Source organism: Megascapheus bottae, chromosome 2, assembly GCF_031878675.1.
Source record: "Megascapheus bottae isolate mThoBot1 chromosome 2, mThoBot2.hap1, whole genome shotgun sequence".
Taxonomy (NCBI): Eukaryota; Metazoa; Chordata; class Mammalia; order Rodentia; family Geomyidae; genus Megascapheus; species Megascapheus bottae.
This window is the reverse complement of record NC_143510.1, coordinates 12,998,936-13,067,558: the sequence shown is the minus strand read 5'-3', so window position 1 is coordinate 13,067,558 and position 68,623 is coordinate 12,998,936. Positions and strand designations below refer to the sequence as shown.

The following is a 68,623-nucleotide window of genomic DNA, read 5'->3' as shown; positions in this document are numbered from 1 at the left end:
CTCTCACCTAGTAAGTGAGCCCCTAGCTTCACATATACTAGGTCGGTACCTTAGATCTATCATTCTAGCTGCTTGGTAAGCCTTATCTGGGAAGGACTACAATACAAGCCCAGGCCAAAAGTTCTTGAGAACAAACGGATGTGGTGGGGTGTACCTGTTACCCTAGATGCATTAGGAACCCCAGCTAGATCATAGAACAGGCACATACCCTGACAGGAAGTGAAACATTTTAAAAAATAGCCAGAGCAGTGAAGGACTGGAGGGTTGGCTTAATGATATAGTGTATGTTTAGTAAGTTTAAACCCAGTATCATGTGCTGGGAGTTTGGTCTAATGGTAAGAGTGCTTGCCTACCCAGGTTCGATTCCTTGGTACTACATACATAGAAAAAGCTGGAAGTCGTACCATGGCTCAAGTGGTAGAGCTCTAGCCTTGAGAAAGTCCAAGGACAGTGCTCAGGCCCTGAGCTCAAGCCCAGGACTAAACAAAAACAAAACGCAGTACCACCAATTGAAAGAAAAAGATGAAGAAAGAGGAAGGAAGGAGGGAGGGTGGGGGGGAAGGAAGGAAGGAAGGAAGGAAGGAAGGAAGGAAGGAAGGAAGGAAGGAAGGAAGGAAGGGAGGATGTAAGTGTCATGGAAAGTCTAAAGGCCTTGAAGGAGACTGTTAGCAACATTTTGCTGTATCTAAGAAGGCTGCTAGTGTGGACTGGAATGGGGGTCAGGGTCAGGCGTAGTGGTGCTTCCCTGTAATTCCAGCATTCTGGAGGCTGAGGCAGGAGGACTGTAAGTTTGAGGCCACCATGGACTACACAGTGAGACTCTGTCTATAAAAAATAAAGAGTAGACCTGGTGGCTCCTGCCTGTAATCCTAGCTCCTCAAGGGGCTGAGATGTGAAGATCACATTTCCAAGCCAGCCCAGGTTTGGTGAGAATCTTATCTCCAAATGGTAGAGTGCTGGCTTTGAGGTGAAGACCTCAGGGACAGTGCCCAATCCAGAGGTCAAGTCCCATAAAAAATAAAAGAGGAAAGAATGATAAGAGAAATATGGAAGTGGTGATGTTGATGTGTTGAATTGAAACCCCTTCATATAAACTTATTTTTTTTGCCATTCCTGGGACTTGAACTCAGGGCCTGAGCACTGTCCCTGAGCTTCTTTTGCTCAAGGCTCTACAACTTGAGCCACAGCACCACTTTATTTTTTTTTCTGTGTATGTGGTACTGAGGAAACCCAGGGCTTGATGCATGCTAAGCAAGCACTCTACCACTAAGCCACGTTCCCAGCCCAAGATTACTTTAAAAAGGAAAGAAACAAGACAGAGAAAAATGTGTTCATAGTGCTAACTGAATACCTGAAAAACTGAATCTGCCTTAAACAGCGGCACAAAAGCTTTGCAAAACTAGTGACTGCTGTAGTACTGAAAGAAGTAGAAAGAATACCTAATGAAATGGCTGGTCTATCAGTGAACATTGTCAAGAAAGAAAATTTTTTCCTGACTAGAAGTCTTTTCTACTTCTGTTCTGTTTCTTGGATTAAAACATACATGAAGACAGATCAACTATAGGAAAAACTGGTTATGAAGAAAAAGCAGTCATTCCTTCATCAGAAAATTTCTAGCAAATAAACCTAACAGTATCCCATGTCAAGGGGGATTTTATGCAACAGCAGCTGAATGTACAATTATTTTTAGTATATATCATGGTATGCCAAAAAATTAAGTCTTCACCAATTTAAGGAGAGGCAGGCACTGGTGACTTATGCCTATAATCCTAGCTACTCAGGAAGCTGAGATCTGAGAATCCAGATTCAAAGCTAGCCAGGCAGGAAAGCCCATGCGACTCATATCGGATTAACCATCAAAAAGCCAGAAGGGGAGTTGTGATTCAAGTGGTAGAGTGCCAGCCTGAGTGAAAGGCTAATGGCCAACACAAAAAATAGATTTAAGAAGACTGAAATTGCACATATCTTTTTTGAGCACAGTGGTATAAAAGTAGAAAAAAGCTGGGTGCTAGTGGCTCATTCACGTAATTCTAGGTACTCAGGGTGGCTGAGATCTGAGGATCAAGATTTGAAGGAAAGCAGCCAGGCAGGAAAGACCATGAGACTTTATCTTGAATTAACTACAAAAAGCTAGAAGTGGAGCTGTGGCTCAAGTGGTAGAATGGGAGCCTTGAGCTTAGGGGCAGCATCTAGGCCCTGAGTTCAAGCCTCAAGATTAACACACACACACACACACACACACAATAGAAATCAATGGATGGGATTGGGATTTTATGAAATTCATAAATATTTATAAATTAAATATATCAGAGGACACATTAAAAGGGAAAATAATATAAATACACAAATATAATAACAATAATAATAACATAATAATATATTTGTTACCAGTCTTGAGGCAAAGCTAGAATTCTACCACTTGAGCTACCGCAACACTTCTGGCTTTTATTTATGTGGTACCGAAGAATCAAACCCAGGGCTTCATGCATGTGAGGCAAGCACTCTACTACTGAGCCACATTCCTAGCCCTTAAAAATATTTTGAGATGAATGAAAATGAGTGTAGAATATACCAAACTTACATGATACAGCAAGACTCAGTCCTAGAATGAACCAATACATTATTTACAAGCAAAATGAAGGAAGTTGTTGAACAGCCTAGTGTTACATGTTAAGAAACTAGAAAAAAAGATTATACTAAACCCTAAGTTCATAGAACAAAGGGAATAATGAAATTGAGAGTACAAAATAAAGTAGAGACTAGAAAAACAATAGAAAATACCTTGATTCTGCCTCCTGAGTAGTTGGGATTGTGCCTATAAACTAGCACGTTTGGCTGAGCTGATTTTTCCCCAAAACAACAATATCTTTTTTTTTTTTTGCGAACTAAAGTGTGTGTGTGTGTAACCTCAAATAAATAAAATCAGAAATGAGCAAGCAGACATTAAAACCAATAAAAATGCAAAAGATTATAACCAACTCTGATGAACAATTTTAGAAACTGGATAACCCAGAGGAAGTGGATCCATTAATACAAATATATAACCTACCAAGATTAAACTGTGAACAACTAAACATCATTAAGCTAATAACGAGTAAGGAAGTTTGAGTTAGCAGGATCGGCCCCATGGAATAGTACATAGTGTGGTTGAGGTACGGGTTTATCCCCAGCCTGGAAAAGAAAAATAAAACAGAATTAGGAGACTAAATCAGTACTAAAAAGTCTCCTAATCGGTATCAGTGCCTCATACCTGTAGTCCTAGCTACTTAGGAGGCTGAGATCTAATGATTACAGTCTGAAGCCAGCCCAGGCAGACAAGACCAACGAAGAAGCTAAATTCCAGATTGCAGGTATGTGTCAAGTGGTAAAGTGCTTCCTGAAAAAGCCAAACAAAGTGACAAGGTTCTGGCTGGGCACAGAGGCTCACACCTGTAATCCTAGCTACTCAGGAAGCTGAGAGCTGAGGATCTGGGTTCAAAGCCAGTGCAACACTAAAATCTGTGAGACTCTTATCTCCAATTAAGCACTAGAAAATCGGAAGTGGCCCTGTGGCTGAAGGGGTAGGGCAGTAGCCTTGAGCTGAAGAGCTCAGGGACAGAGCCAAGACTGAGTTCAAGCCCCATGACAAGGTTCTAAATTCAAACTCTGGAACACACACACACACACACACACACACACACACACACACACACACACACACACACACCTACTATTGAAAAGCCCAGAACCTTATAACTTTGTTGCTGAATTCAAACATTTGAAAAAGAGTACATACCAGTCCCCAGATTTCTGTGGTGACATTGACAGGAAGGGAAAATTTCCAAATGCATGTCGTGAGACCAGTATCACCCCCTTTTGAAAGCCAACAAAGACATCACAAGAAAGAGAATTCCAGCCGGGAGTTTGGCCTAGTGGTAGAGTGCTTGCCTAGCATGCACTGGGTTCGATTCCTCTGTACCACATGCATAGAGAAAAGCCTGAAGTGGTGCTGAGGCTCAAGTGGTAGAGCTCTAGCCTTGAGAAAGTCCAAGGACAGTGCTCAGGCCCTGAGCTCAAGCCCAGGACTGGCAAAAAAAAAAAAAAAAAAAAAAAAAGCAAGAGAATTTCAGGTCACTTTTTCTGATGAACACAAATACAAAGTTCCTCCGAAAAAATCTTTCCATATGGCTGGGAATGTGGCTTAGTGGTAGAGTGCTTGCTTAGCATGCATGAAGCCTGGGTTCTATTCCTCGGTACCATATACATAGAAAAAGAAGTGGTGCTGTGGATCATGTAGTATAGTGCTAGAAAGCCCAGAAAAGTGCCCAGGCCCAGGGGCCAGGAATTTGGCCTAGTGGTAGCGTGCTTGCCTAGCATGCACGAAGACCCAGGTTCGATTCCTCGGTACCACATACATAGAAAAAAAGCCGGAAGCGGTGCTGAGGCTCAAGTGGTAGAGCACTAGCCTTGAGAAAGTCCAAGGACAGTGCTCAGGCCCCTGAGCTCAAGCCCAGGACTGGCACGAAAAAGTGATAAAAATAAATTAAAAAAAAAAAAAAGTGCCCAGGCCCTAAGTTCAAGCCCCAGGATTGAAAAAATAAAGGACTCTTATTTTCTCTTATTTCCAGTTAACAACCAAAAGCCAGCTGAGGCTCAAGTACTAGATTGCCAGCCTTAAGTAAAAAAGCTAAGGGACAGCGCCCAGGCCCTGAGTTAAAACCTCAGTGTTTGTTTGTTTGTTTGTTTTTGCCAGTCCTGGGCTTCAGCTCAGGGCCTGAGAACTATCCTTGGACTTTATCAAGGTTAGAGCTCTACCACTTGAGCCTCAGCACCACTTCTGGCTTTTTGCTATGTATGTGGTACCGAGGAATCGAACCCGGGTCTTTGTGCATGCTAGGCAAGCACTTTAACCACTAGGCCAAACTCTCGGCCCCCAAACCTCAGTTTTGATATAAAAACAAACAAATAAAAGAAGAAAAAATAAGGAGAAAAACAAAAACATACAGGATTTAGGCTGAAATCTTAGCCACTTAGGAGACTAAAATCTGAAGATCAGAGTTTGAAGCCAGAGGGGTAGAAAAGTCTGTGAGACTCTTATCTCCAATAAACTAGTCAGAAAAAGCCAGGAGTGGTATGGCATTGTGGCCTCTTGGACACAAGAGGCTCAGGGACAGTGCTTAGGCCCTGAGTTCAAGCCCAAGACTGGAAAGAAAAATAAACAGAAAAAAAACAAAAAACCCATGCAGGATTTATCATTGGGATTCAGGAAACACACAGCATGTACAAATCAGTAAATGTGTCATGCCGACATTAGCATAAGGAAGGACAATAACCTCAATGTATTTGTCTCAATAGAGGCAAGAAAAGGAATTTGACATAATCTTTAATCCTTTCAGGATAAAAAGTCTAATCAAATTTGGCATCCAAAGAATGTATCTCCACACAATGAGGGCATTATATTGCAACCCCAGCTGACATACTTAAGAGCAAAATGTTGAGAATTTTATGACCAAGACAAGGATGCTCTGTCTGTCATTTCTTCTACTTAACATAATACTTGGAAGGCCTAGTCAGGGCAATAGGCCAAAGAAAGACAGAAAAGCCATCCAGATGGAAAGGAACAAGCCAACTTGTTTCTATTCAGACACTGTGATTTTGTTGGTGGTGATCATGGGGCTTGAACTCTTGGCCTGGGCGCTGTCCTTGAGTTCTTCAGCTCAAGGCTAGCACTCTACCACTTTGAGCCACAATTCCACTTGTGCTTTTCTGGTGTTTAATTGGAGGTAAGAGTCTCACAGACTTTGGTGCTTGGGCTGGCTTTGAACTGTGATCCTCTGATCTCAGCCTCCTGAGTAGCTAGGATTATAGTTGTGAGCCACTGCGCCCAGCTAAAGGTTGGTTTTTTTTTTGTTTTTTCTTGCTTTTTTTTTATTTTTTGCCAGTTTTGGGGTATGAACTCAACCTTATATCTGGTGCAGAGAGCCAAGAGGAGACAGAGTCAGGATTTGCTAGATCTCCTCCTCCCTCTTCCCTTTTAGAGGGTTAATCCACCTCCTACACCAAACTGCTGGAAGCCAGAGGACCCCTAATTTTAGATTTCTTGCCTTTATCATTGCTGGCTGTGCATTCTTCACACTGTTTCCTTTCTATATTTGGTGAGTGATTTACCTGAATAAACACATCTCAAAAGAACATATACAACCTCTGTACATCACCCCAACAGTAAAATAAAAATTAAAAAAAAGAACACATACAAATAACCAACAGATATATAAAGTAATAATCATTACCAATAGTTAGGGAAATGTGACTTAAAATCACAATAAGGTATTACCTAAGAGCCCAGTAGAAAAATTGGTGAGACACTTATCTCCAATTAAAAAGTTTACTATGGGGCCGGGAGTTTGGCCTAATGGTAGAGTGCTTGCCTAGTATGCACGAAGACCCAAGTTTGATTCCTCTGTACCGCATACATAGAAAAAAGCTGGAAGTGATATTGTGGCTCAAGTGGTAGAGCTCTGGCCTTGAGAAAGTCCAAGGACAGTGCTCAGGCCCTGAGCTCAAGCCCAGGACTGGCAAATTTTTTTTTACTAGACCTTCACCTCATTTAATAGTAAAAAGCCGGGTGTCTGGGTATGATGGTGCATATATGTCATTTCAGCGATGTGAGAAGAATTGTAGGATTTCCATCCAGACTGGTCCAGGCAACAACCTGAGATCTTATTTAAAAACAAAAAACAAAAGTAAAAGGACCAAGGGAAGTGGATGTGTGGTTCAAAGTGGTAAAGCACTGGTCTTGAGCAAAAACAAGAGAGAGAGAGAGAGAGAGAGAGAGAGAGAGAGAGAGAGAGAGAGAGAGAGAGAGAGAGAGAGAGAGAGAGAGAGAGGGAGGAAGCAGGGTAATCCTAGCTATTCAGGAGTCTGAGCTCTGAGGATCAAGGTTCAACGCCAGCCCGGGCACAAAAGTCTATGAGACTCTTATCTCCAGTTAACCACCAGAAAAGTGGAAGTGGTGCTATTCTGACTCAAGGGGTAGGATGGTAGCCTTGAGCTGAAGAGCTCAGGTACAATGCCTAGCCCCAGAGATTAAGCCCCACAACCAACAAAAAAGAAAAAGAAAAAGGACTGGGGAAGATGGTTCAAGTGGTAGAACACCTGCCTAGAAAGCAAGAGGCACTGAATTCAATTCTAGTAGTTCCAAATAATCCAGAAGGGCAGGAAGATTCCCCAGCTCTAATCTAAGGCACAGATGTAGGTGGGATAACTGTCACAGGAGGAAAAAAAAAGCAGCTAGGTGTTGTTGGCGCATGCCTGTAATCCTAGCTAATCAAGAGGCTGAGATCTGAGGATCATGATTGGACAGGAAACTCCATGATTCTCTTAACTCCCATCAAAACAAAAGCTGGAAATGGTGCTGTGGTTCAAATGGTAACGCATGAGCCTTGAGCAAAAGAATCTCAGGAACAGCACCCAGGCCCAGAGGCAAAAAGAAAACAAAAAACGAAAAAGAAAACAGAAGCTTGCTTTGGTTTTCCAATAGAGAATAAGTATGCACAATAATGACATCATAAAATTCAGGGTTAAGGAAACATAGTCCTTTGGGGCAAATGGTCATATTGTCAGGGGTCTGTTGTGGGGCTAATTCCCTCATTCCCAGCTTCTCCAACACCCCATTTCTCAGGGGCAGAGCCCCTCGGAGATGTTAACTTTGCAAACACTTTAATAGATCTATTGGGACCAATTATTTTCACTTCCTCATCTGCCTCCTAAAATCGCATTAGTGAACGCATCCTCCCTCCCCAGATGCCAGCTCCCTGGGGGAAAGATGGCTCTGGTGTTCCTCCTGCTGACACACGCTCAGCTGTGAGGAATCCTTGGGAGTGGGGTTGTCTCACTGCCCTCACCATGTGAGAAGTTAAAGTCAGTAGCTGGTTCTGGTCCTCAGACAATGGACTCAATCAGCCTTTGTCTTCATGTGTGTGGCCTACTGTGGCTTTACCATGGAATCCTGCACTCTGCTAGAATTAAAGGGTTTGCTTAAGAACAACATCTCATCTGACGTTTATCAACAGGTAGTACCCAGAAGGGTGACAATTATTCACACCAGTACATCTTCTGGAAGGAAGAAAATGTCCAGAAAAACTAGTCTGGGTACTCACAGGCTGATATCCCAGAACAGAGAATTCTAGCAAACTCTAGCAAATTCCTTTCCCTCCCTCCCTCCCTTCCTCCCTTGTTTCCTTCCTTCCTTCCTCCCCCCTTTCTTCCTTCCCTCTTTCTTTGTGTAGGTTCTGGGCTTGAACTCAGGCCTGCTCTCGCTTGGTGTTTTTACTCACAGATGGTGTTCTACTAATTGAGTGAGTGATGTCTCCATTTCCACTTCTGCCACTTTTGTTGTCGTTGTTGTTGTTAACTGGAGATGAAGCTCTCAGAGTTGTCTGGTAGGGCCTACTTTGAAACCATGATCCTCAGACCTTAGGCACCTGAGTAGCTAAGATTACAGGCTGGCAGCAAGGTAGGAAAGGATAATTCTATGTGGCTCAAGAAATAGTGCATGCTTCCATGAGAACTGTCCAAGTGAGTGTTTCTCAAAGTGTGGTTCAGAGATCACTTTTTTCTTTTCTTTTTTTTTTTTGCCAGTCATGGGGCTTGAACTCAAGGCCTGGGCACTGTCCCTGAGCTTCTTTTGCTCAAGGCTAGCACTCTACCACTTCAGCCACAGTGCCACTTCCCATTCTCTGGTGGTTAATTGGAGATCACAGTCTCATGAATTTTAATGCTGGGGCTGGCTTTGAACCATGATCCTCAGATCTCAGCCTCCTGAGTAGCTAGGATTACAGGTGTGAGTCACCAGCGCCCCATTTCATGAGACCCTCATCTCCACTTAACTACCAGAAAATAGGAAGTGGCGCTGTGGCTCAAAGTGGTAGAGTGCTAGCCTTGAACTGAAGAGCTAGCTCAGGGACAGCGCTCAGGCCCAGAGTTTAAGCCCCATGTCTGACAAAATAAAAATAAATAAATAAGAAAAAGAAAGAAACTGGCTGGCTGTTGGTATACTCAATGTGCTCCCTCCTTGTCCTTTCTCATGGAGGAAGTCAGAGATTATTGAAGTCCTAAGCCTGTTTCTTTAGCTACTGGTCCCAGGCATTTGTCTCCAATTCCTAACTTATTTCCCTATTTAAGGACTTTAGGAGCCAGTGTCTCATGCCTGTAATCCTGACTACTCAGGAGGCTGAGATCTGAGGACTGAGGTTCAAAACCACCCAGGGTAGACAAACCGTAAGACTCTTATCACGAACTAACCAGCAGAAAGCCAGAAGTGAAGATGTGTCTCAAGTGGAAAAGCACCAGCCTTGAGTAAAAAAAAAGCCAAGTGAGAGTGCAAGGGCTCTGAGTTCAAGTCCCAGCACCCATAAATGAAGTAAGTCTGTAATCCGAAGGCTCTGGTCAGTCCCACTATCCAGTTTGCTACTCTTCCTCAGGTTAGGCTCCATGCCTATGTATGTAGTGGAAGCACTGGGCACAGTCTCACTTCTTTGTCTAGTTTTATTCAGATACTTTCACCACTGTTACCTAAACTGAATCAATCTGTTGAGGAAAGACGTGAGCCTTTCTCTCAACAAGTTCTACTCTATTCTTAAATGACCATCTGTTGACTTTCTTGAAGTTCCTGGAAGTTAAGACCACCTGGGGAGTTTTACAGTCCTTTCTCTGAAGTTCTGTAATTTGCCTTGCAGTTGAGTTGGACTTTGAGATCCATGGAGACAATAACATTTGCAATTTGGAAGTTCATTATAAAATGGCAGCTGGTGGGTTAAGGAGCGTGGGATGTTACATCCTGAAGACATGAAATAAATGAAGACTTATACTCCATGGGCTCCAAAAGCTCTGAGTTCTACTTTGCACGTGGTTCAAAGTCAGCCTGGGCAGAAAAGTCCCCATGAGACTCATATCTCCAATAACTACTAGAAAACAGGAAGTGGAGCTATGGCTCCAACTGGTAGAGCTCTAGCCTTGAACTAATTTCAGAGACAGTGCCCAGGCCCTGAATTCAAAACTGACAATTGCTTTCCCCTATCAAAAAGTAGAAGGAGGGGCCAGGAGTTTGGCCTAGTGGTAGAGTGCTTGCCTAGCATGCACGAAGACCCGGGTTCCATTCCTCGGTACCACATACATAGAAAAAAGCCGGAAGTGGTGCTGAGGTAGAGCTCTAGCCTTGAGAAAATCCAAGGACAGTGCTCAGGCCCTGAGCTCAAGCCCAGGACTAGCAAAAAAAAAAAAAAAAAAAAAAAAAGTAGGAGGAGGAGGAGGAGAAGGAGGAGGAAGAGGTAGCTCTCTGGTATTTTTCTTGTCACCATTCACAAGGTTCCCTCAACAGACATAAGTCACTACCTGACAGCTAAATTTATTTATCTGTATGTCCAGAATCTTCTCCTGTCCTTTGATGATTCTGGAAATTTGGCCAGTGGGATTCATCAGAGTCTATCTGGATCTACAGAATACAGTTCTTGGCACTCCCAATATCTTTCATGGTGGTGTTACGTTCTCAGGACACGAGGAGGTGGCTGACATTTGTTGTTTGTGGTCTCACTCAGTCACACCTGCTGGGGCCAGTCTTCTCAACAGAGTCCTCATCAAACAGCAGCGGATGCTTCAGGACCGCAAGGTAATTCAGGAAACAGGTGGTGGGTGGTGGCAGAAGAGGTGATGGTGCAGGAGGGTGTGGGGTTGAAGAGAAGCATCCCAGGCTTGTCCACTCTCACTAGAAAACGTGTCCTCAGGCAGTTTGGCCTAGTGGTAGAGTGCTTGCCTAGCATGCACGAAGACCAGGGTTCAATTCCTTGGTGCCACATACATAGAAAAAAATGCCAGACTGGTGCTGTGGCTCAAGTGGTAGAGTTCTAGCCTTGAGAAAACCCAAGGACAGAGCTCAGGCCCTGAGCCCAAGCTCAGGACTAGCCAAAAAAAAAAAAAAAAAAAAAGTGCCCTCATAAACCTTCAGTGCTGGAGAGAAGTTAGTTCCTTGTTGGCACCAACATCTGATCCAGGCTAAGTCTTTCTTTTCTTTTCTGTATTTCTCCATGTATATATTTCTTTCACATTTTCCCATAGCTTCTCAAATAATGCTTTCTTCCGACAGTTTCAGTGACACAGCCAAAGATCCTCAATAAGAATAATAAAACTAATCCCCAGAAGAAACCCCTAAGAACTTTCGGGGTCCAGTATCTCTTCCAGTAGCATCCTCTGTCATTCCCATACTGCTCAATAATATGCAAGACAACAACCTAAGCTCTTGGGTGGATTTTGAGCTCCTGGGGCTCACCAGTGACCCCCAGCTCCAGAAGCTGCTCTTTGTAGTTTTTTTGGGCATGTATGCCCTCACAGTTTCGGGGAACCTGCTCATGTTCCTGCTAATTCACACCAGTGCACCCCTGCACACTCCTATGTACACTCTCCTGAAGAGCCTCTCCTTCTTGGATTTCTGCTACTCTTCCACCGTGGTTCCCCAGACGCTGGTGAACTTCTTGGTTAAAAGAAAGATGATCTCTTACCTTGGCTGCATGGTCCAGATGTTCTTTTATGCGGGTTTTGCCACCAGTGAGTGCTATCTCATCGCTGCCATGGCCTATGACCGGTATGTGGCCATTCGCAGCCCTCTGCTCTACGCAAGCGTCTTGTCTCCTGAGGTGTGTGTGGCTCCCATTGTGGGTTTCTACACTGCAGGCTTTCTCAATTCTCTCATCCACACAAGCTGTATCTTCAGTCTGAGGTTCTGTGGGGCTCACGTGATCACTCATTTCTTCTGTGATGGACCACCCATCCTGTCTCTGTCCTGCGTGGACACTTTCCTGTGTGAGATCCTGCTCTTCATCTTTGCCGGTTTCAACCTCTTGAGCTGTACCCTCACTATCCTCATCTCCTACTTCTTCATCCTCATCACGATCTTGCAGATGAACTCGGCCCAGGGGAGGGTCAAGGCATTTTCCACCTGTGCTTCCCACCTCACTGCTGTCTGTCTCTTCTTTGGCACAACCATTTTCATGTACCTGCGTCCCAGCTCCAGCTACTCCCTGACCCAGGACCGCACACTAGCTGTGATCTACACGGTGGTCATTCCCATGCTGAACCCCTTAATCTACTCCTTGAGGAACAAAGATGTGAAGCAAGCACTAAGAAAAGTTTGGGACAGGAAAGCCATGGAATAATCTCCACACATCCTGAGAAAGAGGGAGGTCCTGAGATTTGTGCATGCGCATAGGAGTGGGGTGAGGGTGGGGTGGGCGTGGCCTCTGGTGGATAGGTGCTTCCGTCTTCACCCACTCAAGAAGGGCTAATGGCCACTGGAGACAAAGGGGCAAGAAGGGTCAGTCTGCTGCTTACATAACTGGCCCACTTGTCACATTTTAGTTGGGTCTTTTATTTCAATGTTTCATTTAGATTTCAAAATTCGATGGATATTTAATTTTATTATTAGAACAATAACAGAATTTCTTTCATTGCCAGTTGGTTTGTATATAAATTACAATGTCATTGTTGGGGCTTGAACTCAAAGCCTTGGTGCTCTTTCTTAGCTTTTTCATTCAAGGCTGGCACTCTGCCACTTGAGCCACACCTCTGTTTCTCGGGGTTTTTGATGGTTAATCAGTGATGAGTCTCACGGACTCTCCTGCCTAGGCTGGCTTTGAACTTTGACTCTTAGATCTCAGCTTCTTGAGTAGCTAGGATTATAGACGTGAGCATTCTGGACCCAGATTTATATTCTTCATAATGCTATTCCTAGATAAATGTGAGGGCACACCTGTAATCCTGGTACACAGGAGGCTGAGATAGGAGGGTTGAAAGTTCAAAGACAGCCTGGACCACATAGTGATACCTGTGTCTGGAAAAAAGAAAAAAGAAGAAAAGCAAAGTTATCTATTCTACATGGGTAGTTGCAGAGCAAGTAAGAAAGCCATCTACATTCACCACTGAGATCTGGGAGGGAAAAGACAGGCTGGAATACTCAGGTAACAATGAATAACTGGCTCCCATATCCAAAAGAAAGGATACAAGTAGCGTGCCTGCAACCTGGAGACATACCCTGGCTCCTCCATTGTGAGGCTTGTGGGATCCAGCGGCCCTGGGCAGCATCGCACTTCCGTTGCCAAGCTGAGTATCTCGGATAAATTGGGTTCCTCCCCATGTGTGGGGGGTGTGGGAGGGACTGGCCCACCTTGTAGAGACAAGGAGGGATAGTCGATTCCCCAGTGTCCTGGCTGTCCACACTTTGGCAGGGTCCAGAGGGTGGTCGAAGAGTAGGGCAAGCTCTTGCCCAGTGGCCTTCCTTGCCACACTTAAGGCATGGTCTGGGTGGTGTGCGTTGGGCGCCTCTTCTTTGAGGAGCCCCGAGGGCAGCAGCCAGGAGCTGGCAACTTTTCCTATTATGGGCAGCCTTGTCAGCTTTTTTCTGTTCCTCCTGGTTGTTAAAAACTTTAAAGGCCATGCTCACCAGATCTCCTTGGGGGGTTTGAGGGCCATTCTCTGCCTTTTTTTTAATATCGGGAACTGATTGGGAAATAAAATATGTATTAAGGACCATTATACCTTCTTTTGACTCCGGGTCCAGCTTAGTATAACACTGGAATGCCACTGCAAGGTGATTAAGAAATTCGGCAGGGTTTTCAGTGGGTCTCTGGGTAACCTCCTCTAGTTTATCATAGTTGACTGCATGGTGGGCTGCCTTCTGGAGGCCAGCTACCAGGCAGGTTACCTTCCTATTTCTGCTACCCTTCCAGGCGCATTATTTTCATAATCCCATTTGGGCTCTTCCCTGGTCACAGCCGTTGCCCCTACTGGGAAAGTATTGTCTAGGGAGTGGGTTTCATCAGCATGTGCCTGGACTGCAACCCAAACCCTTTCCTTTTCTTCAGAGGTAAAGGTAGTGGACAGGACTGTATATAAGTCATGCCAGGTGAGGTCATAGGTCTGAACAAGGTATTTAAACTCTTTGATATAATTATTAGGGTCTTGGGAGTAAGATCCCAGTCGCTTCTCGATCTGGGAAAGATGGGTCCTTGAACAGAGGACCTGCACACAACAAACTCCGTCCGCCCCTGCCACCTCTCCCAGAGGAAATAAGGGGGCTGCTGAGCCACCTGTGCAGGATTGGGTGTGAACTTCAGGAGGGGAGGAAAAAGGAGGTGAAGGCAGGAAAGGTTCAGCTTGGGGAGGAGGAGCAGAGTCTTCAATGTTGAGCAGGGGATCAGGCACTTTAGGGTTAGGAAGAGGCTCCAGGCTCTTTGGTGATTTGGCAGGGGCAGGCTGCCCCTGTGCCAGGAAGCTAGGGAAAGTTGAGTAGGACTGGTAGAGAGAAGGGCAAGCATGGAGAGCAAAGAAAGCCTGACCATATAGAACCTCTGGCCATTTGCCATTGTGTTGGCAGAAACTGTCTCAATTCCTGAGAATATTATAATCCAAAGTCCCATTCTGGGGCCATTGAGACCAGTTGTCTAGCCTAGACTTTGGCCAGACACAATCGCAATAAAAGATGAGCGGTTTGGCTTTATGGAGTCCCTGAGTAAAAGAATAAAGAGCACAAAAGATATCCCAAGTGGGTGTCCTGGCATGGGGAGACTGATGAGACCCCATTGTAATAAGAAACCCTAAGAGGAAGTGAAGTCAGTGAGGAGGTAGGGGAAGAGTTAGTGAGGTCACCAGGGAGGGGTGGAGTCAGTGAGGATGTCATTGGGTAGAGTCAATAAGGATGTTGAGTGGAAAAGGAGAGTGTGTGGGGGGAGGGGGAATCCAATCTCACCACAACAGATTGGGGGGTGCCGGGTCTTAAACGAGACACAGGGAGAGAACCCTGGGCAGGGGTGGGTTAAGAGAGACAGAAAAGAGGCCTGCAGGCAGGAGTCACTCACCAGGTGCAGACAGGAAACTGTAGCGAATGCACAGCCAGCAATGGGAAAGGTGGAGGTCTGGGAGTGAGGGGGCAGAAGGCGGATTGACCCTCAAGAAACTGAGGGGATCCAGCCACTCCTGACCCTCTCCCCCATCTGAGTCAGGCACCAAATGTAAGGTCTGCCGAAAGGAAACTCCACGCAGTGCAGGAGAAGAGGGTTTATTGGGTGAGGAAAGAGCAGGCTCCTGCCGCCCAAGATGGAGTCCAGTGAGCAAGAGAGCTTAGGGCGGGAAGTAAGAGATTATAGAGAGAGGGGTGTGACCACATCGGAAGTGGATGTGACCTCAGAGGATGGGGAAATGCCTCAGTGGGGACCTCCCACTGCCCCCAGGCATGCCAGTTGCCAGGGTAACAGGCTCTGGGTGGGGATTTCCAGGGTGCAGAGGAAGAGAACCAAGGGAAGAAGTCATTTCTTCCAGGCGGACCCAACAACTGGTGGCTCACTTCTGTAATCCTAGGAGGCTGAGAGCGGAGGATCCAGGGTCCAAGCCAGCTCTGGTGGGAAAGTTCATGAGACTCTTATCTCCAGTTAACCACCAGAAAAACCAGAAGTGATGCTGTGACTCAAAGTAGTAGAAAGCCAGCCTTTAGCAAAAGAGCTCAGAACAGCACCCAGGTCATGAGTTCATGTCCTTGACTGACAAAAAAAGTAATTTCCTTAGCTAACTTGAAGATATTAGCTCCTCGAGGAAATTTTTCCTTTTTGTTTTTTTACCTATCATGGGACTTGAACTCTGGGCCTGGGCGCTCTCTCTGAGCTCTTCAGCTCAAGGCTACCCTTGAGCCACAGACCCACTTCTGTTTTTTTTTTTTTTTCTAGAGATTAATTGGAGATAAGAGTCTCTCTTCTTTGGGCTGGCTTTGAACTGCAATCCTCAGATCTCAGCCTCCTGAGTAGCTAGGATTACAGGTGTAAGTTACCACACCCCGCCAAATTCTTCCCTCTTTACAATCTCCACCTTGTAAAACTGGCTTCTTCACTTTAAAAAACACTTGAAATTTTGGGCTAGGATGTAGCCTCGTGGTAGGGTACTCAGCTAGCATGCACAAAGCCCTGGGTTTGATTCCTTCGTACCACATACTCAGAAAAGGACAGAAGTAGCACTGTGGCTCAAATGGCAGAGCACTAGCCTTGAGCATAAAGTGTCAAAGGAGAGTGCATGTCTGGCATGCATAAAGGCCTGGATTCAATTCTTTGGTATCACATACAAAATGGGGGAAAAAAGCCAGAAGTGGTGCTGTGGTTCAAGTGGTAGACACTAGCCTTGAGGAAAGCCCAAGGACAGTGCTCAGGCCCTGAGTTCAATCCCACGATTGGTTAAAAAAAATCTTTTGAAAATTGTTTAGATTTATTATATAATCATACTTTTAGCAGTTTATATGATGCTTAATTTCCTTTGTTAACTGTTTTCCTGGCCAGTAACTTGGCGCCCGCTCTCTCTCTCTCTCTCTCTCTCTCTCTCTCTCTCTCTCTCTCTCTCTCTCTCTCTCTCTCTCTCGGCTTTCTCTCTCTCTCGGCTTTCTTTCTCTTGGCTTTCACTCTCTCTCTTTCTCTCTCTCTCCCTCTCTCCCCTTCTCCTCTCTCTCTCTCTCTCTCTCTCTCTCTCTCTCTCTCTCTCTCTCTCTCTCTCTCTCTCTCTCTCTCTCTTCCTCCTCCTCCTCCTCCTCCTTCTTTTTTTTCTTGTGGGTCTTTGGGATTGAATTCAGCCTGGGTGCTGTCCCTTAGCTCTTCAACTCAAGGCTACCGCCCTACCCTTGAGCCAAGCCCCAATTCCCATTTTCTAGAGGTTAATTGGAAATAAGAGTCTCAGGTTCTTTTGTTCCCCAGCTGCCTTTGAACCTTGATCCTCAGACCTCAGCCTCCTGAGTAGCTAGGATTACAGGTGTGAGCCACCACACCCAGCACTTGTTGACAGTCCTCGGGCTTGAATTCAGGGCCTGGGCACTGTCCCTGAGCTTTTTGTGGGGGTTGGTAGGGGTCATGTAGGTTGAGCTCTGGGTCTGGGCGCTGTCCCTGAGCTCTTCAACTCAAGGCTACCGCCCTTCCCTTGAGCCACAGCCCCAGTTCCCATTTTCTAATGATTAATTGGAGATAAGAGTCTCATGGTTTTCCAGTGCCCAGGCTCACTTTGAACCTTGATCCTCAAAACTCAGCCTCCTGAGCAGCCAGGATTAAAGGTGTGAGCCAGCACTCCCGGCTTGTCCCTGAGCTTCTTTTTCTAAGCTACAGCACCATTTCTGACTTTTTCTGTTTATAAGGTACTGATGTCTTGAACCCAGAGCTTCATGCATGCTAGACAAGCACTCCACCACTAAGCCACATCCCCAGTCCTATCCCTTAGTTTTTGATTTGTTTTCCTGAAGTTAGTGCTCTATCTTTTGAGCCACACCTCCACATCTGGCTTTTTGGAAGTTAACTGGAGTTAAGAGTCTCATGAACTTTCCTGCCAGGGCTTTGACCCTTGATCCTCAGATCTCAACTTCCTGAGTACCTAGGGTTATAGGCATGAGCCATGCATGCCCAACTCATTTCGCTACTTCAAAAGTGGATGAATTTGACCATGTTATGTCGGGCCAACACCAACCTTACTGCTTCCTTTGCAGATAGTTGATTGTGTTTTAGGACAAGTTTGAAAATCCTCTTATAACAAAGGAACTGCATGAAGTGGTTTGTGAGAGTTTTCTGGTCTTTATTGTTCACTGAGATGAATATTTGAAGATGCTACTAAAGTGCTAGACTGTCTAGATTCCTGTCACAGCTTTATATCATTAAACAATTCTTCTACTTCTCTATGCTATAATTTCTTCACTTGGGAAATGGAAATAACAATCACATTTACCTACTGTACAGAACTTGGAAGATTTAATAACAAATCAGCCATGTGTGGTGGCATATCTGTAATCCCAGAGCTTAGAAGGTAGACACAAGTGGAGTTTGAGGACAACACTGGCTAACACAAGTTCAAAGACAGCCTGGGCTACACAGTGAGACTGTGTCATAAAATCAAAGATTAGGAATAGGGCTCTGTGGTAGAGAGCTTGCCTTGCATTCACAAGGCTCTTTATTATTTTACATATACACACATTATATAGCCATGATTCTGTCACATAATTCTCATAGCTATTAACTCCCTGTATTTTTTGTGCGTATCTATGGCTGGCCTTACTCATTCTTTATATTTTTTCTTTCATTTAATAATGCTTGATTAAGTTATCTGTCAATCATTAAAACATTCTGCTTTGGAGTTTTTCCTCTTGTTTCTACAATATATCGATGGCTTATCAATTTTTAGTGTGTTCTCATTCTTTCTTTCCCTTTTCTTCCTGGTAGATTCTTCTTCCTCCTCCTTTTCCTTCTCCTACCCCTCCTTCTTCTTCTTCTCTTTTTTTTTTTGGTGCCAGTCCTAGAGTTTGAACTCAGAGCTGGGCACTGTCCCTGAGCTTCTTTTGCTTAAGGCTAGCACTCTATCACTTGAGCCACAGCAACATGTACAGCCTTTTTTTCTTATGTAGTACTGAGGAATCAAACCCAAGGCTTCATGCATGATAGTCAAGCACTCTCCATTAAGTCACACTTCCAGCCCTATGTTTAGTTTTTTGAGAAAGCTCTAGAATGCTGTCCAGAGTGGCTGTATTGGTTTACTTTCCCACCAGCAGTGCAGTGGGGTTCCCCTCTCCCTATCTCTCTACCAACATTTGTGTTGAGGAACAAATATTTTAACTAAGTATCTGCCTAAGCCTTAACTTAGTCAAACTGATGCATGAAATTAACCACCACAGGAATTTGTGTTTGCTCTTTCTGCAATATCTTCATTTAAAAAAAGTCTTAACTTTCTTACCAGAAGATGTAGCAATCTCTTTGTTTGTAGTGTGCCTTTTCACTGTATCAAAATGTGTCTCAGGAATCCTTCTGATTTATATAAGGTCATAAAGATCATCTCTTATGTGTTCCTATAAACTTCTTCAATTTTTTTTCTGTGTACAATTTTGTGGCTAGGATGAGATTCAGTTTTGTTTTCTTTTTTGAACTCAGGGCCTGGGCACTGTCCCTGAGCCAGTTTGCGCAATACTAATGCTCTACCACTCTGAGCCACAGCTCCACTTCTAATTTTCTGGTGGTTAATTTGAGATAAAAATCTCATGTACTTTCCTGCCAGGACTGGCTTTGAACCTCATAGCTCAGCTCTGAGTAGCTAGGATTATAGTCATGAGCCACCAGAATCCAGCTCAATTTTCTTTTTTTCAAGAGGAATACACAGGGACCAGGAGCATGGCCTGATGGTAGAGTGCTTGCCTAGCATGCAGGACGCCCTGGATTTGATTTCTTAGTACCACATACACAGAAAAAGCCCAAGTTCAATCCCCAGGATTGGCACGGGGAAAAAAAAGGAATACATAATTTCCCAAACCATTCTTTGCAACCCCTCACTAAGTTGAAATGCCAGTTTCTGTTTTAGCTGGGCATTTGTATTTCTCCCATTATCTAGATACCAGTGTATTAAATATCCCTTATCTGAAATGCATGGCATTTGAGTGACTGAACTTTTTTTTTCTTCTAGATTTTAGTATATCTGGGCACCAGTGGCTCAGACCTCAAGTCCTAGCTACACAGGAGACTGAGAGCTGAGGATCATGGTATGAAGCCACCCTGTGCAGAAAGTCTTTGTGATTTATTTATTTATTTATTTTTGCCAGTCCTGGGCTTGAGCTCAGGGCCTGAGCCCTGTCCTTGGACTTTCTCAAGGCGAGAGCTCTACTACTTGAGCCTCAGCACCACTTCTGGATTTTTTCTATGTATGTGGTACCGAGGAATCAAACCTGGGTCTTCATGCTGCTAGGCGAGCACTCTACCACTAGGCCAAACTCCTGGCCATGCTCTATGTGATTCTTATCCACATTTACCATGCAAAAAGCTGGAAGTGGAGCCAGGGTGGTAGCAAAAAGTATCCAAGGACAGTTTCCAGGCCCGGAGTTCAAGCCCCAAGGACTGACACACACACACACACAAAAGCTGGAAGTTAAGTCATCATAATTTAAGTGATAGAGTGCTAGCCTTGAGTGAAGAAGCCCAAGGACAGCACCCAGGTACTGAGTTTAAGCCCCAGGGATCAACACACACACACACACACACAGCACAACACAGCATAGTACAGCACTAAAAAGAAAGAAAAGAAAAGAAAGAAGCCAGGTGCCGTGGCTCATGCTTGTAATCCTAGTTACTCAGGAGGCTGATATCTGAGGATCTTGGTTCAGAGCCATCCCGGGCACTAAAGACTGTGAGACTCTTATCTCCATTAATCACTAGAAAACAGGAAGTGGGGCTGTGGTGCAGGGGTAGTACTGTAGCCTTGAGCTGATGAGCTCAGGGACAATGCCCAGGCCCAGAGTTCAAGCCCCAATGACCCACAAAAAAAAAAAAAAAAAAGAAAAAGAAAAAAAAGAAAGAAAGAAAAGAAAAAAGAAAAAAAATTAAAGAAGCTGGGTGCCCATGGCACACGCCTGTAATCCTAACCACTTAAAATCTGAGGATCACAGTTCAAAGCCAGTCTGGGCAGGAATGTCTGTGAAATTCATCTACAATAAACTAGTCAAAAAATCCAGAACTGGTGCTGTGGCTCAAGTGGTAGAGCACTTGCCCTGGGCCAAGAAGCTCAGGGGACAGCACTGAGATCCAGAGGTCAAGCCCCAGGACCAGCAAACAAACAAAAACAACAAACAAACAAACAAAAAACAGGGGACAAACTATTAATACAAGATTAAAAAAAGAAAAGGTTGGGGGCCGGGAATGTAGACTGGTAGTAGAGTGCTTGCCTAGCATGCATGAAACCCTGGGTTCAATTCCTCAGTATCACATACTCAGAAAAAGCCAGAAGTGGTGCTATGGCTCAAGTGACAGAGTACTAGCCTTGAGCAAAACATATCCAAGGACAGTGCCCAGGCCCTGAGTTCAAGCCCCAGGATTAGCAAAAAAGAAAAATGAAAAGGTTGTGTTCAGAACAAGGAAAAGTAGCAGCATCACTGAAGCATCCAGTGTACCACAAAAGCAGCTATAAAGCCTATAGTCTCTGTTTTTGTGGCTGGGCTTTGACACAAAGAATGTGTACACCAGATTTTACTTTAGGGTGAAGATAACAGTGGAAGCAGTTTTGGCATCAGGAAGTGATAAGGAGGTATTCTGACAAAAAAGTCTTTGTAAAATATCAGATTCCTTCATTCATCTGCTGTGTTAGCCATGGTTATTGTCTCCAAAGTCTCTGACTTTATAAATTCATATTATTTCTGGGTACCAGTGGCATATGCCTGTAATCTTAGTTTCTCTGGAGGCTGAGACCTGAAGATACTGGTTTGCAACTGGACCAAACAAGAAAGTCCATGAGACTCTCATCCCCAGCTAACCAGCAAAAATTTAGAGTGGAGCTGTGACTAAAATGATAGAGCACTCTTTTTTAACAAAAAAAGGTAAGTGACAGCTCCCAGGCCCTGAGTTCACATTCCAGTGCCAGCATGCACATTTAAACACACACACACACACACACACACACACACACACACACACACACACACGTCACATAATTTTTTTTTCTTTTTGTCAGTCTTGGAGCTTGAACTCAGGGCCTGAGATTATTTCATCACCATATTGTAGAGCTAAATTGGGTATTTTACCACTGATCATTAAATGAACAACTGACACCTCAACATCCATGTCATAAGGCTATTTTAATAAATCCCTTGGGGAAAAGCATATGGCCTAATCATTTTTATGAGAGTTCCTGGAGAATGAATGAACAGTCATTAAGAAACCACAAAAATCTTGAAATGCTGTTTCCCTGTAGTAACCCTGAACTGCTGGTTGAAAATGTGAGGACAAAAGGGTATCAATGTATGTGAATTAATGCACCTTCTATCTGGCAAATATCATGTAACCCTTTTACTAATTACAATAAAAAAATAAAAAAAATAAAACAACAACAACAACAACATAAACAAAAACAAAAACAAAAAAAAAAGAAAATGTGAGAACAAGCCAGGTGCTGGTGGCTCACGCCTGTAATCCTAGCTACTCAGGAGGCTGAGATCTGAGGATGATGGTTCAGAGTCAGCCTGGGACAGAACATCTCTGAGATTCTTATCTCCAACCACTGAAAAAGTGTAAATAATGCTGGGGTTCATAGTAGTAGAGTACTAGCCTTGAGCAAAAGAACTCAGGGACAGGGTCTAGGTCTTGAGTTCAAGCCCCAGTGGCTGACCAAAAAAAGAAAAAAACAAAAACAAAAACGATGAGAACAATCAGAAAAGATGTTTCTTGTAATTTTTTTGTTAGCATAATAATGGATTAGTAATAAAGTTACTCTATGCATATGTATAATCCCAGGACATGGAAGGCTGAAGTGAGAGGAGCATAGCTCAAGGCCAGTCTCAGAAACATAGGGAGATTATCTTTCAAAAAGCTGAAACATTGGGCCAGGAGTTTGGCCTAGCAGTAAGAGTGCTTGCCTAGCAAACACAAAGACTGGGTTCAATTTGTCCATATCACATACATAGCAAAAGCCAGAAGTGGTGCTGTGGCTCAAGTGGTAGAGCTCTACCCTTGAGAAAGCCCAAGGACAGTGCTCAGGCCCTGAGTTCAAGCCCTACAACCCATCAAAAAAAAAATCTCTAGGCTAGCTCTTCCTTTCAGTAACAATGCAGCCTCTAAAAATTGCTGGGACTTGTGAAGAAACAGAACACACTGTGACTGCTAAGGTGGCAAATTAGCTTCAGATGCTGCTCCTTCTGAAGTCATTCATCACCACCTCTGTGAGAAATCACTAGGGAAACTGAAGTCTGTGTGGAAAAGGGTAGGAGGAGATGGAAATCGGAAGAAATAGAGGAGTTTCAGTCTGTGTGGAGAGTGACAGGGATAGGGTAAGTGGAGAAAAGCTTAAAAGTTCTTCTTTGGGATTTCACTTCCTGTTCCTTTACAGTAAAACTAATGACCATCAATTGATTGTGTTTTCATCTAATGCTTTTTCCACATCTGTTGAGATGATCTTGCAGCTTTGTCTTTCATCCTGTCAATACTGTATATCCTATTTATTGGTTTGCTTATGTCAGACCATCCTTTCATGGCAGAGACAAATTCTGCATGTTCTGGGTTTGAACTCAGGGCCTGGACACTATCCCTGAGCTTTCCCCCCGCCCCCCCCACAAGGCTAGTGCTCCACTTTTATCTTTTTGCTGGTTAATTGAAGAATCTTACACACTTTCCTGACTAGCCTGGCTTCAAACCATGATCCTCAGATCTCAGCCTCCTGTGTAGGTAGTATTACAGGCATAAGCCACTAATGCCCAGCTTCATAAAGAGAATTTAGAAGTGTCTGTGAGACTCTTATCTCCAATTAACTACCAGAATGTGTGGGGGGGGGTGGGAGAGGGCGGAAAGCACCAGAAGTGGAGCTATGGCTCAACTGGTAGAGCAGTAACCTTGAGCAGGGGCTGGGAGTTTGGCCTAGTGGTAGAGTGCTTGCCTAGCATGCACGAAGACCTGGGTTTGATTCCTTGGTACCATATACATAGAAAAATAACCTGGAAATGGTGCTGAGGCTCAAGTGGTAGAGCTCTAGCTTTGAGAAAGTCCAAGGACAATGCTCAGGCCCAGGACTCCCCCTCCACCCCCAACAAAAGAACAGTAGCAAAAAATTCTCAGGGACAGTGCTCAGGCCCTGAGTTCAAGCCCCAGGGCTGGCACAGAAAACAAAGGAACAGTCCTCATACTTTGCTGAGCCCATCTCTGAACCCCTGCTGTTATCATCATCACCCTCATTAAGTAGAAAGTAAGAAAAAGAGGCCAAAAAGGGAGTGAAGGTAAAGGATGGTGTGGAGAAGTTTGGCATACATACTAGTAATTTTTTTTTTGTTGTTGGTCCTGAGGCTTGAACTCTAGGCCTGGGCATTGTCCCTAAGCTCGTCAGCTCAAGGCTACCACCCTACACCTTGAGTTACAGCCCCACTGCTGGTTTCCTTTTGTTCCCCTGGCTGGCTTTGAACCTTGATCCTCATATCTCAGATTCCTAAGTAGCTAGGATTACAGGTGTGAACCACCGTGCCTGGCTTCAATACTACTCTAATAGCTGTGTAAAGTTCCATTGTGTACAGGTACCACATTTACTTGACCTACTCACCTATTGTAGGGCTGTTCCCATAGCTTGGTTATCGTGAATAACGCAGCTATGAACGTGGATGTGCAAGTGTCTTTATGGCATCCTGGTATCCCAGGAGTGCTATGACTGGGTCAGTTATAAACACCACCACCCAGAGAAACCAATGGGATATTGGAAGAGAAAGTTACATGCTCATAATCCTAGCACTCAGGAGGTAGAGGCTGGTGGATTGTGAGTTCTAGACCAGTGTAGGCCACTGAGTGAGGCCTCGTCTTAGGGAAACAAAATGAAACAAATAGCCAATCATCTAATTAACCATTCAGCTGAATATTTCCTTGAACAACTATTAGTGTATTAGGAGGTACCTCAGTGGGTAATAGGGATAGGGCACAGAAATGGAGGGACAAAGAGTGAATAAATGTAGCAGAGGTACTCACTGGATACAAAGCTGAAAATGAACTAGATGGGGATGGGAGGGAAAAATGGAAAGGTAGTAAAGGAAGAGGTGACACTGGCCAAAAAGAAATGTACTCATTATCTGACTTATAAAACTATAACCCATCTATCACCTTTATAATAACAACAAAAATACTAAAAAGAAAAAGAAAAAAGAAAGTTCATCACACAAAATACCTCTTAACATTTCCAGGGGTTAGGAGCCCAGATTTAAAGCAGCTCATCTTTAGACATCAAGTGGCCTCTCGGGCAAATACTCCTTGGGTATATAAAGACGTTTCTCTTTACCATAATCACCTTTGAGGTTAATAATGGTATAAGTTCTATTCCTCCTAGACTACAACTTTAGATTTACTTAAAGCTTAAGAGCAGACATGTAATTCTGTGTGTGAGGGGGTGCTTTACTGGAATTTGAATTTAGGGCCTCATGCTAGGTAGGCAGGTTACTGCGAGCCATGCTTCCAGCCTCCTCCTCTTTTTTGGGGTACTGAGGTTTCAACTTACAACCTCAAGGTCGTAAGTTATCACTTAGGGCATTCCTCTGACCCTGTTTCTTCTTATTTTTTAAATAATTAATTAAAATTATCTTTAGTAGTTATACGAAGGGATTTCAGTTCAACAAATTTTGCTGGTTATTTTGGAGCCCAAATAACAAGAATTATTAACATGAGCGTGATTGAGCCTCCTTCCTTATTTTTGAATATTTTTATTTTGGGGGGGTTAGTTGTGGGGCTTGTACTCTGGGCCTAGGCACTGTCCCTGAGCTCTTCAGCTTAAGGCTACCATGCTACCCCTTGAGCCACAGCACAACTCTGTTTTCTAGTGGTTAATTGGAGAAAAGAGTCTCAGGTTTTTAGTCCCCAGGCTGGCTTTGAATTGTGATTAAATCTCAGTCTCCTGAGCAGCTAGCATTACATGTGTGAGCCACGGCGCCCAGCTTTTTGCACTTTTTTTTTTTTAAAGGTAGGTCCTCATTTTTTGCCAGGCCTGCACTTGGACTATGATCCACCTTTTTTTTTTTTTTTTTGCTTCCTGGCAGAATTTGGATGGGGGAACAGCACCACACAGCCTCTGTTCAGATGCAGTCTCAAAGATTTGTCTACCTGCGCTGGCATCTACACACTTGTGATTTTCCTGGGGTAATAGGCTCTTGCCTCTGCATCTAGGCATTGGTTAAAAAGGGAGTACTGGAAACATTTTGCTCAGGCTGGCCTTGAACAATAATCCTCTGGGTCTTAGCTTCCTAAAGTCGCTAAGATTGCAAGCATGAACCACTGGGCCCCACTATTTTATTTTATACATAAAGGAAACATATGATTATGAAGAGAAAAACAAAGTCTATTTTGGGCCAAGAATCAACAAAGAAAATTCTTTAACTCTGGGCTGAACTCAGGAAGAGGAAAATGTAGGCAAAGAAAAGAAACATAAAAGAACAGATGACTCTGATTCAGCAAATGACATCTGAATTTTAAGAAGGCAGTGCACACAAGGTCAGCAGCAATTTACCTCCAAGTTTGACTATTCTTGGAGTGAGGCTAGTCAGAAATTACATAAACAGGTCTTTCCTTCTGAGTTATTATAAAGGAGATCGCAGACGAAAACAAACACCCAAGCCTTATTTCTGTCTCTCTCTTCCTCATCTCATTTTTTGTTTTGTTCTTGTGAGGCAGGGTCTTGCTGCGTGTCCAGGCTAGATTCAAGCTCACTGCCCGCTTCCAGATAGCTAGGATTACAGGCATATATTACTACTCCCCACTCTTTGTTTTGGTGAAAACTGGCTGCATATATTGTTTTAGGAGCTGGGTAGAATCAGGGAAGGGCCAACTTGAGGACAATTCTAAAGCACTGTGAGTCTGTATTAGCAGTTGGGATGCTTTAAAGCATACAGATGTTATATTTAAGCCTTATTATTTTGTATGTGTGTATGCCATTATTGAGGTTTGAACTCAGAGCTGGAGCACTATCCCTTAGCATTGTCACTCAGGGCTTCCACTTGAGTCATAGCTCCACTTCTGGCATTCTGGTGGTTAATTGCAGGTAAGAATCTCAGGGACTTTAATGCTCAGGCTGACATCAAACTAGGATACACAGATCTCAGCCTCCTGAGCGGTTAGGATTACAGGCGTGAGCCCCCAGCTCCTGGCTATCTGTAAGCATTATGATGAAAAAGAAATCTGCACCAATAAAAAAGAAAAGAAGAAAACGTTTTCCTGCTTTCTTTGCTGCAATGAGTCGATGCTCAACTGCCAACAGCTTAGCTCAGGGCAGTCTCCCAGATCTCCTGGTAAAGGTCCTCAGCCAACAGAGCATGAATCCTTTCATAATTATAGGGAACAGGAACTACACACCTTTGTCACTGTCAACGGTAAGATAAAGGGCAAGACACCGAGTCACAGTAACACACCGAGTCACAGTAACAGGGCCTACAAAGGAAGACAGAATCCAGAATCCAGATGGGGAAGCTTTACTTCTCACTGAGATGAAGAGAATTCCAGCTCCAGGTGGCAAGTGGCAAGAGGCATTCTTCAGGCCAAGCCAGTGAGGTCAGCTCTGATTACTGCTGGGCAGTTGAGATCATTGATTTCCTGGCTGATGGCCAGGATTGCATAACAGACACAGAAGCCCCGAGGGACACAGATGACCGGAAGGGGCTCTGGGCCTCATGTCTCTGGAGCCAGGCCCAGATTCTCCCCCAGGCTGCATGGACAACCAGCATTGGCAGACCCATGACTGAGGAAGGGTGTTAGAGGCCCCACAGGGCGAAGAGTCCGCCCAACTAAGCCGTTACCAAACGCCATTTTTTAAGGGAAGGCGCTGGATCTGGGCAAGCAAGAGGCCACAAGGTGGCAGCAGAGGACACAGCCTCCGACACAAAACCTGAGCCATCTTGCAAACACCAGGTCCAAACGGAAAGGGATTCACGAAGGAAGTCAGCTGTCTATATTTGGGTATTTAGAGCCAGAAAAAAAATGACTGCATTTCAAAGAAATGATGGTAAATTTCATCAGCATGGGGACTTTTCTAAATTACCACAGAACTCAGCTGCTTAGAAAGCCTACATAAACATGAACTGGATAGTTATCCCACGCTTTTGTAGTGTGTATATGTGCACATGCATGCCAAAAAAATTATCTGCTGGTATTGGGCTTTGAACTCAGGGCCTAAGTGCTGTCCCATAGCTTTTTCCACTCTGAGCTAGTGCTTTACCTCTTTAGCTGCAGCTCTACTTCTGGATATTTGCTAATTAATTAGAGATAAGTCTTATGGACTTTTGTGCCTGGGGTGGTTTTGAACCTCAATCCTCAGATCTCAGCTTCCTGAGTAGGTAGGATTACAGGCCTGAGCCATGGATGCCTGGCTTCTCCAATGCTTAAGAGCAAGAAACAGAAGTCATGGCTTTGAAAACTGGTGCCAGCAGAAGCCTTGCCACAATCCTTTCTTTTTGTGAAATAAAATGACCTCCATAGAGAATTTAACCCTGATGAAGAAGGGCACTGGTTACTGGGCAGTGCTGGACCAATGGTAGGTTATCAAGAGAGTCCAGAACTTTAGTTGCAATCCGTGTGTGGACAGGAAGAATGGAGAATGCCTGTAACTGACAGATATACCCAGGAAAGGAATATTAGTAGCCTGGGAACTAAGTAACAAAGCTTATGACCTCTTTCTCTCATCTAATACTCATGCCATTACATATTTCCTCCTCCTCTACTCCCCAGTTATGGCCACAAAAAATGTCTCCAAGACATTGATTAATATCTTCTGGGGCAAAAATCACTCTACCCTGGACTGGGAGCAGAGCCTAGTGGTAAAGTGCTTGCCTAGCATGCACGAAGCCCTGTGTTTGATTCCTCTGTACCACATACACAGAAAAAGCCAGAATTGGCACTGGCTCTCAGTTCATGCCCCAGGATTGGAAAAAAAAAAAAAAAAAAAAGGCACTACCCTGAAAACTTATGTTTTAGAAGTATAGTAACATGTTCAATACCTGTAAGACCCTGGTGGTGTTTCACAAAGTCTACATAAGCCATATCGTACATCTGAAACCTGATTTCCTAACATGTTGCTATAGAGACTGGCAACCAAAGGACTATACAATGAATCTGGCCATTGAATTTAAAAAAAAAAAAACAAACAAACTATTTTATTTTACTTTTTTTGTGCCGGTACTGGGGCTTGAACTCAGGCCCCTTGTGTTTTTGCCAGGCTTTTGGAGTCAAAGTTGTTACCTGATCACTACAGCCACAGTTCAACTTCTGGTTTAGCTGCTTAATTGAATAGAAAAGTCTCAAGGACTTTTCTGCCCAGGCTGGCTTCAAATCTCTATCTTCAGTGTGGCTAGAATTACAAGTATAAGAGGTTGGGAGTTTGGCCTACTGGTAGAGTGCCTGCCTAGCATGCATGAAGACCAGGGTTTGATTTCTTGGTTACCACATATATAGAAAAAGCCGAAGTGATGCTGTGGCTCAAGTGGTAGAGCTCTAGCTTTGAGAAAGCCCCAAGGACAGTGCTCAAAACCTGAGTTCAACCCCAGGCATGGCAAAAAAAAAAAAAATGCAATTATAAGCCACTAGAGCCCAGTCAGTTATCAATAACTAACAGAAGGTAAATCAGAAAATTTCACATCAAAAAAGGTGGGAGTTTCTGAGCTTTATAGGAAAATAAAAACCATGGCACTAACAGGTCCAGAGTCATATAAGGCAATAATTGGTGTTTAATGGCAATAAACATTCACTAATATAATGTGCATTCTCTAGCTGCCACTCATTCAAATTATTCCTTTATAAGCAATTTGTTTTTAACTTTAGTGTCTTATAAAACTTTTCTTATGTTCTTTATTTTAACTTTATACTCCAGTAAAAGGATAAATAGGATTATAATCTTCATGCAAACAAAATAGTACAGAGATTTGATTTATCCAAGCAATAGAACTGGTATCTAAAGTTCTTGACACAAAGTTCTATTGTTTTTCTCAGAACTTCAGAGGGGGGAGGGTTATAAAGCCAAAGTAGTAGGAGTGAAAATAATATAAACTCATAAGCAGTTGAAAAATCACCACTACCTTTTTCTTTTAAGCTGTTTCTTCTTTCTTTCTCCTTTAACAGGTGACTTGCTTCAGCCAATGAACTGTGATGGAAAGCAGCATGTGTCCCACAGGGACAGAGCATTACAGAGTCCAAGAACAGTTCTTCATGCTTACTTCACTTTCTGAGCAAGATAATCTGAGAACAAACAGTAAAGCTGGGCACTGGTGGCTCTCATTTGTAAAGCCACAACATCTCCAATTACACAGCCAAAAGGCAGAAATGGAGCTGTGGTTCAAGTGGTAAAGTGCAAGCCTTGACCAAGAAAGCTAAGGGACCAGTGTCCTGGTCCTGAGTTCAAGAACCAGTGCTGGTGTGTGTGTGTGTGTGTGTGTGTGTGTGTGTGCACGCACACCAGACCACCTCACATTTAATAGACATATGATCTTGGGCATCTGGAGAATTTACAATGAGCACAGATGATTTTGGATATCCAATATGAGAAACAAATCTTGGTAGTTAGCATTATTACCATAGTAGCCTGACCCCAGTACGTTATTTGTAGAGTCACTGAGGCTCTGAGAACTGGAATGCAGTTAACTTCTGATCCCCTCACTGAAAGCTGGAAGACTGAGAACATTGTGGTTCCCCTCCGCCCCTAGCTCATCCACCACCACCACGTGCTTTGAAGAACATTATTCTTTTCTCAGAGCCCTTCACGCATGAACCCTCCATTATTCAGGCAGTGGGGGGGGGGTGGAAGGAAAAAAAAAAAAAGAGGGAGGCCCAGATCTTGTTTTCGCCATTCCAGAGCCTGATCCCGGAGCTGTCCCCACCCACTAGTACTCACACGTAACTTTGTCATAGGGCGCCTATTACCACTCCCAAGGTGTCACGATCAGAAAGGAGCAGCAGCTGGCGCCACTGCAATGTCAGGGCCAGGCAGCCAGGCTGCGCTCTCCCCTCGCGGGTACCTGGGCTTGGCTGAGCCCGGAGCAGCCGCCTTCTCTAGGGAAAGAAGCCTTCTCAAGTGGGAACAAAAATGAGTGTGAGGCGAACACCCATCCTGGGCACTATTGAATTTGGGGTGAGTTCTCTTAGTACTCCAGCTCTGGTCGGTTTCTAGTTTCTGGCGCTTCCCAAGCTGCCCGTTGGCGCTATGTGGGGCTCCTCGTTTTCCTGGGGGTATCCCCGGTCCTCCCCCATCCCACCCAAGCCCACCCAAGCTCTTCATCTCGGTCCACTTGCAGCGATCAGACATGGCGGGGGAGGGGGGGGTCGGGCGCAGCCAGAGCTTCGGCCCACCTGACCGCGGCCGGGGGACTCCAGGCCCCGGCGGGGCGGCCAGGAGGCTGAGCCTGCGCACTGCCGCTCCCGCCTAGGAATGGGTGGCGGCCACGCGGGCCTCCTTCCACCGGCGGGAAAAAAAAAAAAAAGAAAAACCGTAGGCCGGGTCGCCGCTCCCCTCCCGCCCGCCGGGCCCGCCCGCCCGTCCAGCGAGCCAGGCCCTCCCGAGGCGCCAGGCCGCGGGGGAGGGGGCGAGCGGCCCGCGCATCTGACTCATCATCTCCAGCCCCTTTCTCGCGCGCGCTCCAAGTCTCAGGACTTTGGACCTGAGCACCGGTGCGAGGGGGCGCGGCGACAGCCCCGGGGACAGCCAGCCTCTGCCAAGTGCCAGCCGTCAGGCCTCGCCGGGTTCCGCAGCTGCCGCCGGCAGGGCTCTGCACCCATACGCAGCTCACGGGTGCATGGCTGATGGGGGGGGGTCGCCCCCGTTCAGGACAGCCCGCCCAGGTCCTCCCCGCACACTGCGCCAGTGGTCGCGTCCGAGGAAACTCTCGGCTAGGCCCAGACTTCCAGCGCCTAGCGTCACCCAGCAGATGCACAGCGCCCCCACGGCGGAGGGAAGGCTCTTTATTTTCCCAGCAGGTCGCGGGGGCGTCGCGGGGCATTCTGGGGCTTGTAGTCTCCGCTAGAATAGGCAGGCCCCAGATCCAATGGAGAACTGGAGCGCCCCTGACTTAGATTCAAGGTTGGCGTGTACAGGAACAGACTTGGGAGTAGATGGGGTTGTGATAGGTGGACCCCCAAAGAACCGTGAGATGAGGCAGATGTGATGATGAGTGAGGCAATAGGGAAGGAGGGCAGGTGGATGGGAGGGAGCAGTTTTACAGGGGTGAAAGGAGGAGGACTCTGATCCAGGTATTATCTTCCTCTAGAGGGGAAGGGAGAAGAAAGGGCTTGCTTTGAGTGAAAACTGAAGGCACTCTTCTGGACTTCATGCATGACTCAAGGGAGTCCAGCTAGCTCCTGAGTTTGGTAAGTGGGATGCTGGAGTGCCGGGAGAATGCCCCGTTAGGACAGGACAGTAGCCTCTGTCTGCTTTCCCTTGCCTCATCACTCATTAGTTCCACTTCTTGTGCTGGCCACTTTGGGACCATTCTCCACAGCAGGAATCTCTTCCATTTCAGCGGGGCCCTGGAAACCAGACATTTAAGCAACTTATAGGCGTGAAAATGGAAATTCCAGATAGAAGCAACTTTTTCCTCCCCCATTTTTTTTTTTCCTTTTTTGTTGTTCTTGGGGCTTGAACTCTGGGCCTGGGTGCTATCCCTGAGCTCTTCAGCTCAAGGCTAGTGCTCTACTACTTTGAGCCAAAGTGCCACTTCTGATTTTCTGTTGGTTAATTGGAGATGAGTCTCAAGAACTTTCATGCCTGGGCTGGCTTTGAACCATGATCCTCCGGTATCAGCCTCCTGAATAGCTAGGATTACAGGTGTGAGTCACCAGCACCCTACCCCCACTTTTCTTATAACCTTTCCAATACATATTCAAGATAGCATTCTAAGGTTCACCCATTCTTCTAGCCCCAGTCATTTTAGATACTCCACTGTCCTGATAGGGGAGAATTTTCTACCACTAAGTAGAGAATAACTAAAGGCAGAGCACCAATCAAATTCAGCGCAAGGCCCCTTTATTTCCCTCCTGTTCCATAGTTTTCTTGTAAATGCCAGTGACCAGGATAGCATGTGGGAAAAAATAGTTGGTAGCTAGCTGAGCTGCTCCATGCTCTCCTCCCTATAACCAGTACCTCCTGCAGCTGCTGGTAGTGTAGACTCTGGTTCCTGAAGCATCCTGGCTTCCTCTGGCTCAACAAGAATAAGGCATATGCTGAGAGCAGCACTCCCCCTAGGGTGAAGGCCTCAGCACTGAGCTCCAGTACCAGCAAGCCTGCCAGCTGCAGATAAACAGGATTGAAAATACTATGGGGATCCGACAAGTGTTTTCCCATGCTCTTTCTCCTCTCCGGTGCTTTATTTCTCCTCCTCCTCCTCTTCCTCCTCCTCCTCCTCCTTCTCTTCTTCCTCCTCCTCTTCCCACCCCGTCTTTCATTTACCAGTACCTGGGAGGAGGCAGTAGGGGTTGGCCCCAAGGCTGTCTTCATCACCTCCACCACTACCACGATGAAGCCCAAGATCAAGTTGAAGGTGTTGAATATCATCATGGCGCGTACCTGCCAGTGAGCCAGTTGAGCCCCTACCCAGACTTGGACAACCATTCCAATCTGAAGTCTAGCTAAAAACAAAACATGGCTACTGTTCCTCTACCTTCCCATAGGGCTATCAGCTCTCTCTCAGTCAGGGGCAGACAGCTAAGAGCTTAAGCCAACACTTGAGAGAGTCAACTTCCTGGGCTCTGTGTGTGTGTGTGTGTGTGTGTGTGTGTGTGTGTGTGTGTGTGTGTGTGTGTGGTGTTGGGGGGTGGGGTGGGAGGACAGACTGGTATTTAGTCTCACCTTCCAAAGGCGGGGTGCTCTGCGAAGCTCAAAAGTCACAGTCCCAGTGAGAAGACCCTAAATGGTGCGTGGGGTCAGTATTGAACTCTGGTCCCATAGAGAGGGCTCCTGAGGACCTCCCTCCCTCCCTTGTGGATCTTACCAAGATTCCAGGCCCCAGGGGCAGTGCTGTAGCCATGTGACAAGCAGAATTCAAGCAGGCAATGGAGATAGCAAAGGGTATCACAGCAATTGCCAGCCATAGCTGACTTACCTGGATGGAGGTCAGGGCAGGATAGTTTAGGAGAACTCTCCAAGGATTTTCATTTCCTCCTCCCGACCTTTGCTTCTTCCAGAGAGCAATGACCGGGATGAATTTGAGATAGAAAGAAAGTAGCCAACTGGGGTTAAATACCATTTAAGCCAAAGTTGAGGCCAGGGACTACACACCTATTTAGCTTAAAAGCTAAATCAATTCCTTCCTTCCTTCTTTCCTTCCTGTTACCAGTGGGCATAGCACTGTCCTTTAGCTTTTTCACTCAAGGTTCACATTCTAACTTTTGTCCACAGCTCCACTTCGTTTTCTGCTAGTGAATCGGAGATAAGAGTCTCAATCTTCTCTCCCTGGGCTGCCTTTGAGCCATGGTCCTCAGATCACAGCCTCCTGAGTAACCAGGATGTGTACCAGCCCCTGGCTCCACTTAATTTGTTCTGCCTCATGGTGTTTAGCTGCTTACCTGTATGTTTTCCCTAATGGTCAGTGCTCCTTACAGATGAAAGGTCTTGCCTTGTTTATTTCTAAATTTCGCCCATCCTCCTCCCATTCAGAACCTAGCACAGTTTCTCAGTAGATTCTCACTCAGCTTGAATGAAATTGAGCGAAGTACAAGAAGACATTCCAAGACCTGGCCTAGGGCAGCCTGACCTCACCGCCAGCACCAAGAGGTGTCCACTTTGCCTGTGTCTTATCCAGTGCTGTAGCTTTTCCAGACGAAGGCTGGGTCTCTCCCGCTCTCCACCATTAGCTCTGTGCTCCATGGCTCTCTTGACTACAAGATGTGGGTACTTCCTGGGTCAGAAAAATTCATTATGGGACCTGTCTTCCAGGAAGCAGGACCTGCAACATCTCTTTCCATTACCTGGAGGCTAAGGACCATTTACTTACCTAGTCTGAAGTGGCTGCGGTGAAGGGATGGGACCCAGCTGGATCTTGGAACTTGTTAGGGGCTTGGGAGCTCAGAACTTCTCCTGGCACAGAAAGGCTGTCAGGACTGCCATGTGGTAGGACAAAGGTCTCTATGAATGCCTAAGGATCCAGGGAGTGGCACTGAGTAGTGGCCCTGCCTTAGTTCACACCAGACATACAGCCCTGCCTCATTCTGTTCCCATTTCCTGTTGCTTCCTTTCTTCCCATCCTCCTTATCATCCAGACCTCAATTTCCCCTATTTTCATCTAAAAATTCTTTGACTTTCCAAAATTATTTACTCTTTCCTAGTGAGATCTTTTGTAACTGCCTGGTTTGCTTCCTACCACTCCCAGCTCTATCCCCAGTATGAAATATTAATTCCTGTCTCTCCTTTTTTCCTCTCCTTTTCTTGAAGGGTTTACATTGAGCAGGACACTAAGTGAATGGGGAAACCTGTTTATAATGGAACTTGCTTTTGACGCAGTGATAACCTGAAACAGTTCTCTTTTCTTTTCCCTCCCTCCCTCCCTCCTTTTCTTCTGTCCTTCCTTCCTATCTCTGACTCTCTCTTTGTGTGTATGTGGGTACTGGGGTTTGAACTCAGGATCTGGGTACTCTTCTTTTAGTTTATTCCACTCTAGGGTGATGTTATACCACTTTAGCCACACTTCCACTTTTGGCTTTTTTTTTTCTTTCTGATTAATTGGAGCTTAGAGTGTTGGGGATGTTTCTGCCTAGGCTGGCTTGAAACCATGATCCTCAGATCTCAACCTCCTGAGGAGATATGATTATATAGGCGTGAGCCATCAGCACCTAGCACTGTTGTGATGTTCTTTTTTTTTTTCTTTGCCAGTCCTGGGGCTTGAACTCAGGACCTGAACACTATCCTTGGGCTTTCTCAAGGCTAGTGCTCTACCTCTAGAGCCACAACACCACTTCCAGCTTTATTCTATGTTATGTGGTACCCAGGAATCGAACCCCGGGTCTTTGTGCATGCTAGGCAAGCACTCTACCAGTAGGCCAAACTCCCGGCCCCTGTTGTGATATTCTTTAACCTACTTGAACCTTCATTTGATAATAAAAGGTAACCATCCATCCATGTGCATAAGAAGGGTTATGGCTTCAGGGTATTTAGTACTTAACCACTGAACTGAAGAAATACTGCTGCAGTCATATTTGATGTGTCCTAGGCCCACACCCTAAAGGGCTTATTCAGAAAGCTAAGCTGGGGAACATTTCTTTCTACATTAAGCAGCAGATCCTGCTGGGCCCAAAGGCATACTCAAGAGATCAAATGTTGGCACAGAGACTGAAGTCTGGAGGGAGAAGACCAGATCTATGTTGAAGTCCCAGATCTATCTGGCTGACCCTGGACAAACTGGTTAATCTGTTTCCTTATCTGTAAAGGGAAGTTAATACCAATCTCTAGGGGTTGTCTTGAACATTAAGAGAGAAAATGCATCTAAACTAGCTTAGTCAGTAAATGTTAGTAGCTATTGTTATTACAGCTGATAATAGGAGAAACTGAACCATAGATCCCTGGGAATCAGTCCCAGGAGATACAGGCCTGGGAAGCTGGAGGCCTTCCTTAGAAGCCACTTTTGCCCTAGTCCATACTAGGTCAACATTACTGTATCTTTGTATCCACTCTCCTTTCCTGGAGTGTGGGAGCCGCACTGTAAAAGAATCTTGAGAACGGTTTTGCCTGTACCTCCTTTTCCAATGAATTTAATGACACGGAAGATCCCTTCATTTGCAGGGCAGGAGGAAGACTCTTGGGACCCTCGATTTTTTTTTTTTAATCAATAAACGAGAACTCGTATTAGAGGGTCCCATCCGTTCAACGAGCCTTCAGTAAGTGGTGAGCAGATCGAGTATATCACCCCTAAGTTTGTCGTCCAGGCTGCCGTCTCCCCGGGAAGGCACGCTCCTCCCCCCTCCCTCCATCCGCCCCTCTCCCCTCACCCCTGCGCCGAGTACGGTGCCTGGCCCTCGGTAAGCACTCAGTAAATATTTGATGTACTGAAGAGCCATTAAAGTATCCTAAAGAATGAAAAAACAAAACAAAACAACAGAATTCCGAGAGCAAGGGGGAGGGGGGCGAGAATTGTTTATCGAGAACAGAAAGGATCGAAGACGAACTTTCCTCATGCTTCTTACATGGCAGACATGTAACTAGCATTATAATCGCCCCTCCTCCTCCCCCCACCAAAAGACAGAAATTGTAAGGGAGAGGCTTTAGATAAAACCCCAGGAAGAACTTCCCAGCCCGAGCGTGTCGGGGCAGCGCCGGCGGCAGCGCCGGCCCCTTCCCTGGTATGTCCGGGTGCCGGGAGGGAGGGGCGGCCCTGCCCGGCGGGGGAAGGACGAGATGACCTTTCCCAATCTCTCCCCGGCCCCCGGACGACCCGTCGGCGCGCCCCACCCCGCCCCCTCCTCCCGACGGCGCCCCCCGTCTCCGCCCGGCGCGCCCCCCGCCCCCCGCAGCAGCCTCGCCCGGCGCCCGGGGTCCCCCCAGCCCGCGTCCCCCGAGCCGAGCGCGGCTCCCAGCCCCGCCGCGCCGCCCCCCGCATGCTAATGGCCGGGCCGCCTCCCGCCGCACACAATGCGGGCCGGGGCCGGGGGCGGGGGGACCGGGGAGGGGGCGGGGGCCGGGCCGGGGGCGGGGGGGCCGGGGCCCGGCGCATCTCCCCCGGCCCCACGTAACGCTGACGCCCGCGCCGCCGGCCCGCCGCCCGCCGCCCGCCGCCGCCGCCGCCCGCGCCGCCGCCGCCCGCCCGGGGCTCGTGAGTAGCCGCTCCCCCCACGCCCGGCCCCCCCCTGCCCGCCGCCCGCCCCTGGCCCCCTCCCCCCTTCCCGGAGGGGGGGCCGCCCCGCGCGCCCGGCTGGGAGCAGGTGCAGGGGGCGGGGGCGGGGGAGGGGCGCCGGCTCGGCCCCGAGCAAACTTCGCCCAGAGCTCCTGGGGGGCGGGCTGGGGGTGGCGGCCTCGGAAGCCCGGAGAGCTAGGGGGCCCCGAGGGGGGGGCAGGGGGGAGCGAGGGGGGGCGGACACCGCCGGGAAAGGCCTGGGGGGGGGCGGATGGCGGGGGTGGCGAGTGTCTTTGTAGGGGCCCCGAGGCCGGGCGCGAGGGGCCGGGGGTGGGGGGGGCGCTGCGAGGCTGGGAGCCGCCAGCCTGAGTGGATCAGCGCCCCCCGGGCCCAGGTAGGGCCGGTGGGAAGGAGGGGGGGAAGGAACCCAAACTCTGCGCGAGTGGGGAGGGCGTGGGGGAGGGGGAGGATGGGGGTGCTTCCCTCTCTGCGTCCCAAACAAAGTGTCACAAAGAGCTCGGCCCGCGGCGGCCGCGGAGGCGGCTGCAACTCAGCTTTTGTTCTCCCTGCCCGGGTAGCTGAGCTCTGGCCTCCCTATCTCCCAACCCTGCCCCCCGTCATCCTTCTGGCTTATCTTCCCTGGCTGGGGCCCGGGGTGGCCCTGGAAGAACCGCTTGTGAGCAATCACAGGTCCTACTCTAGTTGCCAACCTATTTCAGGAAAGGGGGGGTCTCCCCAGAGGGCCCCCCCACTTCCCAGTCTGCAGACCCAGTCTCTTGCCAGGTGTTCAGACTCACTTTTTTTTTAGAGTCAGCTCCCGGAACTTGTGTCCCCCTTTCACAAATCTAGGTCCCATAGAACTTTCAGAATTGGGGTCAAGTTAGGACATGCTTCTGGGATAAGATTCACTATGGCGGGGTAACAGCAGGCGTTCCTTCCTCTCACCTTCTGGTATACATTGAGGAGTCCATGACAGACCCATGCCCCCAATTCAGGACAGTTGAGGACTGGGAAAGGAGGCTTTACCAAGAACTCAGCCCAAGAAGGTGGCAGGTTGTCTGAGCCTAGGGGGTTCAGAGGGCTTTGGAGAGGAGACCATAAAAGTGAGCTTGTTGGCACACCTGTATGGTCAAGGTGGTGTTGACTCTGGACCACCTACGAAGCTCCCTTTCTTTTTAATCTCATCTATTCCCATAGCTATTGTAATTGTTAACAGACTGGGGAGGGGGTGTAGGATTCTTAACAGGAAAAAACATGTAGGTAATAGAGATGAGGTACTTAACTGGATCCCCAGAGATCCTGAACCCCTTCAGATTTACATGTTGGCCCAAAAAACTTTCAAGATAGAAGTTGAGGGATATATATATATATATATATATTTTTTTTTTTTTTGGCCCTCCATTTAGCAGATGGGTCTGTGTACTTGTCTTTGTGTGTGGTAAGGTTTTTAAATTAAAAAAAAAAATGTTACCTACCATCCATGTGTCCTTTCTTACTAAGATTTGGTGGTCCACAGCCCTTCCTTATCAGCTGTCCAGTATGTAAGAAAGATTGGCCTGTTACTTAGAAAACATTTCCCATCTCTATCCCTGCATCCCTATAGAATCCAAATAAGGGCAAGATAACTTCAGATTCCCAGTGAGAGTGGAAAGTAGGTCATTGCCATTAGGTCAAACGTTATGATATTTAAGGCCTGAGTACAGACAACGGCAATTGTTATCCACATGTTAAGCTGGATTTCTAGTCAATTCATAGAGTACCAGTCCTTTCAGTGACTTGCCCTATTGAGACCAACTCAGGAAATCAGGTACCTGAGACTTTGTTTGATGTGGAGGTGATGGAAGCCATCTTGACAGGGCCTAGTTTGTCTCTCAGTAATTGTTACTGATTTTAGGCCACCTTCGAGGGAAACTTTCCCTGCTAGGGAACTCAGTTTCTGTTTGGGCCTTCTTATTTTATATCACCGTATTTCCATTCAGGAAACTGAATGTGCAATATGGAGTTTGTTGTTGTTTTGGAGATAGGAAGTGTTACCCTGTTACTGTTCTTTTTGCCTAGGGTATAAGGCCAGCTTTCCCATGTGATGTTTTGTTTGCTAGCTTACAGGCAGCTTTAGAACCTAGGATCTTCTGGGAGTGAGACTATATGCTCATAGGTTAGTCAGCTATGACCATGCAGTATTCCCAGCCACCCCCCCCCCCCCTTTCCTGGCCATCTGCTTCCTCTGAATATACCAGATTGGCTGTACACCAGGATGTTCCGGGAATCCCCAGGAGAGCAACAGAATGTGATGGACCCAAATATGATGCCTCAGTACCTCATTCCAGAATGTACAAACTGTTAACTGTCAGGACATTCCTTACAGCCAATTAAAATTTTTCGAGTTACATCTATTTTTTATTATTACCTCTGTCTATTTTCAGTGATATCCAAAATAATCTCATGCTACCCCCACAGTTCCCAGATAGGATTTTTTTTTTTTTTGCCAGTCCTGAGGTTTGAACTCAGAGCCTGGGCACTGTCCCTGAGCTGATTTTTGCTCAAGGCTAGCACTCTATCACTTGAGCTACATCACCATTTCTGTTTTTTTTTTTTTTCTTTTTGGTTATGTGGTACTATACCACTAAGCCACATTCCCATTTCAGGAATATACTTTTAAAACCCACCAAAACCTTGTATAGTTTTTCTATGTGTCATCTGTGGCGGCTAGATTGGCATACATGGCCCCTGTAACACTTCCCAGCTCTGTCTGTGGCCCTGGGGTAGCCAGAGTAACATTTGTGGTAGCCCACTGCACTCTCCATGGTACTGAAGGAATGACCATTTGTTTTAAGATCTCTGGGGTCCAAAAGAGTCTTGTGACTTGGAACCACAGAAGGTTACAGCTGGGAGGGACTGTCAGTGTAAATTGGCTCAGCCTCTTAGTTTGTAGATAATTTACTGGAGGTTACTAATAGTCTTACAATAACCTTGGTACTCCTTAGTTCTAATTCAACATTCATGAACTTTTTCAGTGGACCCAGCTATGCTATTGGTCCAAATAAGTGGACTTATTTAGAGGATCCAGGGACTAGAATGAGTGCCCACATTTCAAGCTCCTGAAATACACAGATTGGGTGGTGGTGGTGCTTGTCTGGGTGACCCTTGGGTAAGGACATTTTATTAATCAACATCCTGCTAATAATACTCTCAAAATTCAGATTCTGCATGTAACAGACACTTGCTCCTTCAGTGGAGCCCACCAAGTGTTAAAATTAAAGAGGTCTTGGACCTCTAGTGCCTTTTTTCTTTTCTTTTCACTGATGAGCAGGGCGGACTCCTTCCCCTGGTCTCTTCTGTGAAAGATATGTAAACAAAGTAATGCAGTAATTCCTTTTCTTTCTCAGGAATCCATTTACATTTCTTAATGTCCATTAATTTTAAGAAGGAACTTCTTTTTATCACAAATAGTCTTATGTTATTTAGGAAAATAAGAAAGGAAAAACAAAGTGTCTAGGCCCACATGTGTTTAGCCTTGACCAGATAGATACATATGGAAGCAGGACATCCATTTGCATTCTGGGCTTGTTTCTAAGTCCAAAAATCTGACCTACTCTACAGTTAAGTATGAGTCTCCCTCTCCCCCCCCCCCCCAATCTTCCTTTCCGTGCTCTTCTTCTCCGGCCTTGGAGCTCAGCACATCTCAGGCCTAGGGAATTTTAGCTGGAGAATTTTAACCCCTTCGTGCTCAGAGTCTGGGCTGAGCCCCTATCTGTGCAGATGGCCCCGCCCCGCCCCCCGTCCCTCACTCCAGCCTCTTGAGCTCCGAGCCAGTGTAATCCTCCTCTTGTGAGGAAGCCTCTTCCCTGCAGAGAGGAGGAGAGCTTGCTTCTGAGCAGCCCTGGACAAAGGGGCTGAGATGCCCTGTCAAAGCGTAGGTTCCAAGGTTTGAAACAGGGATGAATCCTAGATGGTCTTGACAGTTTTTAACCCCTTTCATAGCCTGGAGGTGCCCCCTTCACTTCCACTCCTCCCCCCAGCTCTCCCCATTCCCTCTGTAGCTCTCTCCCCTTCACGCCCCTCCCCCTCTGTCTGTCTCCAGACTCTGCTGCGGGGAGGTGTTTCTCTCCCATGCATGAATGAGTCTCTGTAATGAATGGAAATGAATGGATCAGGAATCCAGGCAGAGGGAGGGAGGAGGGGGAAGACTGGGTAGAATCGAGGACCCAGGAACCTGGAAGAATGTTTGGCTGGGTGGTTGGTGGAGGGGGGAAGTGACAGTCCTAGCTGGGTAACTGGGGGAGGGGGGGGCAAGGTTTCCCTGTTTGCTTATCAAGCTGTACAGCCCAACCTTAATGAAAGAAGGTGTACACTGTGAGAGCTGTTCCTATCACCAGGGGGTGAAGAGGAGGAGGCTCTGGATTAGGCATTTCAAAAGTATAATTTGGGGGAAGAAATCTGGGTTATCAGAGAACCCTGGGTCTTGACAAAACAAGGGGTAAAGGCTTTGAGAAGGCCAAACAAGAAAGATGAAGACCGGGTAAGGTTTTAGGAGTGCAGAGTTGGGTCAGGGAGGGGAAAGGAGGGTGATTTCCCATTCTGGAAATGGGGGGCTCATCTTTCCTCCAATTCTTTCCCCGCTTTAGCGCCTCAGCACCTGTTGCCTTCATTAGCAGCTTTCCCTCCTTTCCCCTGCACTCCTCAGAACCAAAGAATGTGAAGAGGTCCATGGAGGTGAGTGATGCTCTGTCCTGACCCCAGAGGTACCCCTCCTTGCCTCTCAATTCTTGATGTCCAATTATGAAGGATCTGCCCTTGGCTGGCCTTTGCATCCAATTCTCCCCCATCCCCCATCTTCCAAAAATGTGTCCCCCTCCTCCCGGGATCTGCTTCCCCTCCCCAGGCCATACACACCCCTCCCTCTGTATATGTGAATCTCTCCCCACAGGGCTCACGTCCCCGCATCTCTGGTGGCCACTTAGCGCCGTCGCCACCGGCCTTCGACGGCGAGCTGGATCTGCAGCGTTACTCCAACGGGCCCGGCGTGAGCGCAGGGTCGCCCGGCATGGGGGCGGTGGGCTGGTCTGAGAGTCGCTCGGGCGAACGACGCTTCCCCTGTCCTGTGTGCGGGAAGCGCTTCCGCTTCAATTCCATCCTGGCGTTGCACCTGCGAGCGCACCCAGGCGCCCAGGGCTTCCAGTGCCCGCACTGCGGCCATCGTGCGGCCCAGCAGGCACTGCTGCGCTCGCACCTCCGAACGCACCAGCCCGAGCGCCCCGAGCGCCCTCGGAGCCCCGCTGCCCGCCTGTTGCTGGAGCTGGAGGAGCGTGCGCTGCTGCGCGAGGCCCGAGTGGGCAGAGCCCGAAATTCGGGGAGCATGCAGGCCACCTCTGCCCCGGAGGGCCTGGCCCAGCCTGGCACGGTTTCTTCGTCGTCGTCTGCCTTTCGTTGCCCTTTTTGCAAAGGCAAGTTTCGAACCTCTGCGGAACGGGAACGCCACCTGCACATCTTGCACCGGCCATGGAAGTGCAGCCTGTGCAGTTTCGGCTCGAGCCAGGAGGAGGAGCTGCTGAGCCACAGCCTGACGGCTCACGGGCCCCCCGAGCGCCCTCTGGCGGCGGCCTCTGCCGGGCCCCAGCCGCCGCCTTTGCCCCAGCCAGAACCCAAGTCGGCCCCTGAACCAGAGCCCCGGGCCAGGCCTGAGCCCGAACACGAGGCCGCTCCTGCCCCAGCTCCTGCAGCCCCAGAGGAGCCCCCGGCACCCCCGGAGTTCCGCTGCCAAGTGTGCGGCCAGAGCTTTACACAGTCCTGGTTTCTCAAGGGCCACATGCGCAAGCACAAAGCCTCCTTTGATCATGCGTGTCCCGTGTGTGGCCGCTGCTTCAAGGAGCCATGGTTCCTTAAGAACCACATGAAGGTGCATGCCAGCAAGTTGGGTCCTCTGCGTGCCCCGGGGCCCGGCTCTGGGCCTGCCCGGGCCGCACCGCAGCCTTCTGACCTGAGCCTGCTGGCCTATGAGCCCCTGGGCCCGGCGCTGCTCCTGGCCCCGGCGCCCACCCCAGCTGAGCGCCGAGAGCCCCCGAGCCTCCTGGGCTACTTGAGCGTCCGGGCCGGCGAAGCCCGACCCAACGGTGAGGGTGCGGAGCCCGCGGCCGGCCGCAGCTTCGGGAGCTTCCGCCCCCTGCCCGCGACGCTGCCGGCGCGTGCGCACCGGGGCCGCGCCGAGGAGCCGGAGGAGGAGGACGAGGCGGTGGAGGCCGAGGAGGAGAGCTGGGCCCGGGGCCGCTCGCTGGGGCCTCTGGCTCCGCCGCACCCACGGCCGGGTGAGGGGCAGGGCCACCCCGCGCCTGCTGGCGGGGCCCAGGCCAGATCCGCAGCCACGCAGGGTATGTAGGAGCTCCTTTCTCCCCGGGGTGGTGGGGCAGGCCCAGGTCTCTGAATATCCCGCCCACCATTCCCTAGACACACACGCCCGTGGTTGTTTTGGCCTCCACCTGTTCGAGCCAAACTTTCCAACTTCCCACCGAGCTTGTGGGTAGCCATCCCGTGGGTGGGTAGGGCTGGGGAACGCACGAACCAGAGGGATCCTCTACGATTTCCCCGTTCCCTGTGTTCCAGAAGAAAACGGGCTGCTGGCTGGAGGGACTCGGCCCGAGGGGAGCCGGGGCGCTACCGGCAAGGATTGTCCTTTCTGCGGGAAGTCCTTCCGCTCCGCGCATCATCTCAAAGTGCACCTGAGGGTGCACACAGGTGAGGGGGCCGCCCTCCGCGCGGGGCGGGCTGCGGCCAGGGCTACTGCGGACAGACGCCGCAGGCGGCCCTGGGGCTGGCCGCAGATGGCTGGGAAAGGATCGGTTACCGCCAGCCAGTGCCAGGAGCCTGGCCTAGCGCCGGAGTGCATGCAGGAAGCCCTGGGTTCGATCCCTCCGTCCCACAGAACTGGTGCCGCGGGTAGACAAGAGCTCGGACAGGGCTTAGGCCCTGAGTTCGAGCCCCGGGACTCGCCAAACAAAACAAGTCAGCCAGTGAGGGAGGCGGTTTGGTTCTGGTCTTTAGCCGGTGGGGAGCAGGCCGCGAGGGATGAGGGGGTGTTCGGCGATCGGGGAGTCAGAGCTGCTCCGACCCACTCTCTCCCAGGTGAGCGTCCCTACAAGTGTCCACACTGCGACTACGCGGGCACGCAGTCCGGCTCGCTCAAGTACCACCTGCAGCGCCACCACCGCGAGCAGAGGAGCGGCGCGGGGCCCGGGCCTCCCCCGGAGCCGCCGCCCTCTTCCCAGCGGGCTTCCTCCCAGCCAAAGTCGGCCCAGGCCCCCGCCGCGTGGGTGGAGGGCGCCCCGAGCCCTCGGCCTCCTTCGGGCGGCTCTGGGCCCGGGTCCCGTCGGAAGCCCGCCAGCCCCGGGAGGACCCTGCGCAATGGGCGAGGTGGTGAGGCAGAACCCCTGGACCTGTCCCTACGGGCGGGGCCGGGCGGCGAGGCCGGGCCGGGGGGCTCCCTCCACCGCTGTCTCTTTTGCCCCTTTGCCACTGGAGCCTCGGAGCTCATGGCCCTGCACCTGCAAGTGCACCACAGCCGTCGGGCTCGAGGCCGCAGGCAGGCCCAGGCGGATGCTTCTCCGCCCTATGCCCTAGCACCATCAGGAGAGACCCCGCCCAGCCCTCCGCTGGAAGGGGAGGACAGCCCAGGGCTGTCCAGGCCCGGGGAGGCTGGGATAGGGGCACAAGAACGGTAGGGCGCCCTCTTAGGGGCGATTAGCTTAGTGAGCTTACCCCGCCGGAGTGGGGAGCCTAGAGGTAGTTGGGTAGAACAGCCAGCAGGGGGCAGCGTGGGACCCGTATCCCAACCCCAAGCGGACCAGAGGTGGAGGGGGCAGCAGGCAAAGGAGGGGGGGGCAGGCAGTCCCCACCCAGCCCAGGGGAGTCACAGTGCCTTAGAAGTGGCAGAGGTGAGGGTCAAAGAATGGGGTCCCAGGGCTGGCAGAGGGTTATATCCCTGTTGAGGAGCCGCTCTGCCAGTTTTTGCTGGTCCATAGGAGAGTTTATTTTTGTACAAGGGGTGGGGGTGGGGGGCACTGTACCCTTCTAGCCCCGTCAGGGGCCCTGTAGACGTTGATATTTTTGGTACGATTCCTGTCATCCCTGTTGCAGTCGTGTCCCCAAATAAACAGGTGTCTTGAGGCACAGGGCTCTGTGTCTGTATGCCTATGTCCTCTTTCCCTTTCCGCTCTTCTGTCTAGAAAGCTAAGATACCTTCTCAGTCACTTGTAATTGTCACTGGAAGAACCTGGATGTCCAAAGTTTGACTTCCTGTCTGTCTGTTTTAACACACACACACTCACACAATCAGGTTTTAACCTCCAGGCTTCTAATTCAGCACCAAAGTGGAGCCTAAAAGTGATCATTTAACTAGTAGCCTAGCGGATTTTTAAACTATTAAGCCTCAGTGGAGAACAGCTGTACAGTGCTAGACCCATTCCTCAGCTTTAAAATGTAGATACAGAGCGGGAGGAGGAGCTTTCGGGTTCATTGAGCCTCTGGGAGCCACTGAGGAGAAGGCACATTCTCCTAGGCTCATGCACTGTCAGCTTTAGGGCCACTAAGGGGTAGATGGCTGCCTTCCAGCCTCGCATTTATTTTCTGTGTTCTAGTTAATGGTTGAGGGGGAAGTGTTTGAGTTCGCAGAAACACTGTAATTCGGAGGACTGCTTTGGCTCCTGGGAGGCAGAGTATGAGTAAATACATTTAATATAACAATAGTACAATAAGAGTAATTACATATATAAAGTCTGCAGTTCCTGGCCCACTCCTTCAATGGTTTGCATAAACTCCATTTCCCAAGACACCCAGAATGGAGTCACCAAGAACTCCCAAGGATAGCCGAAGTCTTCCCAGGGAGTGTCATGGGGCAGGAAGAAAAGCCGTCAGCAGAGCTGTGTCCTGTGGGGTGCAGTGGCCCAGGGTGGGGAAGGACTGGAAGAGGGGTCATTTTCTCCCATCCAGGGTAAAGAAGGCTAGGTTAGCAAGTATGGTTGCTTTGTTGTGGCCGTAGAAGGCACCAAGCAGGGGAGAGCTAGAGACAGCAGTAGCAGTGACATGCCGGGATCCTCCACCCTCCTCTGTTCAGGAAGCAGAGAGAATTCAGAGCTCTCCTAGTCCTCCATTATGTCTCACTGGCTTCCCAGCCTAAAATGTGCTGAGGAGGAGCAGCAGCAGCCAAGTTCTGGATCTTCTCTAGAAGCCAGGAGAGAAGGAGATAGGTTGGAAGAGGAAAGGAGCTGACTGCTGAGGAGCTGAGATCGGGAAAGGAGGCACTTGCTGGATCAGGTAGAAAGGCAACGCTGGCTCACCTGGGTCACAGAGGCGTGCTGGGGTCGCTCAGAGCTCGGCCATGATTCTGAGGGCAGAGAAACTGAATTGAGAGGCATATTTCCTAACTCTGTCCTGCTGCCTCCCAAGTACATTCCATCCTCAAGATGGCTTTTATCTCTGACCCCGATGCCTTTTGGCATGCCAGACTGTAGCCTTAGCTTAAGATTACAGGCTCCCCCCTCCAAAGAGTCAAATGATCAGAGAAGCCTGCCCAGAGTAACCAAAGAGAACACCCTATTCCCAGCCTTCTTGCACAGACTTACCTGTCGAGACAGCGCTAAGATCCCTCCGCTGGCCAGCGTGGGAGTGCTGCTTCCAGGGTGAGAGGAGTGCAGGCTGGGGCTGTTTCTTGGTCCTGGGGACACATCTCCAGAAGAGTCGAGTGTTTCTGGGGCTAGAGCAGAAACTTGGATGAGAGCAGGGTACAAGAGCCCCTCCAGATTACCTTAAGCAACCAAGCTGTTCCATCAGGGAAGAAAAGGCTCCATAGCAACAGGAAGCTGTGAGTCACCATAGCAATCCAGTTGCAAGAGGACCCCCCCCCCACCAAGAGGCAGGAAACTGTCAGCAGCATCATTAGAGCAACCAGGGAGGAAGCAACAGGAAACTATAAAGGATTGCTGTGGTGAACCAAGAGGATACAACAGGAAGCTGAGGCAGTTTCCATAGAAACTCAAGGAGAGCTAGAGAGAGAGAGCGATACAGAGGAAGTGCTTCTTAGCAAAAAGCTGCTGTAAGCATCACCCTGGCAACCAGATGGAAGGCTCTTTTAGCAACGGGGAAGCTGTACACAGTTGTCATGGCAACTGGGTGACTTGGCTAGATAAAGGAATTGCTCAGCGGTAGACAGCTTGAACATCACCATGATGAGTCAGCTGTTCGGGGCCACCCCTTGAGAGGTGCCTCACCCAGGGATATGTGCTTGATGTCCAGATCCCAGGCCTCCTCCTCGACGCGAGCAGGCAGGGAGCAGGCTCCCGGCGAGAAACCGGGAAGGGAAGGGCCGGCATGCTCAAAAGATGACACGGCCACTGAGGCCCGGGTGCGGGCGGCTGTAGAGAGTGGGGAGTGGGGGAATGCTGGTGTGGGAAAGCTCTCCTGGCTCCTTAAGAACAACTAGCAGCTCACAGAGGGCTACCCAGCCAGTCCCACAGGATTTGGAAAGAGATGCCCACTCATTACTCTTCCTGACTTTCCACCACACCGCCCGATTGGCTTACATCCGTCGTTCAGGTCTGACTTCTGGGGTTCCCCCCAGTGCCCTGGCCCTCACCTCTTCCAGTGAGCAAGGCACTCAGTGTCCTCTCCCCAAGAGCTTTGATGTCCAGGAAGGGTTTATTACCAATACCCATGGAGATCATCTGCTGCACTCGGAGCTCTGGGGAGGAGAAACCCTGTTAAACCATCTCTGCCTGCCCGGGCCTGGTGCAGCTGTAGCTGAACAGCGTTGACTGTTATGCTTTTCTTCCAACTCCCATGATTCCTTCCTTCCTCTGGATCTCCACACGTTTACTGTGCGTGCGTGTATGCGCACACACACCAGTACTGGGGCTTGAACCCAGGGCCTGTTGCTTGGCTTTTTTTTTTTTTTTTTTTTTTTTTTGCCAGTCCTGGGGCTTAAACTCAGGGCTTGAGCACTATCCTTGGGCCTTCTCAAGGCTACAGCTCTACCACTTGAGTCATAGCACTATTTCCAGCTTTTTCTATGTTTGTGGTGCCAAGGAACCCAGGTCTTTGTGTAAGCACTCTACCACTAGACCAAACTCTTGGCCTTTGAATGGCTTTTTTTTTTTTTTTGCTAAGGTTGGTGCTTTACCACTTGAGCCACCACAGCCCCATTTCCAGCTTTTTGGTGGCTAACTAGAGATAAAAGTCTCAAGGACATTCCTACCTAGGCTGGCTTCAAACCACGATTCCCACATCTCAACCTCCTGAGTAGCTGGAATTATCAGTGTGAAGCACTAGCAGCTGGCAGATCTTATTTATTTATTTATGTCGGTAGTGGGGCTTGGACTTGGGCCTGGGTGCTGTCCCAGAGCTCTAAAGCTCAAGGCAATTGCCTTACCCCTTGAGTCATAGCCCCGCTTCCGGTTTTCTAGTGGTTAATTAGAGATAAGGGTCTCACACACTTTAGTGCCCAAGCTAGCTTTGAACCTCGATCCTCAGATCTCAGTCTCCTGAAAAGCTAGGAGTACAGGCATGAGCCACTGCGCCCGGCTCACATCTCCTGATTCTTCCCGTGGGCTATCACAAAATGGATGGGGATGGTAGTGTTTGACTTCTTCCTCCAACTGAGTCTCTTTCATATATTTTGTCCTTCCCTCCTGACTTTTCTAATATTCACTTCCATTTATCTTGGGCATTAAGAACAAAACTCACATATTCACCTATCTTTATCGTGTGCTAAACATCCTCCATAGATTTCCCAAGCAATTCCCATACTGGGCACAAAATCTCCTATTAGAACCCCCCCCGATTCCAAGCACAACCTCTCTGGCTCTGCCCAGTACCCTTGTTATGGGCTGCCTGTCTCCATAGCAGCTGGGCAATAGAACTTGTCCACTTGAGTTTGATCTCTGGTGAGGTTGCCTGTAGAGTGTATGCCTCTCGTGCACGCCGCCGCCGAAACCACAGCTCAAAACACAGTCCACTTTCCCCAATGTTCTCTGTCAACCCCATGTCAGCAGTCTGAGGAAGAGCAGAGGGGACGGTGAAAGCAGGCTCCCGGCTGCACAGAAGCCCAGTGGGCAAGCACTATGCATAGCCTGGCATCTGGCAGGTGTTCCACAGTTTGCTGAACACCTGTGAGGTACTAAGTACGCTACATGTCATCTTCTGAAGAACATAATTCACAGTGAGGAAATGAGGCTTAGAGATATGTAACAACTTGCCCAAGAGCTGACAGATTAGGAGAGACTAAAGAGTCAAACCCATGTCTGGTATTCCAAACATAGGCTCTTTGCCCCTATACACTTACTTCCTATTGAAGAACTGGAACTATGGGAGAACAGAATTCAGAAACTTTAAAGTAACTCCCTACTGACCAGAGGACCAGAGGACCAGAGATTGTTAAGGTTGGTTAACTGGCTGCTTTCTTAAAGCAAGGCCTGCCTTTTTCTCTTCTTGGTACTAGGCTTTGAACTCAGACCCTCATGCATGCTAAGCAAGCATTCTACTGCTAAGCCACACATCTTGTCCTTATTGAGATAAGTTCTCTCCTTCCTTACAGGGATGCAGCCTTGGGCTGCGATCTACCTCTTCTAGACTTTCTATTTTAGCTGGAATGGCAGGCCCATGCCACTAGGCCTGAGATGGACTTGCACAGAATTTGCTGTCTAGAACTAAGGTCCTTCTGATCTCAACCTTCTACGTAGCTAGGATGATAGGAATGCTTCAGTGCATTCAGCTATGGGTCAAAAATGAATCTTTGTAAACTTTGGCTGGCTGGCTTTGAACGTCAGTCTTCTTGATCTCAGCCTGCCAAGGAGCTAGGGTTACAGGCAGGGGCACATGTGCCTGGCCTAAAGCTTTCTGGTAGTTGTTGTAACAAGCTAGGGTATATCTAGTGTCTTTCTCCTCTCACCCCAGGACTACTTCTGACTTATAAGGCATGTGTGTTGTTAATGAGAAAGGTCCTCTTCTATCTGGCTTTGAAATACCTCATAATATTTCCTGCATGAACCACACGGCAATTTCCATGGAGTAGACTAGCCGTAAGCAGCTCTATCGTTCCTTGGCTGATATGAGGACAAAGCCTACCTAGATGATGCAGATTCTAGAACAGGATTGAAGTTGAATTTCCAGAACACTCTGAGTTCACAAAAGAGCATGAATCCCACCCTCCTATGCACACATACCCAATCCAAGTAATGTACCTTAAAAGCCTGCTTGTAAACAAAGGTCTCCAAACCCCCATCAGAGCCTTTGAGTTTGCTGAATAGGAGCAGATGTTCGAAAAGAAAGACATGGCGAAGGCATTTCTTTCGGCCACAAACAACAGTGAATGGGTCCCGATGCAAGAGCTGCCCTTGCTCCTTCAGATCTATCTGGGGAAAGGAAAGGGAAAGGCGGTTGACCCAGAGATCCTTTGTGTGCATTTTATAGGGAATAAACATAGATTTACAGTCAAGGGACCTGATGTCCTGGTTCTCACACAGAATCAGGAAGTCAGGGTCGTTCTCAACCTAGAATCTACCCACTGGTCACATACAGGCTCAGTACACATACATCTAGCAGCAACAGCTTGGCCTTTGAAGATGGGAAGTGCATTGCACAGTAGGACTTACAGTAGGTATTTGTATACTGGGGACCCAGAAAGAGAGCCAGTGTAGGTCTGTCCCACAGGAAGGAGATTCTAGAAGCCTACTTCTGGAATGGCAAGAGCCAGGAAGAACTAGTAGAGGAGTGTAAGGTAAGTGTTAGGTGTTGAGATACAGGCAGAAGGGTAGAGGCAGACAGAGAAGGATACAAATTAGGATCAGAATAGGAGAGCAGATATAGTAGGATCATGGGATGTTGAACAGAACAAGTCTTCTTTATAATGCAGATGAGGAAACGGAGGACCAGTTAAGTTCAATGACTTAGTGAAGGCTACCCCGCCCCTTAGAAATCACAGCCCTCAGACCTGGAGTGTGGTTCTCTTAGCACTAGCCCACGTAGCTTTTGAGGCCACAGGGTTAGGCAGTTGGAGCAGGACTGTCTAGAACCAGGACCTTACCTCACAGCCTCGTACTGCCTCCACAGCTAGCAGATCTCTGCCTCGGGCCTCTTGTTCCCGGAGCAACTGCACAGCAGCCCCAAGCGCCTGGCGCTCAGAACTCAGCTCAGGCCCCGCTTCCCGCAGGAGCTCCTCCAAGAGCCTCCCATATCGAGCCAACTGTTCCAGGGGCTGCTGTAAGGCTCGGGGTAAAGTAGGACTACTTCCCATGGAGCCCTAAAGTGAGGAACAAGAAGTAAGGGGTGCTGGGTGGGGTGGCTCACACCTGTAATCCTAGCTACTCAGGAGGCTGAGATCTGAAGAGCGAGGTTCAAAGCCAGCCCAGGCACTAAAATATCTGTGAGACTCTTATCTTCAATTAATCACCAGAAAACCAGAAGTGGCACTGTGGCTCAAGGGGTAGGGCAGTAGCCTTGAGCTGAAGAGCTCAGGGACAATGCCCAGGCTCACAGTACAAGTCCCACAACCAACAAAAATAAATAAATAAATAAGAGTCTGGCCCAAGCTCACACAGGTGGGTCTCCCAGGGGAGAACCCAGCTTACCTGGTTCCTAGTCTCATATTGGGAGATCATTGTTCCTGGGCACATTCAGGAAAGCTTTTACCCTGAGAGATTTCAAGGTGGGGTTGTATCCTTTTCTAGCTACTCTCTTTGTCTTCTGCCTCTCCTTTTTTCATGAGGGTTGAAAATTCAGAAATTTACCTTGGTTGGGGGGCTGAGCACAGCCAGACCGTTCTCTAGTTTGTGTCGGTGCTTCACGAACTGGGCATAGAGGCTGAACTGGTCCCCCTGCACAGATAAAGAAGAGGTTAAGAATCCCTGGTGAGGCCTCTCTTTCTCTTCCTCATCCTCACTGCAGCCCAAAGGAGAGGCCAGGCCACTAGGGAGTGAAGGAAAAGTCTCCCTGTGGAGAGCCAAGTCCAGAAAGCACTTTGAGGGAACGGAGCTGTGCCTCTCAAGGGAGGAGTGGGCAGTTCTGCCGAGCAGGGACAGGTGGAAGGGGTCAGAACACGGGGAGAGGGCCGGTGGGATCACTCACATGTCGAAGGAAGCAGGCCCCTATGCGCAGAGGATGGGCGGCGCAGCCCTGAAGCTCCTGTAGGAAGTGTGTACGGTGGAAGCTTCGAAGTCTCTCCCGGGTACTCAGGGCAGCAGCCCAGGTACCCCGCAGTTCAGGTGTCAGCTCAGGCCCCGGGGGTGGCACTGGCTCACTCAGAGTGGTCACATACTCTTGCTCACAGGTGATCAGTTCAGATACCAGGCGCTGCTGAGCACTGCAGGCAGAACCAGAAGGGCAGCAGACACTGAACTGCTGAACTGTGTTACCCTGCTCCCCATTCCAAGGTAGTTGGCTTAACCCTTTTGGGAACCAATTGGGCTGGATTCTCACCTGATGCTTCGTTTGCGTTCCATCCGAGGGGTGCCTCCTCCCCAGGGACCATCTGGCCCCCCAGCCCGGCCCAGCAGGACATGTTCTCGAGGTGAGCATGTTCTGTCTACCACCTCAGTACTGGTGACCTCTAGGCCTCGAATGAGCACAGCCTTTGGGGGTCTGCTGTCTGCTTCTGAGGTCAGCTCAAGGTCCTCTTCCTCATAATCTTCCCCACACGGGGCCAGGGAGCCGTGGGACGGGGCTGCCCTTGGCCCAGGACTGCTGGCCAGCAATAGGGAGCTGAGGCTGGGTGAGGGGCTGTGGCAGCCCTGCTGAGCCCCTGAGCTGCTGGCACTGTCTGTCCGTCGTCGTCGGTGGCACCGAGGACTGGCCTCTTCTCCCAGCTGTTGTTGAATCCTCTTTTCCAGCTCTTGGCAACGGGCTCGGCAGCGGCCCCATTCTCTCAGGGCTGCTGGGCTACCCAGGTCCAAAGCCAGAGCCCGCATCTCCTGGAAGGTGCCAGCACTGGGCTCCGGGGCCCGCCGCAGGGCGACGGCGGCCAAGACACACTCCCGACCGGGCCCAGCTCCTGCGAGTTTAGCGAAGCCCTCATCCGCCCATTCGTGTGCCTACAAAGGCAAAGGGGTTGGAGATAAGAGAAAGAGTGAGACCTGTGCCACTCCCAAATGCCCATCACAATAGTTCTTACCTTGCTCATGGTTTCCCAATGCCTTTTGCTGGTTTTCTCACTGTGCCTACCCATGTCAATCAGAGGCATGCTATGTGACCATGGCATGGAGACTGAAGAGAGCCCAAAGCAGTTAGTACCTATACAGAGGGTGCTGCTGGCTTGGTACTAAACTAAGTACTTTCATATAGGGCCTGAAATCTGTTAGGCAGATGCCTACATTAATGGTCATTCAGCAAATTGATGGCTGAACAAAGAATCAAAGCTGAGAAGCTCCATGCCTGAGTCTTTGCTTGCATATTCTCTCTCTCTCTTTCTCTCTCTCTCTCTCTCTCTCTCTCTGTCTCTACTGGGAATTGAGCCCAAAATTTCATGCATGCTAGACAAGCAGTCTGCCACTTAAGCTACACCTCTAGCTCTAGGAGATATATATATATATATAGATATAGATATATGCATATGTATATATATATATATATTCTTTTTTTTCAGTTCTAGGGCTTGAACTCAGGGCCTAAGCACTACTGTCCTTGGGCTTTCTCAAGGCTAGAGCTCTACCACCTGCGCCACAGCACCACTTCTGGCTTTTTCTATGTATGTGGAGCAGAGGAATTGAACCTGGGTCTTCGTGCATGCTAGGCAAGCACTCTATCACTAGGCCAAACTCTTGGCCTTTTTTAAAAAAATTAATTAAAAAAAAATTTTTTTTTTTGCCAGTCCTGGCACTTGAACTCAGAGTCTGGGCACTGTCCTTGGGCTTGTTCGCGGCTAGCACTCTACCACTTGAGCTACAGCACCAGTTCTGGCTTTTACTGTATATGTGGTACTGAGGAATTGAACTCAGAACTTCATGCATGCTAGGCTGGCACTCTACCATTAGGCCACACCACTCGGCCTGGGTTTTTATATTTATTCCTTTATTTATTTACTTATTCACTTGTTTGTTCATTGAGCTGGTACCAAGTTTTGAACCCAGGGCTTTAGTCTCTCACCTGGCTTTCTTGTTTGCAACTAGCACTCTATCACTTCAGCCATGCCTCTACACCAGCATTTTGCTGATTAATGAAGACGGAGTCTCAAAAACATTTCTATCCAGGCTGACTGTGAATCACAATGCTCTAGGTCTCAGCCTCCTGAGAAGCTAGGAATACAAGCATGAGTCACTTGTGCTTGGATTTTTATTTTATATTTAAGACTGTGTCAGTTGACCTTGAATTCAGGATCCTGCTGCCTCTGCCTCTCGAGTAGCTAGCATTCGACAGGCGCAACCATTATCCAGCCCCTTGCTTGTCACCTGTACCAGATCAGCATCTCCAGGCTGACGTGAGGTGATGGTTGGCACAGGAGGATCTGCACCCACGAACCTGCTGAAAGAAGCGCTGAAGCCTCAGGGCTCGATGGAGTTCACTCTCCACCTGTTCCATGCGCTGCTCAAAGACGTCCAGAACCTTCTGAGAAGTAGTGTCTTCCTCCAGATCCAAGGCCTCCCGGGCCTGGGCCAGGCGTTCCTGGGGAAGGAGGCATACTCAGCTCTAGTTCTCCCCCCCCCCCCCAACTTCCCCACAACTCCCTTCTTCCTACTGACCTGAACCTCAGTGTTGAAAGCCCGGAACTGAAGCTCTGTCTCTTGCAAAGCAGAGAGGGAGTCGCCAGGCACAGCAAAGCTCACCAGCTGTTCCTCCCCTGGGCCTGCGAGCCACTGCAGCACCTGAGGCAGACAGGATGGGAGAGCAGAGGCCATGAGGGAAAAGAAGGCTGTGAAGCAGAAAGGCTGAGCGCCAGCTCGTTCCATGACCCTGACCTGTACAACTATTTTAACTATAGAGCTGTTTTGTTTTGCCAGTAAAACACCTGCCTGGAAAGCACAAGGTCCTTAGTTCAAACCCTACTATTGAAAAAAAAAATACCCCAAAACTCTTTAGTAAACTACCACATGAAGCACTGACTGAAGGTCAACAGATACAACTTGTATGAAGCAAAGGCAGGAAGGAAGAGCCTCTGGATAACTACAGCCAAGAGGGATTTCACAGTCACACTGCTCTGGTGATGTGGGGAATGTTCCCGGCCCCAGGCCTGGAGAGTGGTCCACGACCCTGCCAGTGGTTCTGTGTGGGAATGTGAATCAAGACCTGGCTGCCTGTTATGCTGCCATTAGGAACTCTCAGGCTTTCTTTGAGATGTTTGATTGAAAAGAGATGGCAAATTTTCCTTAGAAGAAAGGAGAAGCTATGGTAGGACAGCCTGAAAATGAAGCCTGAGACTATCCCAGAACAACCACTTTTAGAGTTCTTCACTAAATTCCTTGCATCATTCTAATTCTCTTGGACAGCCACTGCAACCATCCTCATTCTGTAGACTTGAAAACTGAGAGAAGCTTCCTAAGTTGTCAATGTCTTACACATAGAGTAGCTAGAACTCAACCTTAGCACTTGAATCTTCAAACAGGACTTATAAAAAACAGAGGACAGCTAATAAACAAACAGTAGGAGATGGTTTTTTGGATTTGTTCACAAATCTTCCCATAAGAGGTTCAGTGGTTACTTTTAGACCCGGCAATGCCTTCTATTGCCAAGGAGAAGGGAAGGCAGGGATCTTTCTAGCCTCTGATGGGGATTTTCACTCATCAGGAGTTGAGGCAGCAGGTGTAGCTGACACCTGGAATCCTGGCCACTCACAGGTGAAGGGCTGAGGATTATGGTTTAGAGCCAACAAGGCTGGACAGTCTGTGAGAATCTCATCTCCAGCAAACCCTAGAAGTAGAGATGTGGTTCAAGTGGTAGAGCACAAAAGTTCAGGGAGAGTGCCCAGGCCCTGAGTTCAAATCCCGAACCAGCACATACACACACACACACACACACACACTTTCAGGTATTTGTTATCTTTATGCTTATGAGGTAAACACTCAGTCCGTTTTTTGCTGGTGCTGAGAGGCTCTATTCCCCTTGCTGAGTTTCACACTTACTATAACCAAGTTCTAGGAGAGATGAGGAGAGATGGGCTCCCACCGAGCCAGGTTAAATGAGCCTCAATATGAAATATCCACAGAGAAGGAGCGCCAGTGGCTCCCAGGCTCCAGTGTGAGGGCGATGAGCTCTCACCTGTTGGAGTCGGTGCCGGCGTTGCTGCTGCTCTCGTTGTTGGACGTGAAGGTTGGAGAGGCGCACAAGCTGATGGATGGCTTCGTCCACCTCCTGGTACAGTGTGGCTGGGCCTGGGCCTTCCAACCTGGAGGAGAGACTGGAATGAGCCCCTGCCCTTGCCAAGCCCCCAGGTTCCTGTCTGCCTGTCTGTGTCAGTATTGAGGCTTGAATTTCGGGAAAGGGTATTCTCTCTCTCTCTCCCTCTCTCTCTTCACTCAAGGCTGGCATTCTTCTATATGAGCCATACCTCCACTTTGGGCTTTTTATTTTTGCTAATGAACAGGAGTTAAAAGTCTGGACATGGGCTGGGAGTTTGGCCTAGTGGTAGAGTGCTTGCCTAGCATGCATGAAGACCTGGGTTCGATTCCTTGGTACCATATACAAAGAAAAAGCCAGAAGTGGTACTGTGGTACAAGTGGTAGAGCTCTAACCTTGAGAAAACCCAAGGACAGTGCTCAGACCCTGAGTTCAAGCCCCACATCTGGCAGGAAAAAATTAAAGAGAAAAAGAAAGAAAGTCAGTCTGGACTTTTCTGTCTATGCTAGCTTTGAACAAGGATCCGCACATCCCAGCCTTCCTGAGTAGCTAGGATTATAGGCATGAACCACCAGTGCCTGAAAATCCTTATAATGGTAGCTAGCACAGGGATCTTGCAAAGGTTCTAAGTGTGAATGCACAGCACTTTGCCCAAACACACGAGTCCAGCAAATGATCTGACATTAGGATTTACCAGTGGCCATTGTACCTTGGGTGTGTTACCTCACCCCCCTACTTAAACTTCTGCACACCCTGCTCTCATACTTGCTGCTGTGGGTGGAGCGAAGTCTCATCAGGATGGCTCCTCCGTCCCTCTGTAAAGCTGTCAGGCGAGGATCTGCTAGCACCTTCTGCAGGGGCCCAGGCATTCCCACCATCTCCTGGGGACAGGGAATGAATGATAGATTAGGCTCCACTACAGACAGGCCACACCAGCCCCCTCCCTAGCCCCCGGGTCCCATCTCTTCATACCTCCCCCTTTGGCTCTGCTGTTTCCTCCAGCTCCTCAATCGCTTCTCGAACAGAGTTCAGCACACCTCGACACAGTGTACATAGCCTGGCCACTTCCTGAAATTCACAAGCAGGGGTGGAGATGAATGTGAGGACTCAGGACAAGGAACCTAATAAGCCTTTGGTGTGAATATTGTTCAGTCCTGGAGCCTCTGCTGGGTGCAGTTCCTGACTTTGTTACTTACTAATTATCTGATTCATGGACAGGTCCACAAACTCTAAACCTCATTTTCCTCCACTGTAAAATTGAATTAAGAGGGAGTTTTTGTGAGTTGTAAAGAGATGATGTAAGCCTAGCATGTGGCATGGGCCAGGCACATTGTATAGCTTAGTAAATGTGAGTTTCCTTTTCCTTTGTCTGTCTTGGGTCTCTATCCTTCCAACTCTCCTTTTCTGCCTCTTTCAGATCCACTTTATTTTTGTCACACAACTTATAGATTGAGCTATAAGACTCTGGTTCATGCTCATAGCTCCTATTAATTCCTCTCTTCCTGAATACTGACAGCACTTAAGACTCATGAAACATAAAAGCAGGAAGGACCTTCAGAGATGAGCAGGATGGATTTTGTGATGAGATACTACATTGTGGATATGGGTATAGGGAACAGGTACAGAAAAAGGCACCATTTCCAAAAGTGAAAAAGTAACTTGTTCAAGGCTACATGGAACAAACACTAACCTTTCAACTCCCCACACTTTTTTTTTTGTCACTCTTGAGGCTTGAACTCAGGGCCTGAGCATTGTCCTTGGGCTTTCTCAAGGTTAGAGCTCTGCCAGTTGAGCCACAGCACCACTTCTGGCTTTTTCTGTATATGTGGTACTGAGGATTCGAATCCAGGGCTCCGTGCTAGGCAAGAACTCGACCAAACTCCCAGCCCCTCCCTGCCCCAATAGTGATATATTGTATTCTTTTTTTTATTGTAATTAGTAAAAGGGTTACATGATATTTGCCAGATAGAAGGTGCATTAATTCACATACATTGATACCCTTTGATATATTGTATTCTTCTCTCAGTTATTTTGTGACTTCATCTTCCATTAACAACAACAAAATCACAGGTTACTGAATACCATATAAAGAAGTTAACATGTTCCTTTCATCTCTCCAACAACTCTAATGGTATGTGAGTAACAAATGTTTTCTGAGCTGAGAAGAAAGTACTTTCCTTCTTTTGGTTCTAATACTGAAGCTTTAATTTAGGCTCAGGGTGCTGTCCCTTAGTTCTTTCATTCAAGGCTGGCACTCTACCAGTTGAGCCACAGGTCTACTTCTAGTTTTGTTTTGTTTTTTTTTTTTTTGTAGTTAATTGGAGATAACAGTCTCACTGGAGATAAAGTCTGTCTGGGCTTGGTTTTGTTTGTTTGTTTTGTTTGGGTTGGTCTTGGGGTTTGAACTCTGGGCCCAGGCCCTGTCTCTGAGCTCTTCAGCTCAAGGCTAACAATCTACCCTTTAAGCCATGGTGCCACTCCAGTTTTCCCATGGTTAACTGGAGATAAGAATCTCATAGACTTTGTGCCAGGGCTGGTTTTGAACCGTGATCCTCAGATCTCAGCCTCTTGAGTAGCTAGGATTACAGGTGTGAGCCACTAACACCTAGCTTTGCCAAGTACTTCTTCCTAACCTATCGTTGTGTCAGGGGTCTGCAACCTAACATACAATATCCTAATTCGTGCTGGGCCATTCCAAGCTTCTAGGGACTTTAGTGATAGAAGGGAAACTTACCTGATGTACCTCTACCCAGTGGCTTGGAGAAGGGTCCCTGTGACCTCCCAGATCCCACTGCAGTTCCTCTGGCTTGGCCACTCTTTTCAGCTCATTCTCTGACAGCACATTGGCACCCTGTAGAAAGTGAAGACGAGGAATTTTCCTGGGCCCTCAGGGAGCCACAGACCAGCCTGCCCCTCCTGTCAGCCCCTTCTCTCTCCACTGTTGATGGAACACTCAGTGAGGAGTGAGTGGTTCAAACCTGAAATCCATGGACTTCAGTCTGAAGGGAATCCTGGGTGAGAATTACCAGCCGCTGGATAAGGGGAGGATCTCCTGAGTCCTGAAGAGAGAGAAGAGCCCCAAACTGTAGGCACTTGGCTGACCTAGAAAGGCTGCTAAGGAAATATCTTTCTCAAAAGTTTGGTTACCTGAAGTTCATTCAGGACGGGAATGAGTGCAGGAGGTAGTGGAGGTGTCTTGCGAAGGTCCAGCAGAACACACAGTCCCAAGACCTGCAGATCAGGCCTGTGGAGGCAAAGCAGAGGCACAGGCTCTGATTAAAGGTTAACCATCTTTAGGAAAAGTTTGTTAAATTGTGCCCAGTACATACATTTGGGAAATAATAGGAAAAGATCACACGCTGACGTGTGGCCAACAAGAAGTAATTAACCTAGCAACCAGGACTCTCCATTCACGTGGCTGCTGGGTCAAGAAAGTCTAGAAAGAACTGTGTTCTGGAAGAGTATGGCCTGTAGCCTGATGCTTAATAGGTAACCTGGGGCTCAAGAAACATTTGTCAAATGAATAAACTGATCCCCCGATAATCTAGGTGATATCTTAGAATATTGAAAGTGAGCAGTGTTCATCTGAGGGACTGACAAAGGTATCCTAAACGTAAGGTTAGGGATGGACATCTGAGGGGTTGAAGTCCATGTCCTTAGAGGCAAAGGTTCAGTACCCTGAGATCAGGTCTTTGGGATTCAGAGGGGAAATTTCCAGGGGACTGAGGCCATGCTGCATGTGGTTACCTGAGCAGGGAGTGCAGGAAATGCAGAGCAGCGCTCAGGGTGTCTTGAGAGGTTGGGGGCTCCTCAGGAGGGGACGGAGGGGTAATGGTCAGTAAAGCTCGCCCATTGTGGTCTACCCCACCTGAAGACACAAAATGGCCAAGGCTAGAAGCAGTCTTTGACTCCCTCCCTCCTTCCTTCTCTCCACGCTTCTCTCTCAAGTCCATCTCCACTGTTGAACTCACCCCCAGTCTCTTCCCCTTTGCCCACTGACCAGTCAGGATGAGGAATCCAGAAGCCATCAAATCCCAAGCTACATCTGGGTCATCAGAGATCGGGGCTGAAGAAGCCTCGTCTGGAGTGCTCTCTCCTTTTACTTCCTGCACGGTCTCTAAGGGCTGCGTTGGGGGTTCAGGCAGGAACCCCTCTGGACCTGTGGATCCTATACAGACACAGGCAGAGTTACAGGCTGGCTCCCAGCCAAATGCCATATCTCTACCCATCCCTAGGCCCAGTCTTGACCTTTGGGCCTCATCTCACCTGCCATATGTACTGGGCTCATGTCCTCTTGCTCTGTCTTTCTGACACTGTCTTCTGTAGGCCCACAGTCTTCTGGGGGCCTATTCTCTTTTTCGTCTGCTAGTGTGAGTTCTTCTGTTCCCTCAGATTCCAACTTGCTCGAGCCTTCATTCTCCTGAACCAGGCCACATTCTGGAAGCTTGTGTTCATTTGGTGAGGGCGGATTGAGAAGGGTTTCCTGGTATCTGTTCTCTTCCTTGTCTCCAGGACTGAGAGGGGCACTGTCCCCTCCTCGGCTGAGAGCCCCTCTGCCTGCAGCTCGCTTTTTTCTCCGGTTTCCCTTGCCTGTTCTTCGAGGGGTACCAGGTGGTCCTTCAGTTCCCTGGCCTCCTCCTCCAGCCTCCCCTGGCCGAAGGGGACAAGATTCAGACATTTCTTCCGGGTTCTCTGCTGAGGGCTCAGATCCCTCCAGGACTGCTGCCTCTGGGACAGTCTCAGATCCTGGGGGAGACCCAGGGGACACTCTAGTACTGCTCCCCTCACCAGGCGGCCGTGTCCCATCCTGGTCCCGAGGCCCGAGGCCCTTCTGCTGCATCCATGCCCGATGTCTCCGGTGCCGGCCTTTTCCCCCGGCATTCTTGCGAGTGGGTACTGTCCGGGTCCTGGAGAGACCTGAAGAGCCCTCAGTGTCTGCAGGAATCCCCCTCGCAGGCAGTGTCACCTCTAACAGCTCCACGTACTCACCCTCGGGGCCTTCTGCAGGAGCATTATGCCCATCCCCGGGACTCCGGGTACCTAGCACCTCCTCAGAGAGTGGGGGGCTGGGAAGTCCTGGAGGTCCGGATGGCAGCTCTGCAGGCAGTGTGCTTGGCTGATGCCCAACCATGAGGCCCTCTTTGTGCACAAATCGTGGACAGATGAGCTCAGCCCAGGGCAGTCGCTGAATTCCAGAAGGTGCAGAGAGTAGACAGGTGCTGAGTCGACCAGTTGGCCGGTCCTTGTTGATGCCTTGTAGCCACTCAGGTGTGAACAAGTAAGCACAGGCCTCATTGGACACAGGCAACTCCTGCACCCTCCCACCCCCTGGGGCCAGACATTTGAGTGCCAGCCGAGGTGCTTGAGCTGCTGAAGGTACCACCTGCAGGTAGAAATCTCCTGGGCGCAGCAGCTGCCAGGGTAAGGCTGCTAGCTGTACCACCACCTGCTCGTGTAGGCAGAGGGGCCAGCCCTCATGGAAGAAGAGGAATCCACTGTACTGGGCCTGAGGAGAGAGAGAGGTGGGGGTTGCTCTCAGGCCTCTGCTGCAGAAACCATCAGGAGAGGAAGAGAGAATGGGGCCACTGAGCAGGCCTGGTCTAGAGAGGCGGGGAGGGAGCACGTGGGTTCATGTGGGGATTGGAACTAGTCCTTGGGAGGAGAATGCTTCTCTAGGGAGCCAGTTCTATATGTGGGAGGTAATGAGCCCATCATTACCAAGATACGGTCATTGGCTTGGAGGAATGAACGACTCCTAGTCTTTCTGTCTAGAAAAGTGAGGGGGTCTCTGCTGACTCATGTCCGAGGGAGTTAGCATCTTCAGGAATTCCTAATGAGGGAGAAATGTCTAGAATGTTCTGGAAAGTCAGGATCGTTCTGTTTTAGTGTCACCCTTGGTCATGTCTATGTGTTCCTATCTGAGTTGTTAGTACCTGTGATGGCTGAGCGGATGACACTTTAACAGACCCTTTGGGATCGATTTAGTCCTGGTAAATCTAGAGTGGTCAGTGGATCTTAGGAGAGGCAAAACAATGATGTATAGTCAACTCACACAGGCTTCCTGCTGGACCTTGGCAAGCAGGTGCTTGGCTGGCACCAGGAAGTCCAGCGTGTATCTCAGTGCATCCTCCCGGTAAGTCCTCTCCACCACCTGGAACACCTGGCCCAGCAGGGTGGGGGCTGTGGCTTCAAAGGGTGGGTACAAGGCTGCAAGTGTGCTCTGCACACAGTCCTCCACCGGCTCAGGCTCCTGGGAGAGAAAAGAGTAGGCTACCGATCCCTGGAGATCACCCAAGCTCGAAGCTGTGTCCCCAGGCTCCTGAGTGGGCACTCAGGAAACCCTGGTGGGGGCTGGGCCATCAGAGTACACAGACCTCCCAGGGTTTCATACATATTAAAACCGGAGACCCTGACTTGGGAGATTCAGGGAGAATTTCTTAGGTATGCATCAGATTAATGTTCATGGTTCCTGATGACTGCATGGGGGGCCTCCTCAGGGGACAAAAGACAGTCTCGGGGACCATCACAGGACTGAGTGGATAAGGAAGCGTTCACAGATCCACCCTGTAAATTGTTTCTCCTAGGGTACCCACAGACATGGGTGGGAAGAAGGATAGAGAGACTGGCATTCTTCATAGTGCTCTTCTCTTTCAGAATGGCACTCAAGCAATCACCCATTCCTGGAGACAGTGGGATTGAGTTACAAAGAACTGGGTGGGGACATTTAAAAGAGGGAAAAAAGGCACAAAAGGAACATTGGGGAAGGGAGGAGGAGGCCTTGATGCTATGCATTCCAGCTGAAATCTTTTTCTAATTCCAGTGAGACCTCTCTCTGCCAGTGGAGACCTGGAGCCACTGGATTGGCTCGTTAGACTCACTCAGCTTCACCCAGACCTTTCTCCTCTAAGTGAACCAGTGTGACATCTTTCATCGCACCTCACACTCAAATCAACAACCCCTTGGGCTACTTCTTTGCAAGCTTCATTCCCTTTCAAGATGGACCTTGAAGTTCATTTTATTAGATGTGGAGGGGTGGGTCATAAATGGGAAAACTATGCAGTATTTACCTAGCTCTTTACCCACCCCCATTCCTGCTCACATGCCTTGCTTTGGCCTCAAGACAAAACTGCATAGTTTACCCTAAAGTCCCTCCAGTCAAAAGTAGCCAGCGAGTCCCCAGCAGCCTAAGAAGCGAGGGCAACCACTCCTGATTCAGACATTCAGTGCGTAAGCGCCCAGCCCGGCCCCAAGGTGTGTGGGCGAGCAGACAGACCCTTCAGTGTTCTCAAGACCCCGCCGGCGCGGTGCGCGTGGGTGGGTGGGTTGGTGTGGGGGGAAGAGACAGAATGGGGGTGGGCAGGGATGAGGCTCAGTGGGCCTCAGCTCCAAGGCGAAGAGGGGGGGAGCTGGGGCTTGAGCAGTGAGGCAGCTGCAACCCATTAGGGGCGGTGAGCTCATGGCTGGGCCAGAGTCTCAGCCACAGGAAACGGCAGCGGCAGGAGAGGAGGAGGGGTCTGGAGCGGGCGAGGCAGGCTAGGAGAGCGGAGGCCAAGCGTCCAAGTCGGCCAGGACCAAAGAGGAGCCCGGAGAGACCACAGAGCCAGCTTTCCTTGGCCGGGTTCCTCTCCCCACCCCCCCACCCCCCCAGCTACAACCTACCCTTGCAGCCCAGCAGCCCCCGCTCGCGCTCCGGCCCCTCCTCCACTCCCTGCAGTGAGCGCCCCCTGGCAGGGCCTCCCCCCCTCCTCCGCCCTGCAGTGAGCACCCCCCACCCCTCGGCTGCACCCCGCCGCAGTGGGCGCCCTCCCGGGCAGTGCCCACTCTTGCAATGCTCGCTTCCCCGGGAGTACTTCTGCACTGAAAAGTTCCCGGGAAAGTGTTGGCTCCCGTTCCCGAGGGGCTTCCAGGGCCCCCACGCTGCGGCTTCCGGGGCTTCGGCCCCTTTCGGGGCGCCCCCGTCCGAGCTCCTCCCCCTCTGCAGCGGGAGGCAGCACTCCTGTGCCCCGCGGCGCCCGGCCGGGGCATCTGGGGGACCCTCCCCCCATCTGCCCCGGCAGCGTCACGCCCCCGCCCCGGCCGATACCCCTTCGCTCGTCCGTAGCCCCCCTTTTCTCGGCGGGAATTTCCCTCCAGGGCCCCGATTCTGGCCCAGCCACAGCTGTGGCCGGTCCCCCAGGGCCGGATGGGTGGGCCCGCCTCACCGGGCTGGGGACAGATGGAAAATGGTGGTTGTGGCAGGTCCGTTCTCGTGACCCGAGGCCGCTGGAACGGACGATCCGAGCGGGGGCTGCGGAGGACCGAGGGCTGGGACCCGGGGAGCAGGGGGGGCGGCGGGGGAAGGGAGCGGGGAGGTCCGGCGAAGAAAGCGCTTCGCGGGCCGGGGCCCGAGGGGAGGTGTGCGGACGAGGTGAGGGACCGCGGGCGGCGGGAGGACGGGTGACGGCGATGCCCAGCGCGGGCAGCCCGGCGGCGGCCGACCGGTCCCCGGGAGTGGAGGCGCGAGGCTGGGGGCTCCGGGCCCGGTGGCCGCGGGGACATCGGCGGGGGTGGGGGGTGCGACGCGAGACTCACCATGGCTCGGCGCCGGCCGCGTCGGGCGCTGGCTGGGGCGGGCGGGCGGGCGGGGCCGGGCGCGCCGCCGCCTCCCTCCCGCCGCTCGGGCTCGCCGGGTCTGGCTGGGGGACAGCTCCGGCCGCGGCGGCGGCGGCGGCTCGGCCCGCTCCGGCTCCCCGGCCGCGGGGCCCCGCCAGGGAGGGCCGAGACGGCCGCCCTGCCGCCCCGCCCCTCCGCCCGCCCTCGGCGCGGGACCCTCGGCGAGGCGGCGCCCCCGTCCCGCCCCGCCCCCCGCGGGGAGCTCACACCCCGACCCCTCGCCGCCCGCCTCGCCCTGGACGCCCCTCGCTTCCCGCCAGCGCCTGGGACCCGCGGGCGCGGGTTTAGACAGGGGTGCAAGTGGATTCCCGGGGTTCTGTGGCGGCGAGGGCCTCCGCTCCCCCGGGCCTGCTAGACTCCGGGAGGACACCGCCCCTTGTCTTCTTGGAGAGATGTGGGGATTCCCCACATCGAGTGGGGGGGCTGCACCCCCCCTTCCCCTCCGCCTCCTCGGGCCTCGAGCCGCCGGGCTGCCACAAAGGGCTCCTCTGTGTCGCCCGGGGAAGGTGAGGGCGCGGGGGAACCCCCAGAGGCGAACCCGGGAAGGGACTTGGCGATCGCCGCCGCTCGGGGTCCGGGGATCGGGGCCCGGCTGTGCGCTTCGGCGATGGTTTTCTGGAGTTCTTCCAGCTCTTCCCCACCACGGCCCCGGTACCAGTTCAGCTAGATGAGGGGGAGGGGGGCTCTGCGTCCCGATCAGACCCCACGATCCGGCCCCGGGCCGCGGCCTCCGCCGCTGGGGCTCGCGCGGCGCCAGCCCGCGTCTGCCGGTAGACAGAGGGACCGGGGCTGGTTCAGAAAGTTCTAGTCTGGTCCCCTTCTGTCCCGCCAACAAACGACTAGCGTCCCTCCAGGAGCCAGCCCGGGGGTCCCCCAGCGGGGCCCGCGGAGCGGTGAGGTAACCTCTGGCTAACATCTGGCTGGGGGCCCTGGACAGTTGTTGGAACCCCAGGAGGGGTGGCCAGGTGAGGTTGTGTCTAGGTGACAGACGTGTCCACCCCCTCTCCTCTCCCGTCCTCCGGGTGTGGAAAGGAAGAGAAAGGGCTCATCCTCGGTTCTACAGAGTCTAAAGAAGACTCTGGGACAAGGAACCCCCCAGAAGTTCACAAGGGACCCTCCAGAGATTGTCCAGCTCTTGGTGATTAGGGCCCAGGAGCCAAGACAATGAGATTTTGCTACCCCCTGGCGTCCACTCGGTAAATACTGCCCAGAAAGGTCCAGCACTTGGGAAAACCGCTCCGATTCCTATGAATTGTATTCAGCATGGATTTCAAAACCAGCTCCTCCATTCTGTCTTCGACCCTGTAAACCATCTCTTACTGACTTTTCTATTCCTTCTACCCAGGCAATTTGTTTGAGAGAAACTTAGTAGAACCCAAGTTGCTCTACAATGAGATAGTGGAATATAAACTAAGCTGGCTATGTGGGGGTGTAGAAACTTCTGGGGAGAAAAAAGAAGCTGCACATTCCTTCCTACCCCACTCCCACAGGGGAAAGAAAAAAAAAAGACGAGCGGAGCCAAATAGTTCCCAGAGGCTGAAGTTCCTCCTAGAGGCGTGTGAGTTTGTGAGCCAGCAAGTTTGGACTCAAGTTCTGGGATGAAGTTACTCCATCTTTTTGGGAGTTTGCAAGTCTGGGCTCAATTACAAAGATTTATTTTTTAACTATGAGATATATGCTTGTGCTTAAATGCTGTTGTTGTTTTTTTTTTTTTTTTTTTTTCCAGAAAAGGCTGCTCTCACCTAGAAGTCTGGCCCTCCCTCCTACCCATCTTGTGTGTTTGGGATGGGGAGTGTGTGTGTGTGTGTGTGTGTGTGTGTGTCTACTGGGGGTTAGACTCAGGTCCTCTCACTCTCCCTTAAGGCTTGTTGCTCTACCACTTTAGCCACAGCCCCATTTCTAGCTTTCTGCTGGTTAACTGGAGATGAGAGTCTGGAGGACTTTCCTGCTTGGTCTACCTTTGAACTTGGACCCCTAGATCTCAGCCTCCTGAATAACTAGGACGTCAGGCGTGATCCACTAGTGACCAGCTTTGGCAGGGATATTAAGGAGTGAGCTTATACTGGGGAGCTTCTTCTGCATCCACAAATAGTTCTTATTCTATTGTATCACTTTCAGATTCTTTGGGGCTTATCAAACTCCCACTTTATTTATTTATTTATTTATTTATTTATTTATTTATTTATTTATTTATTTATTTATTTGCCAGTCCTGGGCTTGAGCTCAGGGCCTGAGCCACTGTCCTTGGATTTTCTCAAGGCTAGAGCTCTACCACTTGAGCCTCAGCACCACTTCCAGCTTTTTTCTATGTATGTGGTACCGAGGAATGGAACCCGGGTCTTCATGCATGCTAGGCAAGCACTTTAACCACTAGGCCAAACTCCCGGCCCCAAACTCCCACTTTATGAAAGAGATCCTGGCTATTAAAGTTAAGTAGGTTTCTCTAATCTTGACGGTAATTGGAAAAGCCATTTACTATCAAAATGGATTTGAGCTCAGATAGTCTGACTCCAGTCTAAAAATATTTTAGAAAAATATTTTTGTTATTATAAAGGTGATGTACAGGAGGGTTATTACAGTTACATATACCAGTAAAGAACACACTTATTTTTGGACAATGTCACTCTTTCCCCCATCTCTCCAATTAACCACCCTAAAACTGGGAAGTGGAGCTGTATGTAGCTCGAAGTGGTAGAGCTCTAGCTTTAAGCTGAAGAGCTCGGGGACAACACCCAGACCCAGAGTTCAAGAACCACAACCTGAAAAAAAAAAAAAAAATCAGAGTCTTTCAGATTAGCCTACCTGGCTCGCTTTGAACCTTGGTCCTCAGATCTCAGCCACTTAAATAGCTAGGATCACAGAAGTGAGTCACTGGCTTTTAGATTGGCCTTGTGTGTATGTAGGGGGAGGGGTTATTTTATTTTATTTGAGATAGAGCCTTATTATGTAGCCCCCAGTCAGGCTTTGAACACATAATCCTGTCACAGCTTCCTGAGTGCTGAGATTACAGGCAATTACCACCATGCCTATACATTTTTTTTAAATAATTTTTTTTTTTTGCCACTTCTGGGTCTTGAACTCAGGGCCTATCCACTGTCCTTTGACTTTTTCAAGGCTAAAGCTGTACTACTTGAGCCACAGCACCACTTTCAGGTTTTTTTTTTTTTTTTTTTTTTTTTGCCAGTCCTGGGCTTGAGCTCAGAGCCTGAGCACTGTCCTTGGACTTTCTCAAGGCTAGAGCTCTACCACTTGAGCCTCAGCACCACTTCCAGCTTTTTTGTATGTATGTGGTACCAAGGAATCGAACCCGGGTCTTCGCGCATGCTAGTCAAGCACTTTAACCACTAGGCCAAACTCCTG

At 49.2% G+C, this 68,623-nt stretch overlaps 4 protein-coding genes across 11 annotated transcripts; 2 read left to right on the top strand and 2 right to left on the bottom strand.

Moving 5' to 3' along the window:
• The first annotated feature begins 11,249 nt into the window (after positions 1-11,249).
• Positions 11,250-12,185, top strand: Or5au1 (olfactory receptor family 5 subfamily AU member 1). Its single transcript, XM_090355038.1, has one exon. The coding sequence runs from the start codon at positions 11,250-11,252 to the stop codon at positions 12,183-12,185; it is 936 nt and encodes a 311-aa protein (XP_090211164.1).
• Positions 12,186-30,445: 18,260 nt separating this feature from the next.
• Znf219 (zinc finger protein 219) lies at positions 30,446-45,468 on the top strand. Of its 7 annotated transcripts, XM_090320353.1 has the most exons (6): positions 30,446-30,627; positions 31,760-31,859; positions 41,935-42,022; positions 42,237-43,674; positions 43,907-44,038; positions 44,426-45,468. In XM_090320353.1, exons 3-6 carry the CDS (start codon positions 42,017-42,019, stop codon positions 45,019-45,021), a joined length of 2,172 nt encoding a protein of 723 aa, XP_090176479.1. In that variant the 5' UTR covers positions 30,446-30,627; positions 31,760-31,859; positions 41,935-42,016; the 3' UTR covers positions 45,022-45,468. The 7 variants fall into 7 exon arrangements, with proteins under 7 accessions (XP_090176479.1, XP_090176487.1, XP_090176495.1 ...); XM_090320361.1 differs by lacking the exon at positions 31,760-31,859; XM_090320369.1 differs by lacking the exon at positions 30,446-30,627 and having other exon boundaries at positions 31,753-31,859.
• On the bottom strand, positions 31,646-34,394 carry Tmem253 (transmembrane protein 253). 2 transcript variants are annotated; one of them, XM_090320418.1, is made up of 6 exons: positions 34,246-34,394; positions 33,479-33,589; positions 33,337-33,393; positions 32,944-33,054; positions 32,632-32,778; positions 31,646-32,018 (listed from the first exon to the last, which is right to left on the bottom strand). In XM_090320418.1, exons 1-6 carry the CDS (start codon positions 34,351-34,353, stop codon positions 31,938-31,940), a joined length of 615 nt encoding a protein of 204 aa, XP_090176544.1. In that variant the 5' UTR covers positions 34,354-34,394; the 3' UTR covers positions 31,646-31,937. The 2 variants fall into 2 exon arrangements, with proteins under 2 accessions (XP_090176544.1, XP_090176534.1); XM_090320408.1 differs by lacking the exon at positions 34,246-34,394 and having other exon boundaries at positions 33,479-34,160.
• A 152-nt stretch (positions 45,469-45,620) lies between the features above and the next one.
• Positions 45,621-62,861, bottom strand: Arhgef40 (Rho guanine nucleotide exchange factor 40). The gene is made up of 23 exons (XM_090320334.1): positions 62,664-62,861; positions 60,878-62,117; positions 60,612-60,779; positions 60,359-60,479; positions 59,759-59,855; positions 59,590-59,670; positions 59,346-59,462; positions 57,584-57,679; positions 57,377-57,492; positions 56,534-56,660; positions 55,021-55,143; positions 54,800-54,943; positions 52,766-53,376; positions 52,415-52,649; positions 52,078-52,164; positions 51,375-51,590; positions 50,533-50,703; positions 49,168-49,345; positions 47,931-48,035; positions 47,566-47,709; positions 46,921-47,051; positions 46,636-46,682; positions 45,621-46,519 (listed from the first exon to the last, which is right to left on the bottom strand). The coding sequence occupies exons 2-22, from the start codon at positions 61,740-61,742 to the stop codon at positions 46,641-46,643; spliced, it is 3,975 nt and encodes a 1,324-aa protein (XP_090176460.1). The 5' UTR covers positions 61,743-62,117; positions 62,664-62,861; the 3' UTR covers positions 45,621-46,519; positions 46,636-46,640.
• Positions 62,862-68,623: the final 5,762 nt, after the last annotated feature.

Bases quoted from the DNA above. Each gene is read 5' to 3' on its own strand.
- Or5au1 (XM_090355038.1), top strand. From the start codon at position 11,250: ATGCAAGACAACAACCTAAGCTCTTGGGTGGATTTTGAGCTCCTGGGG.
- Znf219 (XM_090320395.1), top strand. From the start codon at position 33,005: ATGAAGCCCAAGATCAAGTTGAAGGTGTTGAATATCATCATGGCGCGT. The intron at 33,061-41,934 runs GTGAGCCAGTTG...TCCCCGCTTTAG, and splicing joins ATCATGGCGCGTACCTGCCA to CGCCTCAGCACCTGTTGCCT. The intron at 43,675-43,906 runs GTATGTAGGAGC...CCTGTGTTCCAG, and splicing joins CAGATCCGCAGCCACGCAGG to AAGAAAACGGGCTGCTGGCT.
- Tmem253 (XM_090320408.1), bottom strand. From the start codon at position 33,733: ATGGTATTTAACCCCAGTTGGCTACTTTCTTTCTATCTCAAATTCATC. The intron at 33,394-33,478 runs GTAAGATCCACA...CGCACCATTTAG, and splicing joins CCCTGGGGCCTGGAATCTTG to GGTCTTCTCACTGGGACTGT. The intron at 32,779-32,943 runs GTACTGGTAAAT...GTTTATCTGCAG, and splicing joins CCCCTACTGCCTCCTCCCAG to CTGGCAGGCTTGCTGGTACT.
- Arhgef40 (XM_090320334.1), bottom strand. From the start codon at position 61,742: ATGGTTGGGCATCAGCCAAGCACACTGCCTGCAGAGCTGCCATCCGGA. The intron at 59,856-60,358 runs GTAACCACATGC...TTGCCTCCACAG, and splicing joins TTCCTGCACTCCCTGCTCAG to GCCTGATCTGCAGGTCTTGG. The intron at 47,052-47,565 runs GTGAGGCACCTC...TTTCTGCTCTAG, and splicing joins CATCAAGCACATATCCCTGG to CCCCAGAAACACTCGACTCT.